Raw genomic sequence first — 57,698 nt, forward strand, 5'->3', positions numbered from 1 at the left:
GTTTTTTTTTTTTTTTTTTATAGTGAAGTCAAAAAGATGTTTGCGCATTTGGTTCTGCTCATCCTCTGGTTGGCCGTTTTGTGGCATGACTGAGAAGAAAATTAATTGAATGATATACACCTTAGTACCTTACAACCTGGAAACTAGCACAATCATGACTTGGAAATGATGAAGAGGATAAATTTTTGGTTAGTATACATGTTAATGGGACTTATTTGAGAACGATATAGCATCTTAACTGTTAGATTCATCTGGCTTTGAAATAGTGTTATCTATAGCAGTCACAGGCTTTAACATATTCTGGCTAGTATTTGTTTTAATGGAACCTATTTTAAGAATGATGTAGCATCTTAGCTGTTGGATTCATCTTGCTTTGAAGTAGTGTTATCTGTACTGTTCACGAGCTCTGGAATATTTTTAGCTAGAATTCATGTAAATGGGACTGATTTCAAGAATGATGTATAGCATCTTAGCTTTTGGATTCATCTGGCTTGGAAATAGTAATGGCTATAGCAGTCATTGGCAAATCCCTTTTGGTTCTTCCTTAATAAAATTTCCTAATATTTTAGTAAATTTTAACATGGTTACTTTTGTTGGCTTTTGAATTGAGAGATGAAGGACCGGTTGCTTTTCTTTGTCTAATTCTTTGTTCAGGTTTTAGTCACACTTCTATTTCCCCCTCCTTGTATGGTCGTGCTTATACAGTTCTTTTATTCCCAGGGTAGGGTGGGATGGAGGTTGGTTTCTTAAAAGTCCATGGACTTGGGAAGGAATGAGATTCTAGGAGGATGTATAGAATACTGCATCCCTCATCGCTTTTGAAATGCCTACCTTGTGGGCTTCTGAACACATTGGATACCTTTCATTTATTAGTCAGTTTTAAAGGTTAATTTTACCCCGTGCGTTTGTAATGGAGTCTTTTAGGATAGGCTTGCAATGAGCTCCATACCAATACTTGAGACTCTCTCTCAGTCATGACCGTCTTTTCTGCTCTTATTGATTGTGCATCATTATATTTTTTCCTAGAACTATAATTGTTTTCCTACCAACCGGACATACTACCCTAGTTAAAGTATTCGTGCTACAGAGATTTCCTAGAAGTGTGATTGTTTTCATACCCAACTTAGTACAAAGCAAGTGCCTTGATTTCTGTGGCTCTGTTTAGATAGCTGTCGATGATTTTGTGGTGTGTTGGTAGTTTACTTTTGTAGTATAACCTTGGGTTTTATGAGCATATTCCCTTGAACAGAGGTTACATTCTGCTGTTCATGGTAGATGTTCTTTTTTTGGTGGAGAAGAATAAATAATTCAACAGTTTTTGTTGTTTATCGTAGAAATTTTTCATCTTATCGATTAAGGGCCTCTGTTTACTTGAATCCTTCTGAGTTATGACATTCCTCAACTCTTCAATTTTTCTGAGTCCTATAGTTTCATGGCAAGGAAACAACGATTGAAGTCTTTCATACGAGATTTCACACAATTCGGTTGAACATGGAATTTGGGCTCTCCAATTTCTTTTGCCTAGTCGGTTTATAAAACAGAATATTTTTGTACGGTTCTAAAAAAGCTAGACTTCCAATCAATAGGGGACGCCACCTGCGGCCCTTGGACGAACATGGTCTATGTGGCCCTGTCTGTATGTCAAGCTTGAGGTTTATACTTTACACAATAATTAAAGAGCTATATTGACTATGTCAACTGCTCTTAACACAATTTATGTCTCGTCAACACGGAAATTCAAGGCCAGTTATCAAATTGCAAACAAGAATTACAGATGCACAGATAGATTAACGCCCGGAAGACATCAGACAAATCCAGTAAATGAATTTGCAGAATTTAAGGTTGTCTTATTATATTTATCTTTATTAAACACATTTATAAAACCCATGATTGATTTTTGGGGCTTCGAACAATTTCGCTGCATCAGCAGTTGCAAGGGTCGTATTGACAGTTTGATCCGCACTTGCAGCCATGACCTCCTTCAGCACCGAAGCTTTTCTCAGATTCCTCAAAGTACCTGTGACCATAAAATGTTTGCAAGATGAAAATAAAGTAAATGAGAATGTTGAAATGGATGTCATCGTACTAGAATGGATAAGTTTAATAAACTGGTTAACATGCACGAATAAGTGGAACTGATATGGACTGTTAAGTTTATCGCCAGCAAGCCGGGCACCATGGAAAGAGTATCGCTTAGATTGATGAAACCATTTAGGACCGAATACAAAGATTCCCTCTTGAAGTGGGAAGCTTAAGGAGCTAGCTAAATGTGGTTTCAAGCACCCACGATTATGCCCTTACTAAACCAACTTGAATATGAACTACGGTTCAGATTAAGTCTTACCGTAAATTGAATTGCGCTTCATGCCACGAACCCCTTAACTAATGGATGCTTAAATACTTGCGATTGAATTTGTGATCGGCTCAGGGCAAGATGGACGAGAAAAGCAGCGAGAAGTGGACAGAGAGGAGGAAGCTACGATCCTCAATTAACAAGTTCAAAATGTAATGTGTGTTTATGTAGGCTATATATTGGTCAAAAATCATCTTTTATGGCTAATGTAGTAATTACTTTACAGAAAAGAGGTAGAAGTTCCTGAACCACCGTCATTAGATCTCGCTCAAATGCTGGTCTGACTAAGCACTAATAGGACTGATCTGAAAGTGCAAGATCCGATTCAAAGTGAATAGGCACTGCACTGGGGATCTCTTTCAAAGGAAAGGAGGAGGCCAAACCAACCCGTAAAGTAAGAAGCAAATTATAGACTTTATTGGGATAGATGAAATCCCCCTCTCAAAATACATAAGACTTTCATCTCGTATAACTCAAAACAAAAAAACACTAAAATACTAGTTGCAATGGATATAATGATGACTTTCGTTTTCACTGGTGCAACCCCTTCAATGATGGTAGCTGTCGTGCTCTTTTCTACATCCGGGCACATTTGTCACAACTGCCAATACGAAAATTGATGACTAAATTAGCCGTGCAGGTTTGGCCACATGACACTCTCTTAATCTTTGCTTGTATTATTAAATTGGTATGCACAAGTGTTAGAGAAAAAATGATAAAAAGTTTTTTGTTTTTTTGAGTTTCCGAAACAGAAACCAATATCTTAAGAATTTTCGTGCACAGGACAGCCTTATAATCCTCTATATAGTAGGAATATTAAGTCGAGACTTTCCCTGCAGTTGCTGCCTCAAGAACAGCTTGAGCCACAACTACAGCCTGATGACATATTCTTCAGAGATGAAAACTGAATCACGGGGAGAGAGTTTTTCAACTAAATTAAATTCTCTGAAGTGCTTTCTAGTTGTGTGTTTTATTGGTAGACTTGTTGGCTCCCATTTATAATGCTTTATAAGAAATACTTGTTGTACATCATCAATTGTAGATTTTTATTTTATTTTATTTATTTATTTATTTTTGTTATAGATTGTTGAGATGATGATAAATTGAATTTTAACTATCAAAACCTCTTCCCACAATCGGTTATGCTTGTTTAATCTACGTAATAGAAAAAAGAAAAAAATTTGGTCGATGAGATTTTGATACAATCAAATCTCACTATGTATTCTGTTTGTAAATAAATCTATAAATTGTGATGTACATGCAATACAAGCATTTATGATGTATTTGCATATTGGACACATTAAAATAAAACTGTAGTGGAAGCCCCCACTCATGGTTGATAATGCATGTCCTCAACTTTTTATTCCGTAGTAGTTTGATCCCATATAGTTTCCATCTACATAGCTTTTAACAAGTTAGATATAACACTGAAAAGACAAATACATCCTTATTTCAATTAAATTAAAAGAGAAGCAAAAATTCGTCATTTTAAGTGGGTCTAAGGGGAAAATGGATGGAAGGACTTGATTTGTAACTAAATGAAAGGTCGGGAATGTGTAATGTTAAAAAAATATCAAAGGTAGATAAGTAAAAGTTTGCAAAAGTTGAAGACGAAAAGTAGAAATTCTCAACATTTTAATGGCAACATGATGGAAATCATTCGCTTGGGACCAAACTGCTAACAAAAACATTTAAAATGCCGAAAACTAAAGATTGAACATCTGTATTAGATTGGAGATATCATATCGACTACAATTTTTCTTTTTCTAAGTACTAGAAAAAGGAGAAGGCATGAATCACGATTCTTCAAATATTTTGACATTATTTTCCTATCATAGGCACTTATCTAACAATATAATTAACATTATCTTACTATCTATCGCTCTAAAAATGGTTTGAAAGAATGCACCATCGAGCGTTGAATATATGATAAAGATTCGTAATTTATATTAAAAATATTCAGATGTCAGTAATTTATTTCAACTAATTCGTTCCATCCAACTATGTTAGCTTATCAAATGGAAAACATATAAATTGGATATAGAGTTTATAAGTCTAATCTGTTTGTGTACGTACATGATATAAATAAATATGGTATTGATACAAAACATCTCCCAAGTTAATAAACTTGTATGGTGTGACTCATTGACATTAATTTAATGATTCAATCATGGCAAAATGAAGCATAAATTTCTAAAAGTGAGCATAGAGTAAATTAAGATAAAAATAAAAAGATTTTTCAAATTATCATAGAATATTAGATTTGTTTGTCGCATCAAATCGATTTTCGATTATGTGGCTTATAATTGATGACTCCCAATTTAGTATTCATTGCCACTGCCTTTTGAAAAATGACAAATTATTTGTTTGGGCTTCATTTTTTAAAGAAATGAATTTTCTCTTTCTTATTTTTAATTATATATTTTTCAATAAAATAAAATTATACGTCAACTTTTTTTCTTATTTTTCAATTACATATTCTCCGAAAATCTATTTTTATTGGAGCCCAAATAGGGGCTAAATTACGAAACCCTTTCATCCTCTGCATTCAGATTTAAAAGGGAAAAAGATGCTGCCCATCTAAGTCTTACAAAATTTGTTTCATTTTCTTCTATGAAACTTCGCATATGTTTGGCCCCAATTTTTTTAAAAACTCACTTTTTAAAAATTCATTTTCAACCATATATTTTTTCATAAAATAATTTTACATGTAAATCAAAATTAAATAACTACAATTTATAAAAGAGCAAACTTTTGTTACTATTTATAACGCATCATGCTGATGTCATATATATATTTAAAGTCTGGGACATGAAATCAATTAATCTCCACTTCAAACCCATGCCTCTTTGTTAGCCCCATAACTGAACCTCTTTTTCATACTTCAACAGTCAGCTCTCCATGCCTGAATCTCTTTTTCATACTTCAACAGTCAACATCTTCTCCACAAAGTAAGTTCCTGTCTAAAATGGTGGTGGAATAGTACCTCATGATTTACATGGCGGCCTTTGGTGTTTCTGCTACTTCGACGAGTGTGTGTAACCTAAAAATTAAGGGCGGGGCTTTTTCCCCCATTTTACCTCCGGCGTGAGAATCAGTATATATGTTCGGAGAAATAAGAATGGAATTCAGATGATTAAAAAAATATAAAATCATCCATACCTGTGTGTCCCACGTTGGCTTTTCCACTACCTCCACGTTCTGAGTGTGAGGTCTTTAATTTCTCGCCTGGAGGTTGTGCATGTGGTAACCGTCATAGAACCTTGTCAATTCATCAGAGGTTTTATGGTTAAGTATTGAGGTGATCATATAGGTAATTCCATGTCGGTCAACGACCTTGCGCATAGGTAGAGCTCTCATTGGGGGGTCAATGGTCTCGGGTAGAGGTAGAGCGCACCCAGGGGGTCAATGGCCACGTGTAGAGGTAGAGTGTCCATGGGGGTCGATGGCCACATGTAGAGGTAAAAAGGTAGAGCGGCCATGGGGGTTGATGGCCACGCGTAGAGGTAGAACACTCCGGGGGGTCAACGATCTCTAGTAGAGGTAGAGCACCTGGGGGTCGATGGTCTCTCGTAGAGGTAAAGCGCCCCCGAGGGGGGGGGTCGATGGTCTCTTGTAGAAGTAGAGCACCTGGGAGATCGACAGTCTCGCGTAAAGGCAGAGTAGGGTCAATGGCCTAGCGTAGAGGTAGAGAGAAAGAGTGCCCATAGGGGGTCGACAGTCTTGCGTTAGCGTGTAATGCTTTACCTTGCTCGTTATCGCAGGCGGATGTCTACACCATTCAATATCACTGTCTTAATTTGTTTCCTTGTTTCATATTATAAGCTCTTCTAAATTATTCAACCTAGGTTTCATTTGCTTCAAGAAAATTAGTAAATTTTTTGGTGTTTTTCCTATATTTTTGAGATTTGGTATTTCTATTGAAGATATTTATTTTCTTCTTACATTACATTATGTATTTTTAATGGAGAATATGTTTCTTTTCCGGCTTAGCTTCAAATTCAGTAACAATTTGTGGAATCTGTTCTCTTCTTCGGCTAAGTTTCAAGTTCCGGCTCTTTCAGTGTAATCATGACTCCTTGAAATTCTTAGAGCTAACTCTGAGCACAAACAAAGAAGAACCAGAAAGGTAAAATTAAGAGAACAGAAGAAAATTATTTTTACAAATTTATAATTTTTGAAACGGAATAAGACTTGCTGTGTTTTATTTGAGTACTTAATTTGAAGTTTCAATACATTGGAATTTTCCAGATTATTCTTTCTGGGTTTGGTTAAAGGTGAGATTGACAGTGACCTCACCATTTGCTTTCTCTGTATTTCTGTATTTCGCTTAGTCTGATTTGAAATTGCCAGAAGCTGAGTTTGTTCATTACGATATTGGAAATTTGAAATTTTGAATCGAAAATGAGACATTAATTTCGACTTCCAAAATTTGAACATGAACAAAATGATTAAGGATTGAGTATTTTATCCAAAAATTGCTTTTATTGCACTGAAATATCATTTTAGACACATTGTTTATTAAGGAGCTAATTATTGTTTTCTCTTAAAAATAGTTGCAAGGTGATATGGAAGAAAATATTCATTCCCAAAATTTTGGGCAATCTGTTATATCATTTGGAAGAAATAATTTTTTTATTTTTTATTTTTTTTTTGTTGGATCAAGACATTAGCTGCATTCCAACCACTTCTGTTGGTGAGTACCTATAATTTATTGATTTCGTTGATTCATTTGTAATTTTTTTTTAAGTTTTATCTTGCCTATTGGGTATATTATATTAGTTATAAATCATATTATTGTGATTCAAGCTTTTATTTTCATTCCTAATATTTAGTCTTGTTTTGGATGTAAAGGTTCAGAGAGTTCAATAAAGATTGAATTTGATGGTAAGCAAGCACAAAATATTAATAATTTAACAGAAACTACATGCGATGAACAACATAGAGAAAAAAGAGTTAAAATTGGAAAAGAATCTAGTGAGAATCATGCTATAATATTTCATTCTATTTCTCTTTCTTTTGTTTTATTTGTTACGGTAAAATTGGTTGAAGATATGTAATATTTAAATGTTAAATATTTGAGATTTTTTTTGCTTAGGGTGTTCAGATATGGGGCAGTATGATGATAGTCTTTTCTCAGAACCTTATGTGCTACCTGAAACGATTATTTGTGATCACCGTGGAGCCGTGAAATTTTTTAGAGAAACCAAGGGATTTTGCTATTTAAATTGACAAATTTTATTAAAAAAATGATGTGCCAGTAGAATTATATACGTTGTTTACTTCAACTTCGAATTTTGAAGAATCTTTAAACGTTAGAGAAATGGTGAGAAGCTATAATTACAATTTCTCTATGACATCGTTTGGTGTGAATTATGATAAAAATTTATGCGCAAAGTATAATGGCATTTATACCTTTAGAATTCAAGGTCAAATATACCATTTTATAAATGAAATTATTCCAAGAAACAATCGTCCTTCTCATTTACAACTTAACTTTTTCGATACCGATAATGAAGTGCAAAATAGGTTAAATTTTAGTGAATGGTTAATTGAATCTCTTGTTATTAAATTGATGGAGATTTTAGAGAATAATCCTTACATAGTTTTTTCTCCCAAGTTTGGGAACTATTCCTTATTTGGAAAATCATTCTATTTGACTTCGATGTAATCCAACTTGTGATCAAAGAACATCTAATGCACCCAATGTTTCACAAGTTGCTACTATTTGGGTTGATCATGATGATTATGATGATGTTAATAAGCGTGATATTGTAGTTCATTGTAAGGATGGAAAATACAATAGAATACAATATTATTATGGATTTTATGACCCACTTCAGTACCCACTCTTTAGTACCCGCTTTTAGTTTCTTACGGTGAAACAGGTTGGTACCAAGGTATTCAACGAATCAATACAGACAAAAAGAAACCAAACATTTGCAGATATGAAGACATTGTTGATGCGATTAATTTTTCCTCGCCTGAGGAATTAATTGAGAAAGAAACATTAGGTTAGTTTATTTTACCTACCATTTCTACTTTAAATTATTTATTTGTAAATATTTATGTGATTTGTTATGTATTTTCTTATTGTTGTATGAAGTATTAACCTTTTTTTTCTTTTTTTATTTAGTGATGGAAAATAAGAAAATTAGGATGCAAGTGTCATGTCGAGAATATTACTGTTATAAACTACAAATAAGATTATCAACAAATTTAATATTATTGCATTCTGGAAGACTATAACAACAATACGTTGTTGACATGTATGTAAAAATTGAAACATCTAGATTAGATTACTTTCGATACAATCAGAGTGTTCTCTGAACTGAATTGTATCAAGGAGTTGCAGATAGTCTTGAAATTGGTGAAAAAAAGAGGTAATAAAATTGGTCGTTTTATTGTTTTGCCTCAATCTTTTATTGGTGGTCCCGAACGGGCCAGAAATTAAGGAACAATTGAATTTTAATGATGAATCTCAAAATAGGCCTTATTTAATAGCTCATATTTTTAAGCAAAACTTGAACAATTAAAGGAAGGTATTTTGAAAAAGAGAATCTTTGGATGGGTTGTTGCACATATACAGTTATAGAATTTCAAAAAAGAGGGCCCCCACGTGCACATTTTTTAATGCACAGTGAAGGGATGATCCCTTTGATATCTGCTATAGTCTGTCCAATCGCTATTTTATTCTTCCTAAGTATCCTAAGCAGTTCTCTTCTTCGTTGGGTCAAAAGTCATAGTTTACGGATCACACTGCACTGAAGTATTTGATGACAAAGAATGATGCTAAACCAAGATTGATCTGCTGGGTTTTACTTTTGAGTTTGACATAGAAATCAAGGATAAAAAGAGCAGCGATCATTTGTCTTGATTGGAGCTTGGAGAGCCTGAAGGGTTAGTAGATATCAACAAAAGTTTCCCAGACGATAGATATTCAATGTGGAAGGAGCACCGTAGTACAAAGATATAGTGAATTACTTAGCCAAATGCATCCCTCCACCAGATTACTCCAGTTACCAGAGGAAGAAATTCTTTGCAGAGTTAAAATATTACTTCTGGAAAGACCCTATTCTCTATAGGCGAGGGGCGGAACAGATTATTCGATGTTGTGTGCCTGAAGACGAAGTGCCTTGAATTCTGGAACATAGCCATTCATCTGCCTATGCAGGGCACATTGGAGCTTCAAAGACAGCAGCCAAGATTTGTTAGGATTCTACTGGCCTACATTGTCTAGGGATGCCTTCAAATTTGTGAAAAGGTGTGACAGATGTCAACGCTCATGGAACTTCTCAAGGAAGAATGAAATTCCTCTGAACAGCATTCTGGAGATGGAGCTATTTGATGTTTGGGGTATTGACTTCATGGGACTATTTTTCCCATCGTTCTTAGTCAATACATTCTGGTGGCAGTTGACTATGTATCTAAGTGGGTGGAAGTAGTTGTACTACCAACCAATGATGCTAAGGTGGTAATTAGATTCCTAAAAATATACATCTTCACCCACTATAGCACAGTGCGAACTATAATCAGTGATGGGGTAAACATTCATACAATCGTCAGTTTGAGCAACTGTTGAGTAAATATGGCGTCAAACACTGAGTAGCCACCCCATATCATCCTCAAACTAGCGGGCAAGTCGAAGTCTCCAATAGGCAACTAAAGAAGATGGTAGAGGTCACAGTAAGTTCTTAAAGGAAAGACTAGTCTAAGAAGCTGAACGATGTACTGTGGGCTTACAGAATAGTATTCATTGTGTTCTTTATTTTGTTTTGCCTTATTTTATTTTATTATTTCATTTTCGCTAATATCGAAGTGCTACCACTGATTTTTCTCACAGATTTGCATGCTAAGATCAACTGGAGGAGATTTGATTCCAACCGATCCAAAAATTGAACGAACTTTTCATCGAATGTAGAGATAAACTAGGGAAGCACAATAACAGATTGCTAACGTGTAAAATAATCCTATCTTTTAAGCCAATGAAGAAGGGGCGACGGATGAAGGCGACATGCTTGTAGGAGACTTCATGACCCTATAAATAATTCAAAGCCAATCCAGCATTGTGTATCCACCATTTAGGCAACCTATCTTCCAATTGAAGACCAACGTGATACAACTATTTCTAAATGGACATTAGTTTTACGGTAGAGCTGAAAAAACCCACACACACATCTTTCGATTCTTGGAGATGTGCCCACACTTTAGATATTAGGGAATCTCAGACAATACTATTAGATTGAAGTTGTTTCCACATACACTGCGTGACAAGGTAATTGAATGGCTGGACTCTCTACCAATAGCCAGCATCTCTATATGGAACGATCTAGCACAAAAGTTATGTACCAAGTTCTTCCCACCCACCAAGATTGCAAAGCTGAAGCATGATATATCAATATTCTGTCAAGGTGACATAAAGAACTTTGATGAAGCCCGAAATAGGTTTAAAAACATGCTAAGGAAGTGTCCACAACACAAAATCAGCAGCGGACTCTAGGCCCAATATTTCTATGTGGGATTACTTTTAGTCTTCAAAAGCATGGTTGACTCCTCATCTAATAGGTCACTATCCACAAAAACAATTGACGAAGCACTCAACCTATTTGAGACAATGACTACTACATCAGTTATGTGGACATCATAACGAGTAGTTCAAAAAAGGACACAGGAATGTGTAAAGTAGATGCATATTCTGCACTATCTACAAAGATTGACTTACTATTTCACAAGATGTAAAGCATATCATAGTCAGCAAATGTAACATATGCACACTGTGAAGAATGTGGAGTGAATCATAGTACGGTGAAATGCCCAATTCTGTCACAGGGAACGGAACAAGTTGAGTACCCGCAATGGGGTCGACATCAACATAATTATCAAAATTCAAACACTTACAATCCCAATTGGAAAGAACATCCAAATCTATCGTAGGGTAGTACCTAAAATCAGAAAAGATCTCAAAGGCAATTTCAGCAGGAGAAGACACTTCAGTTGAAAGAGATGTTTGCAAAGTTCATGGAAAAGACAGAGGCATACATGGAAGCAAATAACCAATTCATGAAAAAGACTAAAACAACTCTCCAAACTTAGGATGTCGCAATTCAGAACTTGGAGACGTAGATGGGATAGATGGCACTTGCTATGACGATAGATACTTTACCAAGCAATTCTAAGTTGAATCCCAGGGAGCATGTTCAAGCAATCACAACTCGAAGCGGGATGAAACTACCTAAAAAACATGTTGAGAGGTCGAATGTAAACAATGAGACAACACTCTCTACAGAAGAAGAAATTGTACAACAAGATGAGCAAACATGTGAATCCGCACCAAAATGAGAGATCAGAGATGTTACAGGGTAAAGCCACCATTCCAATGAACCTCCATGAGCCACCCATTCCATTTTCCCTGAGGTTAAGGAAGCACAAGATGGAGCAGCAATATAAGCAGTTCCTCTAAATCTTCAAAAAGCTCCACATCAACATCCCATTCGCCAATGCACTACTCCAGGTGCTTAGCTATGCTAAGTTCCTGAAGGACATCTTAACAAATAATGGTAAGCTAGAGGAACATGAAATGGTGATGTTAACCGAAGAGTACAGGGCCAGGATCCAGAATAAACCCCTACCAAAACTGAAAGATTCTGGGAGTTTCACTGTCCCTTGCACAATTGGTGATTTTTATTTTAATAAAGCATTATGTGATCTTGGTGCGAATATTAACTTGATGCCACTCTCTATTTTCAGAAAACTAGGATTGGAAGAGCTTAAGACAACTACTGTAACTCTACAACTAGCTGATCGATCACTTACACATCCACAAGGGATATATTGGTCAAAGTGGATAAACTCATATTCCCAGCAGACTTCTTGATTTTGGACATGAAAGAAGACAAGGACGACATTCGAACTCAATATCCACTTTATTACTTGTTAACAAATCGTACACTTACGGTGTTTTAAACCGTACACTTGTAGGAATGTAAGCTCTGCTAGATAGTTTTTCTAAAAGTTAGAATATTAGAATTTCTCATAGTGTGATTTATTGCAAATATTTAACCTATTATGCTATCACTAACATTTGTTTCAAATTTTTGGAACAGAAAACTAAAGCCTAGCAGAGCAAGAAAAATTGACAATTATCATGATGTTTATCAGTCGGGCCAGCATGACCCCTCTACTTATTTGCATCTACCCCGACAAGTTTATGATCTTTACTACTTTATTTTTATTTTTTTACTCTTATATTAAGGATAATGTCATGTATGTGTTTGGGAATGGCATAATTTTGGAATTGTGGCACCTATTTTTCGTTGCATTGATCGTATTCATCAATAACTATGTTTAATTAATGTGTTGTGTGCTTGTCAAGTCTTTAAAAAAATTGCATATTTTATTCATTTTTATGTTTCCGTGTGCTTGTGTGGGCTTGATAGTCTTGCCTTCTATGATTTGTACATTAGAATAGATATGCATTACGAACTATGGATGTGGTACAGAATGTGATTAACTTGTACTTGATGATATGATACTTCACATTTTTTGTGCGCGCACTCATGCTTTATATGTTAGGTTAGTGATTTGGATCATGAACAAAGTAGGAGAAAACCAAAGACCCTCTAGTGTGGTAACACGTAATCCTTTTTTAGAATAGTTCAAAAATGGTTGAATAATTATAGGAAAACGATGAGATAGGTAGGGGTTCCGTGCATGATATTCTATTGTGTGGATTGCCTAAATCAATAAGATGAAGATTAAGTGAAAGTCTTAAGTTGGGGGTTGGTTTTGGAAATTGATGTCTAGAAAAACAAAGAGGGGTATAAAACTAATGTGTGTAAAAATAAACACTTCTCTCAAAACCTTTATGACTTGAGCAAGTAAGTCTGTAAGGATATTTTAAAACCTAGAGCCCTAAAGCCAACTGATTTGGGAGTCATCGTCCCAAAGCTCACTACAAAGGTCATATAGAAAGTGAAAAAGGAAGAAGTTATAAAAAGTTATCTTCTCGAGCCTTTATAACTCGAGTGAATAAGTCTGTAAGGGTTTAAAACCTAGTGCCCTAAAGTCAACTAGTTTGGGAGTCATCGGAATTCAGCTCACTGCCAGGGTTATTTAGAGAGCAAATGAGAAATGACAATATAAAAAATGGAGCAGAAAATAAGTGAATAAAAGACACAATAATATGAAAAAAGTCCTTAGACATTTGGTTTATAAAACTACACCTTTGACGCGAGACAAATGGTTTAATTTAATCTTAAAGGTTGAAACAATTAAACTAGGAGAGCCTGTACTTGCTGACATGTAAACTTGTAAGAGTGAAACCTATCCAAAGAAATGTAGTTGTCTAAACTTCTAACTTTAGAACACACCCCAGGATGATTAAGTGGAAAGAATAAGTTTAGAGGGTATGCATCTCTCGAAAGGGAAAATGATATATTTGACCACCATGGGTCGGGAATAAACCAATCATAAACTTGATATGTTAACATGAGTTCATATACACACTTTGAGTTTTGGATCTGACAGGTAAGGATTGATTTTATTCTTACACTATTGAAATTGTTTCTTGTGTTGACTACTGAATTCCAATTCTAAGACATGGCAGATAGTCAAACCATGTTTTGTGTAGAGTTAAGTTACTATTTTATTTGAGGACAAACAATAGTTCAAGTTTGGAAGGTTTGATAAGTGCATTTTTACCACTTATTCGGTGCACATAACATGACTAATTGTTGATAAAATTGGTTGAATATGACTTAATTCTATGAAATTTTGTTTTGTAGGACCACATTGATGAATGTGGTGAAATTCAAGAGAAAATAAACGGAAAATGAACAAAATGGAAGAAAATTAAAGTTTGAGGACCAAAATGTAAATAGCTAAAAGATGATCGGAAAGCATAAGCAAGGATGTGAAAGAGTTAAGAACAAATTTAGTGAGGACCTGAATTGGGAGAGGAAAAAAAGAGAAAGGATCTAAAAGAATCAAGAATTGAATTCGAGGATCAAAATATAACATTTAGAAGTTTTTATAACTAGTCGACAGCCCAGTTGTTTTGAGTGGGCGACTGCCCAACATCAAGGAACAATTACTGAAGAGAAAACTTTAGCTTGGACGATTGCCTAGGTTTTGCTTGGACAGTCAAATTTCTGGTTTCCTTATCTGACTAAAATTCTTATGAAAACAAATTTTGGAAAGTATTTTAAAACCCTAGGGCCATCCCTAAAAAAGGGGGGACGCATTATAACACATTCATTACAATTTTTAGATGAGAAAACCAAGCAAGAACATGAAAATTGACATCAAGATACAATAGTTCAATTCAAGATTTAAATTGGTGATATCTCTTCTTTATTATTTAGTTTGTTTTCTTCTTCCCATCATGCTAGGCTAAATTTGTTTATTCTAGGAGATCGATGAACCTTTTAATTTGAATCTTTGATTTCATGTTATACAAAAGTTTCAATATGAAGATAGACGAGAGTAGAAAATAGAGAAAGTTGCAACTTCAAGAGTTAGAGGAAATTCGTAGTGATGCCTAGGAGAGTGCAAGGATTTATAAAGAAAACACGAAGGCTTTTCATGACAAGATGAGCTCTAGGAAGGAGTTTAAAGTTGGTCAAGAAGTCTTTCTATACCATTCACGACTTCATTTATTTCCACGTAAATTGTGTTCCCGTTGGATTGGACAATTTGTTGTTACTAATGTCTTTCCTCATAGTGTAGTTGAAATTCAAAGTTTGGCAACTTTCAAAGTGCTCAAAGTGAATGGCCATAGGCTGAAATATTTCTATGAAGGTTTCCAAGTAGAGAACGTAACGTTATTGGACCTTGAGGGTCCAATTTATGTTGGTTGAAGACGGAAGCAATATGTATAACCAAAGACAAAAAACAAAGGCGCTGCTTGAAAGGCAACCTAAGGGGAGTTCGTTCATTTATCTTTTTTACTTATGCATTCATATTTTGGTTGTTTTTTTTTCTTCTTTACATTTCACCTTACATTGAGGACAATGTAAGTTTTAAGTGTGGAGGAGAAGATTTATCTTGTGCTTTATTTGTTTTGATAATAGTGTGAGTTTAAATTTGAAAAAAAAAAGTGTACTATTTTGGAATTATTTTTTATTATGTATGCTATTTGCTACATTCAATTAAACTTTTGAAGCACTCATAACATGATTGAATAAGTAATCTCTTAACTTAGAGTTAATTAATCTAGTTATTTTCTTTGAGAATGGTAGTAGCTAAATTTGGTAGCCAAAAGTTAATGAGATTTTGAGCCTTTAAACTGATACATACATATCAATTTTACTAATCCCTTTCATGAGTGATATTCTTCCATGGACGTGTTTCTCAAGAACTTGCATACATGAACATGATTAAGGCCATCTTCGTTATATAGCTAGCCACATAAGCCAAATAGTCTACTTGTAATTAATTTTTATTTTCCTTTGTTGAACCCCTTTGAACTTTATTGCTTTTTCTTTTGAAAACCCACGTTACAAGCTTCAAATCCAGGAAAAAATATATTTACCCAAGCTTAGAGCTAGTGGAGTATTGTTCATCATTATGATATATATAGGTGTGCAAGAATTAAGTGTAGTGGTGTCTGAATTTATTGTTGGGCTATGACTGGTGAAATGGAACATATTTTCAGTCTCAATTCATGAATCCCATTGTTGGTACAAATTGTTTTCGAAAAAAATAATGATGAAAGGGGAAAGAGAGAAAAGAAAGGAAGTGATTGAGGAAATGGTTTTTAATGTTACAAATTATCATATGTTCGTCATTCCTCCTAACATTCCAAGGAAGGGTTTGGTTTACTCCATCTTCATATGAGAATGCTTGCTAATTGATTATAAATTGTGTGAGAATGTTTGTTCACAATATGTTATGTGTTTTAAAAAGTTTAGTTGTTCTATATTGATGGCGTTACAACTTTGATGTTTTTGGAAAAGTAGAATTTTAGGTTTATTCGAGCACAAGCAAAAGCTAAGTGTAGGGAAATTTGATAAGAATTTAAAATGATATATTTTCATCCCTTTATCTTACGCTTTTGTGCTTAATTGATACCTAAATATACGCAATGCTCTTATATTTTGATTTAGGTTGCAACTGGACGAATAGGGTGAAATTTAGAAGAAACAAGAGAAAAGGGGCTAAAGTGAAAGACAATAAAAGTTCAGGGATCAAATTGCAAATATCCAAAAGATGAACTGGAAGGTAAAATGGAGATGTGAAAGATTTGAAGACAAATTTATAGAAGAGATGAAGCATTGGAAGAAGAAAACGAAAAAGTAAATTGAGAATCGAGAAAATGGAGTTTTGAGGATTAAACACAAAAGTTGGAAAGTAGATAACACTATGCAGTCGCATAGTGCTACCACCTTGTGGTCCCATAGCCTAGGGCAAAAAAATTGAACACTGAATTTCATTGTACTATGCGACTGCATTTATCTTAACTATTGCGGTTGCATAGTTATTTTATGGATTGCGAAGCATGGTTTCTTAACTTAAGTTGAACTTTTATGGAAACAGATGGACACACGACTTTATAATCCTAAAACGATCCCAAAACGAAGGAGACGCCTCCTTTTCTGTTATTCTCTCTTTTTACTCTCAGAATTATGATGTATTTCTAAACTTTTGTACTTGGTCGAAGGAAATTGAAGCCCCAGAACCAATCTAACGGTGAGATCTAATTTATTTTGATCGTTTAATTCATGTTTTGAGTATTGAATGTTCTTTTGCACTTATATCATGATTGTTGCATTTAATCGCTAGGACGTCTACTAGTTTGTTATTCGTTGCAATCTATAGCTGAGTTAAATATCAAATCCATAATTGTTTAATCCATTTAACTTGTCAAGCAACTAGGATTTCATGATTTACTGTGTTAGAGATTGTTAAATCTTAGGAAAAACATTTGACTAGATTAAATACAACCACTTGTGTTTGTATTTTTTAGCTTCATCGATCTCTCTAATTATTAATGTTGTTACTAGATTAAATCTATTGCGCTTGTCTTTGGTTGTGTAGTAATTAGGGTTAGTTGGATATCTTGTGTTCTAATTAACAACAATTAAGGAAAGATAATGAAATATTTCAAATGGTGAATATTCACAAGATGAATTGTTATATACTTGTATCTATGATCAGTTGCAAAGTTCTGATGGTGGAGACTAGGGTTTGTTCTATTGATTGTTTTCGATACTCTAATTTGAATTGTTCATAGTTAATTTCTTTAAAATTGTTTGCGTTATAATCAAAACTCCCCAATCCTTGTTTATATAGCATAAAGATGAACTAGATACTCATGAAAATGATCCTTACTTCCACTACTATATTTGTTTTTAGAAGTAAAGGTTTCATTTTTAGATTCTACGACAGCACACCAAAAACACTTTCCTATCCATCTCTATAGTATACCTCTTATGAATTATCATCTAAGTTGACAAAAATTGATCTTGTTATTTTTCTAATATCAACAATTTGGTGCTAGAAGAAGGGCCTCTTGCATAAGCAGCCCTCATTTTTTCATAAAACCTAGACAAAATTGAACCATGAACCGAAATATCGTCATGAATCATAGTTCAGCTTCCAAAATCAATCTCACACTCATCTTAATGAAACCAACATCCTACCAGACTTTCTGAGTGGATAGGATAAAACTGAAGTTGGCAATCCTCAAATAGTTACCATGAGAGCGCCATTGAATGGATGACAAACATAGCCAGTAGGTTGGAGCAAAACCAGACCTCTATTTCCTCCCCACCTGATAGCGAGATGGAGTCCCAAACTAAGGAAAGAGTTGGCTTACCTCCGACCAGGATGACCCTTTACTTTTTAAGGGAATAAACATCTAAAAACTGAACTAATGAGGTCAAAAGTTCTCTTCCACTAATGGAGCCATTTGCCAGAAACGATTGAAGTGTTTTTGACAGATTAGGCTCTCAGTGTTCACTAACAATCTGAGGTGAATGTACTAGGCTTAACCTAAAATGCCTTTCAGGACAGGTAGAACTTGAAATGAGTACCTTAAAGAAGTGTATTGCTAATATAGAAGCCAAAAATAAAGAACTATTGGGAAAGACCTTACTAAACGCTAATCCTCCTTTATACAATATATTCTCATTGATTCTCTGCCTGAGAAATTGAAGATGCCACAAGTCATTGGGTACAAAAGAGAAAGAGATCCTCTTAATCACCTAGACATGAACATTTCATGGATAGAGCTGTAAGTAGCAAGTGATAACATCGTGTGCAGAACTTTTCTAATAACATTAGGAGATAAAGCTCAAAGGTGATTTAGGATACTGTACCGAATGTTTATAAAAAATTGGACCAAACTTGTAAAAACATTTCTAGCCCAGTTCATCGGCTTCAAAGCCAGAACAATGCCTAAAGAACGATTGATGAGTATCAAGCAAGGGAAAAGTGAGTCACTTAAAAGTCATGCCAACATATTTAACAAGTAATCCATGAAGGTAGAGAAAATCTCCAATAATGATGCCCTTATGGTAGTCCTTTTCGGGCTAAGGCCTAAAACAAGGTTCTGGTGGTCCGTACACAGAGACGAGCCTAGAACATACCATGAATTATAATCGAGCTGAGAAATGTATAAGTAAAAAGGAGGTAACCTCAGATCAGGATTATGCCAACGTAGAACTTCACACCTCAAGCCAGGCAAATGAGAAAAAATCAAATAAAGGGTCCACTCATAAGAGAAGAAAGGATAAAAAGGACAGAGACCGACCAAAATCCCATCTAGAGATGTTTTATGAGTACCACCCATTGAATGCTACTTTGGAAGAAGTCTTATTGCAGTCACAAGATAAAGAGGCATTCTGCAGGCCCTTACCTCAGAAGACAAGCTTAATCGGGAACAACCAAAGCAAGTATTGTCGGTATCATAGGTCGGCAGGTCATAAAACGGATGATTGTAGGGACTTGAGAGAGGAAGTGGAGTCCTTAATTTGGCGAGGTCATCTTTGAGAATTTGTGGCTAAGCCTTGGAGAAACAGACCAAGCTCATCATTATCAACAACTTTACCAACAAATGAGTAGGCCAACAACAAGCTTAGCAAGTGCTTTCAACTCGAAATCCCTATCCTAGAGCTGAGATTAAAATGCTGATAGGTGGCAAGTTGGGATGCATGTATTTTTAAAACTACGGGGTAGGACGACCTAAGTCCAACCTTGATACCATTCTATATCTAAAATGGTTTGAATTTTTGAAGAAGATTCTTAAGGAGTTCTAGAAAACCAAAATGGTTCTTTGGTCATAACCATGTCTGCTGTAAGAATACAAGTACGTTTAACTCTTATAGATAACAAGAGCTCGATCAATATGTTGTATTCTTGAACTTTGGAGCAAATAGGAATCGTAAAATAGTATCTCCATTGGTATTCCCAGAGATTACAAGGACTTTTAGTGAATCCTATTGAAGCCTGAGGTCAAATCACCTTGATCATGGAGATAGCTCAGGCTCATTGGTAAAGGAAAACCATAGTGGACTCCATAGTTGTTGACTTGCCTTCCAGCTATAACACTATACTAGGGAGATATATATTGTATGAATTGAATGCAGACACTTTGATCTACTATTATCGTATGAATTTTTGCATTCCTAATGGAATAGGAGTAGTACGTAAGAATCAAGCTAAAGCTAGGCCCGTAACATTAATTTATCTAGGCTCATATCCTTATGTTAAAGGAGGAATAGAGTCTTTGACCTAGAGAGGCAAGGTTTAAAAGACCTATGGTTTTGACCTTACTGAGATTGGTATTACTGAAAAATAGTTTGAAGGCCTAATAGATGACCACGTATCATTTGATGATAAAGAAGCAGACCTATATCCTTATCTTGGAGTCCTGGTGATCTCGGTAACCATAGCTAGAGTCACCATCTCCAAAGTCCTGGTGACGTCGGGAGTGCCCTCAACATACTCTATACTAACACGCTAAAATAGATAGAGAATTCTCTATATTTCTTACGAATGCACTTAAATATAGTTTAAGACTGAATGGAGCTCTTACAAAGGCAAAAAGGAAGATAAAGCTCACTATTAAGGCCAACAATACCCCACACCAAACTAACTTGAACACCGAGTTTGTGTTGGTTGAATCCACTTCTCCTTATAATGCTATTATGGGGTAACCACTATTGTTCAACTCAAAGCAGTGTGTTCAGTTAACATTGCTCACTAAAAATTTCCACACCTCATGGTGTATGTGAGATGACAATGTTCAATTAAAGTAAAAGGAAAAGAGTACGAAGAAGGAAATTGAATGCTTTGCTATGTCCGAAGGGTGATAAGTCATTTATTTTTTCCTTCTAATAAATATTGCTGATATGCATATTCTAGAAAGACTTAACATTGAGCTTATTTGTTCCTGAACTAATAACTATGAGCAATCTACATCCAACTTCTACCGTCTTTTTATTTCATAAACTCGATAAACAATTCCTATCTTATGTTATCCATATTTAAATATAAAATATCCCGCAACCAATCCAAATAAACATTTCACATCTGTACCCTAGGATAACAACTTGCAAAGTAAATTCATCTTAAGATATTTGAGACATATGTGTCGTCGACATTGGAAGCGTAGGTCATGCGGTAATCGATCAAACATTGTGGTAATCAATCCACCGACATCGTGATGGTAGGTCATTATGGTAGTCCATCGATCATCGTGGTAGTCAATTGACCAATGTGGTGTCGATAGGTCATCGCAATAATCGATCGACCATCTGGATCGTCAGTCAATCGACATGGTGTCAATCAACAATAGTAGTAATTAGACTATCTATGTCATGTCGGTAAGCCATTACGATCGTCGATCGACTATCGTAATAGACAATTGATAATCGCGATAATTAGTCGATCGATTTAGAATTGACAGTCATCGTGATAGTCGAGAGCATCGTGACAGTCAATCGATCGGCTTAGTGTCGGTAGGCGATCACAGTAGTCAGTCGACCATCGTGGTAGTTTGTCAACCAACATGGTGTCAGTAGGTCATTGAGAACCTCGATCAACCATCTTATATCCGGATTTTCTTAATTCGTGGAACCCTAATAATGTTAGCAATCTTTGAAGTTGGACAAGGTTTTATGCAGCGCCAAGGGAGTCCATTCCTAAGATAAACTTATTAGGAGTTGGCGGCACACTTGCCCAACTTGATTTTGCTTCACTTTCAAATCCCAAAAGTCTTGACCTCTATAGCAATAATTCCTATAGGTTGATTGCATATCAAATTGATGATCTTCAAAACCTAATTTCTCTTGATTTGTCATTTAACTCCTTCACTACTAAAAGTCCATAATCATTATTTACTAATCTAAGCTTATCCTCTGCACAAACCTTACCAACTTATCTTTGAGTAGAAATTTACTTACGGAATCCTTACCTTTATCCTTGACAAATCCGACCAAGTTATCTTTTTCGTTCCTCTTTGATAGTAATCTTTCGAGTTAGATCCTACCTTACGTTCTCGTAGATGACAATGTTCAATTAAAGTAAAAGGAAAAGAGTGAGAAGAAGGAAATTGAATGCTTTGCTATGTTCGAAGGGTGTATAAGTCATTTATTTTCTCCCTCTAATAAATATTGCAGATATGTATATTCTAGAAAGACTTAACATTCATCTTATTTGTTCCTGAACTAATAACTATGAGCGATCTACATCCAACTTCTACCGTCTTTTTATTTTGTAAACTCGATAAAGAATTCCTATTAACCTTTTAGGTTATTCATATTTAGAAATGAAATATCCTGCAACCAGTCCAAATAAACATTTCACATCTATACCCCATGATAACAACTCGCCAAGTAAATTTATCTTAAGATACTGAAGACATATGTGTCGTCGACATTGGAAGCATAGGTCATTGGGTAATCAATCCATCGACTTCATGTCGATTGGTCATTGTGGTAGCCCTATGATCATCATGGTAGTCAGTCGACCAACATGGTGTCGATAGGTCATCACAATAATCGATCGACTATCATAGTCATCGATCAATCACTATGGTCTCAGTCAAACATAGTTGTAACTAGTCCGACGATGTGGTGTCGATAGGTCGTTGTCGTATTCAATTGACAATTGCGATAGTTAGTCGATCAACTTGGAATCGATAAGTCATCGTGATAGTCAAGAGCATCATGGCAGTCAATCGATCAGCTTAGTGTCGGTAGGTCATCACAGTAGTCAGTCGACCATCGTGGTAATTTGTCAACCAACGTGGTGTCAGATGTCACTGAGAACCTTGATCAACCATCTTATATCCCGATTTTCTTGATTCATGGAACCCTAATAACATTAGCAATCTCCGAAGTTGGACAGAGGTTTTATGCAACATCAATGGAGTTCATTCCTAAGATAAACTTATTAGAACTTGGCAGCATAGTTGACCAACTTGATTTTGCTTCACTTTCAAATCTCACAAATTTCGATCTCTATAGCAATAATTCCTACGGGTTGATTGCATATCAAATTGGTGATCTTAAAAACCTAACTTCTCTTGATTTGTCATTTAACTCCTTTTTAGTTGAAAGTCCAAAATCATTATTTACTAATCCAGGCAAGCTTGAATATCTTGATCATACGTGTTACCATATTCATGGAACCTTACAATTTATTCTTGCCAAGATGGCAAAATTGAAAGGCGTTATCGTTTAACAACTTCTCTTGTTCAATTCCTGATATTTTGGCTTGATGTCAAATCAGGAAATCCTTGAACTTTCTTTATTTCAGGGAAATATCCTATCTTCTATAGGCAAACTCGAGAATCTTGAAATTCTTGGTCACACAATCAATAGCCTACTCAATTCCACAATTCCTTCTAAGCTTATCCTCTGCACAATCCTTGCCAACTTGTCTTTGATTAGAAATTTACTTACGGAATCCTTACCTTTATCCTTGACAAATCCGACCAAGTTATCTTTTTCATTCATCTTTGATAGTAATCTTTCGAGTTAGATCCTGCCTTACATTCTCATAGATGACAATGTTCAATTAAAGTAAAAGGAAAGAGTAAGAAGAAGCAAATTGAATGCTTTGCTATGTTCGAAGGGTGTATAAGTCATTTATTTTCTCCCTCTAATAAATATTGCAGATATGTATATTCTAGAAAGACTTAACATTCATCTTATTTGTTCCTGAACTAATAACTATGAGCGATCTACATCCAACTTCTACCGTCTTTTTATTTTGTAAACTCGATAAACAATTGCCATCAACCATTTAGGTTATTCATATTTAAAAATAAAATATCCTGAAACCAATCCAAATAAATATTTTACATCTATACCCCATGATAACAACTCGCCAATTAAATTCATCTTAAGATATTGAAGACATATGTGTCGTCGACATTAGAAGCATAGATCATTTCGGTAATCAATCCATCAACGTGGTGTCGGTAGGTCATTGTGGTAGTCCATCGATCGTCGTGGTACTCAGTCGATTGACGTGGTGTCGGTAGGTCATCACGATAATCAATCGACCATCACGGTCGTCGGTCAATCGACGTGGTCTCGATTAACCATAGTAGTAGTTAGTCGATCGATGTGGTGTCGGTAGGTCATTGTGGTTGTCAATGGACAATTGTGATAGTTAGTCGATGACGTGGAATCGATAAGTCGTCATGGTAGTCGAGAGCATCGTGGCGGTCAATCGACCGACTTAGTGTCGGTAGGTCATCGCAGTAGTCAGTCGACCATCGTGGTAGTTTGTCAACCAACGTGGTGTCAGTAGTCGTTGAGAACCTCAATCAATCATCTTATATCCCGATTTTCTTGATTCGCAGAACCCTAATATTGTTAGCAATCTCTGAAGTGGGACAAGGGTCTTATGCAACGCCGAGGGAGTCCATTCCTAAGGTAAACTTATTAGAACTTGGCGGTACACTTGACCAACCTAATTTTGTTTCACTTTCAAATCTCACAAGTCTGGACCTCTATAGCAATAATTCCTAGGGGTTGATTGCAAATTAAATTGGTGATCTTCAAAACCTAATTTCTCTTGATTGGTCATGTAACTACTTTACTGTTGAAAGTCCATAATCATTATTTACTAATCCAGGCAAGCTTGAATATCTTGATCTACGTGTAACTATATTCAGGTTACCTTACAATCGATTCTTGCCAAGATGGCAAAATTGAAAGGCATTATCGTTGAACAGCTTCTCTCGTTCAATTCCTGATATTTTGGGCATGATGCCAAATCTGGAAATCCTTGAACTGACTTTATTTCAAGGAAATATCCTATCATCTATAGGTAAACTCGAGAATCTTGAATTTCTTGATCTCACAATCAATAGCCCTCTCAATTCCACAATTCTTTCTAAGCTTATCCTCTACACAAACCTTACCAACTCGTCTTTGAGTAGAAATTTAGTTATGGAATCCGACCAAGTTATCCTTTTCGTTCATCTTTCGAGTTAGATTCTGCCTTATGTTCTCTTAGATGACAATGTTCAATTAAAGTAAAAGGAAAAGTTTATAAAGAAGGAAATTGAATGTTTTGCTATGTCCGAAGCGTGTATAAGAAATTTATTTTCTCCATCTAATAAATATTGCTGATATGCATATTTTAGAAAGACTTAACATTGAGCTTATTTGTTCCAGAACTAATAACCATGAGTGATCTAAATCCAACTTCTACCGTCTTTTTATTTTGTAAACTCGATAAACAATTCTTATCTACCATTTAGGTTATTCATATTTAAAAATAATAGATCCTACAACCAATCCAAATAAACATTTCTCATCTATACCCCATGATAATAACTCGCCTAGTAAATTCATCTTAAGCTATTGAAGACATGTATTGTTGACATTGGAAGCATAGGTCATTGCGGTAATCGATCAAAGATCGTGGTAATCAATACACCGACGTCGTAGCAGTAGGTCATTGTGGTAGTCCATCGATCATCGTGACAGTCAGTCGACCTATGTGGTTTTAGTAGGTCAACGTAATAATCAATCGACTATCACAGTCGTCGGTCAATCGACGTGGTCTCGATCAACCATAGTAGTAATTGGTCGACCGACGTGGTGTTGGTAGTTCATCGCGATAATCGATCGATCATCGCGGTCGTCAGTCAATCGACGTGGTCTCAATTAACCATAGTAGTAGTTAGTTGATCGATGTGGTGTCGGTAGGTCATTGTGGTAGTCAATGGACAATCGAAATAGTTAGTCGATCGACTTGGAATCGATAAGTCATCATGGTTGTCGAGAGCATCATGGAGGTCAATTGACCAACTTAGTGTCAGTAGGTTATCGTAGTAGTCAGTCAACCATCGTGGTATTTTGTCAACCAACGTGGTGTCAGTAGTCGTTGAGAAGCTCGATCAAGCATCTTATATCCCAATTTTCTTGATTTGCAGAACCTTAATATTGTTAGCAATCTCTGAAGTGGGACAGGGGTTTTATGCAACGCCGAGGGAGTCCATTCCTAAGGTAAACTTATTAGAACTTGGTGGTACACTTGACCAACTTAATTTGGTTTCACTTTCAAATCTCACAAGTCTGGACCTCTATAGCAATAATTCCAATGGGTTGATTGCATGTCAAATTGGTGATCTTAAAAACCTAATTTCTCTTGATTTGTCGTTTAACTCCTTTACTGTTAAAAGTCCATAATCATTATTTACTAATCCAGGCAAGCTTGAATATCTTGATCTTATGTGTAACTATATTCAGGGTACCTTACAATTGATTATTGCCAAGATGGAAAAATTGAAAGGCTTATCATTGAACAGCTTCTCTCGTTCAATTCCTGATATTTTGGGCTTGATGCCAAATCTGGAAATCCTTGAACTGACTTTATTTCAAGGAAATATCCTATCATCTATAGGTAAACTTGAGAATTTTGAATTTCTTGATCTCACAATCAATAGCCTACTCAATTCCACAATTCTTTCTAAGCTTATCCTCTGCACAAACCTTGCCCACTCGTCTTTGAGTAGAAATTTACTTATGGAATCCTTACCTTTATCCTTGACGAATCTGACCAAGTTATCCTTTTCGTTCATCTTTGACAGTAATCTTTCGAGTTAGATCCTACCTTATGTTATCTTAGATGACAATGTTCAATTAAAGTAAAAGGGAAAGTGTATAAAGAAGGAAATTGAATGTTTTTCTATGTCCGTAGTGTGTGTAAGTAATTTATTTTCTCCATCTAATAAATATTGCTGATATGCATATTTTATAAAGACTTAACATTGAGCTTATTTGTTCCAGAACTAATAACCATGAGTGATCTACATCCAACTTCAATTGTCTTTTTATTTTGTAAACTCGATAAACAATTCTTATCTACCATTTTGGTTATTCATATTTAAAAATAAAATATCCTACAACCAATCCAAATAAACATTTCACTTCTATACCCAATGATAACAACTCACCAAGTAAATTGATCTTAAGCTATTGAAGACGTATGTGTTGTCGAAATTGGAAATATAGGTCATTGCGGTAATCGATCAAAGATCGTGGTAATTAATACACCGACGTCGTGTCAGTAGGTCATTGTGGTAGTCCATTGATCATCATGGCAGTCAGTCAACCTACATGGTTTCGTAGGTCAACGCAATAATCAATCGACTATCACGGTCATTGGTCAATCGTTGTGGTCTCGATCAACCATAATAGTAATTGGTCGATCGATGTGGTGTCGGTAGGTCATTGTGGTAGTCAATGGACAATCGCGATAGTCAGTCAATCGAAATGGAATCGATAAGTCATCGTGATAGTCAAGAGCATCGTGGCAATCAGTCGATCGGCTTAGTGTTGGAACATCATCGCAGTAGTCAGTCAACCATCGTGGTAGTTCATCAACCATCGTGGTGTCAGTAGGTCATTGAGTACATCGATCAACCATCTTATATCCCTATTTTCTTGATTCGTGGAACCTTAATAATGTTAACAACCTATGAAGTTGGACAGGGGTTTTATGCAATGCCGAGGGAGTCATTCCTTATATAAACTATTAGAACTTGATGACACACTTGACCAACTTGATTTTACTTCACTTTGAAATCTCACAAGTCTCGACCTCAATAGAAATAATTCCTACAGGTTGATTGCATATCAAATTGGTGATCTTCAAAACATAATTTCTCTTGATTTGTCATTTAACTTCTTTACAGTTGAAATTCCATAATCATTATTTACTAATCCGGGCAAGCTTGAATATCTTGATCTTATTTGTAACTATATTCAGGGAACCTTACAATCGATTCTTGTCAAGATGGCAAAATTGAAAGGCGTTATCGTTGAACAACTTCTTTTGTTCAATTCCTGATATTTTGGGCTTGATACCAAATCTGGAAATCCTTGAACTGACTTTATTTTAGGGAAATAACCTATCATCTATAGGCAAACTCAAGAATCTTGAACTTCTTGATCTATTGCCTACTAAATTCTACAATTCTTTCAAAACTTATCATCTATACAAACCATACCAACTCGTCTTTGAGTAGAAATTTACTTACAAAATCTTTACCTTTATCCTTGACAAATCCGACCAAGTTATCCTTTTCGTTCGTCTTTGACAGTAATCTTTCGAGTTAGATCCTGCCTAATGTTCTCATAGATGACAATGTTCAATTAAAGTAAAGGGAAAGAGTATAAAGAAAGAAATCGAATGTTCTGTTATGTCCGAAGGGTGTATAAGTCATTTATTTTCTCCATCTAAAATATATTGCCGATATGCATATTTTAGAAAGACTTAACATTGAGCTTATTTGTTCCTGGACTAATAACCATGAGCGATCTACATCCAACTTCTATCGTCTTTTTATTTTGTAAACTCGATAAACAATTCTTATCAACCAATTAGGTTATTCATATTTACAAATAAAATATCCTGCAACTAATCCAAATAAACATTTCACATCTATACCCCATGATAATAACTCGTCAAGTAAATTCATCTTAAGATATTGAAGACATCTGTGTCGTAGACATTGGAATCATAGGTCATTGCAGTAATCGATCAAACATCATGGTAATCAATCCACCGACGTGGTGTCATAGGTCATTGTGGTAGTCCATCGAACATCGTGGTAGTCAGTCGACCGACATGATGTCGGTAGGTCATCACAATAATCAATCGACCATCGCGGTTGTCGATCAATCGACGTGGTCTCGATCAGCCATATTACTACTTAGTCAATCGATGTGGTGTCGGTAGGTCCTTGTGGTAGTCAATTGACAATCGTGATAGTTAGTCGATTGAAGTGGAATCGATAAGTCATCGTGACAGTTGAGACATCGTGGCAGTCAGTCGATTGGCTTAGTGTCGGTAGGTCATCGCAGTAGTCAGTCGACCATCGTGGCAGTTTGTCAACCAATGTGGTGTCGGTAGATCATTGAGAACCTCAATAAACCATCTTATATCCAAATTTTCTTGATTCCTGGAACCTTAATAATGTTAGCAATCTGTGAAGTTGGACAAGGGTTTTATGCGACGTCGAGGGAGTCCATTCCTAAGATAAACTTATTAGAACATGGCGGCATACTTGACCGACTTGATTTTACTTCAAGTTGAAATCTCACAAGTCTCGACCTCCATAGCAATAATTCCTACGGGTTGATTGCATATCAAATTGGTGATCTTCAAAACCTAATTCTCTTGATTTGTCATTTAACTCCTTTACTGTTGAAAGCCCATAATCATTATTTACTAATCCAGGCAAGCTTGAATTTCTTAATCTTATGTGTAACCATATTGAGGGAACCTTACAATCGATTCTTTCCAAGATGGCAAAATTGAAAGGCGTTATCATTGTACAACTTCTCTTGTTCAATTCCTGATATTTTGGGCTTGATGCCAAATCAGGAAACCCTTGAACTTTCTTTATTTTAGGGAAATATCCTATCATCCATAGGCAAATTCGAGAATCTTGAACTTCTTGATCGCACAATCAACAGCCTACTCAATTCCATAATTCATTCTAAGCTTATCCTCTGCACAAACCTTCCCAACTTGTCCTTGAGTAAAAATTTACTTACGGAATCCTTACCTTTATCCTTGACAAATCCGACCAAGTTATCTTTTTCCTTCATCTTTGGTAGTAATCTTTCGAGTTAGATCTTGCCTTATGTTCACGTAGATGACAATGTTCAATTAAAGTAAAATGGAAAGAGTATGAAAAAGGAAATTGATTGCTTTGCTATGTCTAAAGGGTGTATAAGTCATTTATTTTCTCCTTCTAATAAATATTGCTTATATGCATATTCTAGAAAGACTTAACATTCAGCTTATTTGTTCCTGAACTAATAAGTATGAGCAATCTACATCCAACTTCTATCGTCTTTTTGTTTTTTAAACACGATAAACAATTTCTATCAACCATTTAGTTTATTCATATTTAAATATAAAATATCCGATAACCAATACAAATAAACATTTCACATCTATACCCCATGATAACAACTCGCCAAGTAAATTCATCTTAAGATATTGAAGACATAGGTGTCGTAGACATTGGAAGCATAGGTCATTAAGGTAATCGATCAAACATCGTGGTAATCAATCCACCATGTTGTGTCAGTAGGTCATTGTGGTAGTCCATCGAATATCGTGATAGTCAATCAACCGACTTGGTGTCAGTAGGTCATTGCAATAATCAATCGACCATAGCGATCTTTGGTCAATCGATGTGGTCTTGGTCAATCATATTAGTCATTAGTCGATCGATGTGGTGTCGATAGGTCCTTGTGGTAGTCAATTGACAATCACGATAGTTAGTCGATCGAGGTGGAATCAATAAGTCATCATGACAGTTGAGAGCATCGTAGCAGTTGGTCGATCGGCTTAGTATCGGTTGGTCATCGCAGTAGTCAGTCGACCATCGTGATAATTTTTCAACCATCGTGGTGTCGATAGGACATTGAGAACCTCGATAAACCATCTTATATCCCAATTTTCTTGATTCTTGGAAAATTAATAATGTTAGCAATCACTGAAGTTGGACAGGGGTTTTACACAACGTCGAGGGAGTTCATTCCTAAGATAAACTTATTAGAACCTGGGCGACATACTTGACCAACTTGATTTTGCTTCACCTTGAAATCTCACAAGTCTCGACCTCTATGGCATAATTCCAACGGGTTGATTGCATATCAAATTGGTGATCTTGAAAACCTAATTTCTCTTGATTTGTTGTTTTACTCCTTTACTGTTGAAAGTCCATAATCATTATTTACTAATCCAGGGCAACTTGAATATATTGATCTTACGTGTAACTATATTGAGGGAACCTTACAATCGATTCTTGCCAAGATGGCAAAATTGAAAGGCGTCATCGTTGAACAACTTCTCTTGTTCGATGACTAATATTTTGGGCTTGATGCCAAATCAGGAAACCCTTGAACTTTCTTTATTTCAAGGAAGTATCCTATCATCTATAGGCAAACTAGAGAATCTTGAACTTCTTGATCGCACAATCAATAGCCTACTCAATTCCATAAATCCTTCTAAGCTTATCCTCTGCACAAACCTTACCAACTTGTCCTTGAGTTGAGATTTAGGTACGGAATCCTTACCTTTATCCTTGACAAATCCGACCAAGTTATCTTTTTCGTTCATCTTTGATAGTAATCTTCGAGTTAGATCCTGCCTTATGTTTATGTAGATGACATTGCTCAATTCAAGTAAAATGGAAGGAGTATGAAGAAGGAAATTGAATGCTTTGCTATGTCCGAAGGGTGTATAAGTCATTTATTTTCTCTTTCTAATAAATATTGCTTGTATGCTTATTCTAGAGAAACTTAACATTGAGCTTATTTGTTCCTGAACTAATAAGTATGAGCGATCTTCATCCAACTTCTACCGTCATTTTGTTTTGTAAACTCGAAAAACAATTCCTATCAACCATTTAGGTTATTCATATTTAAAAAAAATACTTGTAACCAATCCAAATAAACATTTCACATCTATACCCCATGATAACAACTCGCCAAGTAAATTCATCCTAAGATATTGAAGATATATGCGTCGTAGACATTGGAAGCATAGGTCATTATGGTAATCGATCAAACATCGTGGTAATTAATCCACCAACGTGGTATCGGTAGGTCATTGTGGCAGTCCGTCAAATATTGTGGTAGTCAATCGACTGACATGGTTTCGGTAGGCCATCGCAACAATCAATCGACCATCGTGATCATCAGTCGATCGATGTGGTCTCGATCAACCATATTAGTAATTAGTTGATCGATGTGGTGTCGGTAGGTCCTTGTGGTAGTCAATTGACAATCGTGGTAGTTAGTCGATCGACGTGGAATCAATAAGTCATCGTGATAGTTGAGAGCATCGTGGCAGTCAGTTGATCGACTTACTGTCGATAGGTCATCAAAGTAGTCAGTCGACCATCGTAGTAGTTTGTCAACCAATGTGGTGTTGGTAGGTCATTGAGAACCTCGATAAACCATCTTATATCCCGATTTTCTTGATTCATGTAACCTTAATAATGTTAGCAATCTCTAAAGTTGGACGGGGGTTTAATGAAACGCCGAGGGAGTCCATTCCTAAGATAAACTTATTAGAACTTGGCGGCACACTTGACCAACTTGATTTTGCTTCACCTTGAAATCTTACAAGTCTCGACCTCCATAGCAATCATTCATACGGGTTGATTGCATATCAAATTGGTGATCTTCAAACCCAAATTTCTCTTGATTTGTCATTTAACTCCTTTATTGTTGAAAGTTCATAATCATTATTTACTAATCCATGCAAGCTTGAATATGTTGATCTTACGTGTAACCATATTGAGGGAACCTTACAATCGATTCTTCCCAAGATGGCAAAATTGAAAGGCATGTTATCGTTGAACAACTTTTCTTGTTCAATTCCTGATATTTTTGGCTTGATGCTAAATCAGGAAATCCTTGAACTTTCTTTATTTTTGGGAAATATCCTATCATCTAAAGGCAAACTCGAGAATCTTGAACTTCTTGATCGCACAATCAATAGACTACTCAATTCCATAATTCTTTCTATGCTTATCCTTTGCACAAACCTTACCAACTTGTGCTTGAGTAGAAATTTACTTACGAAATCCTTACCTTTATCCTTGACAAATCCGAACAAGTTATCTTTTTCATTAATCTTTGATAGTAATCTTTCGAGTTAGATCATGCCTTATGTTTACGTAGATGACAATGTCAATTAAAGTAAAAGGAAAAGAGTACGAAGATCGAAATTTAATGCTTTGCTATGTCCGAAGGGTGTATAAGTCATTTATTTTTTCCTTCTAATAAATATTGCTTATATGCATATTCTAGAAAGACTTAACATTCAGCTTATTTGTTCCTGAACTAATAAGTATCAGCGATCTACATCCAACTTCTACCGTCTTTTTATTTTGTAAACTCGATAAACAATTCCTATCAACCATTTAGATTTTTCATATTTAAAAATAAAATCCTGCAACGAATCCAAATAAACATTTCAAATCTATACCCCATGATAACAACTCGCCAAGTAAATTCATCTCAAGATATTGTAGACGTATGTGTCGTAGACGTTGGAAACATAGGTCATTGCGGTAATCGATCAAACATTGCGGCAATCAATCCATCGACGTGGTGTCGGTAGGTTATTGTGGTAGTCCATCGAATATCGTGGTAGTCAGTCGACCGACATGGTATCGGTAGCTCATTGCAATAATCGGTCGACCATCGCGGTCGTCGGTCAATCGACATGGTCTCGGTCAACCATATTATTAATTAGTTGATCGATATGGTGTCGGTAGGTCCTTGTGGTAGTCAATTGACAATCGTGATAATTAGTCGATCGGCGTGGAATTGATAAGTCATCGTGACAGTTGAGAGCATCGTGGCAGTCAATCGATCGACTTAGTGTCGGTAGGTCACCATAGTAGTCAGTCGACCATCATGGTAGTTTGTCAACCACCGTGGTGTCGGTAGGTCATTGGGAACCTCGATAAACCATCTTATATCCCGATTTTCTCGATTCCTGCAACTTTAATAATGTTAGCAATCTCTGAAGTTGGACAAGGGTTTAATGCAACGTCAAGGGAGTCCATTCCTAAGATAAACTTATTAGAATTTCGCAGCACACTTGACCAACTTGATTTTGCTTCACTTTGAAATCTCACAAGTCTCAACCTCCACAGCAATAATTCCTACGGGTTGATTACATATCAAATTGGTGATCTTCAAAACCTAATTTCCCGTAATTTGTCACTTAACTCCTTTACTGTTGAAAGTCCATAATCATTATTTACTAATTTGGGCAAGCTTGAATATCTTGATCTTACGTGTAACCATATTGAGAGAACCTTACAATCGATTCTTGCCAAGATACCAAAATTGAATGGCGTCATTGTTGAACAACTTCTCTTGTTCAATTATTGATATTTTAGGTTTGATGCCAAATCAGGAAACCCTTGAACTTTCTTTATTTCAGGGAAATATCCTATCATCTATAAGCAAACTCGAGAATCTTGTACTTCTTGATTGCACAATCAATAGCCTACTCAATTCTACAATTCCTTCTAAGCTTATCCTCTGCACAAACCTTACCAACTTGTCCTTGAGAAGAAATTTACTTACGGAATCCTTACCTTTATCCTTGACAAATCCGACCAAGTTATCTTTTTAGTTCATCTTTGATAGTAATCTTTCGAGTTAGATCCTGCCTTATATTTATGTAGATGAGAATGCTCAATTAAAGTAAAAGGGAAAGAGTACGAAGAACGAAATTGAATGATTTGCGATGTCCAAAGGGTGTGTAAGTCATTTATTTTCTCCTTCTAATAAATATTGTTGATATGTATATTCAAGAAAGACTTAACATTGAGCTTATTTGTTCCTAAACTAATAACTATGAGCGATCTACATCCAACTTCTACCGTCTTTTTATTTTGTAAACTTGATAAACATTTTTTATCAACCCTTTAGGTTATTCATATTTTTAAAAAAAATATATCTTGCAACCAATCCAAACGAAAACATTTCACATCTATACCCCCATGATAACAACTCGCCAAGTAAATTCATCTTAAGATATATGTGTCATAGACATTGGAAGCACAGGTCATTACGGTAATCTATCAAACATCGTGATAATCAATGCATCGACGTGGTGTCGGTAGGTCATCGGAATAATCGATTCACCATCGTGGTCATCGATCAATCGACGTGGTCTTGGTCAACCTTATTAGTAATTAGTCGATCGATGCGGTGTCAGTAGGTCCTTGTGGTAGTCAATTGACAATCACGATAGTTAGTCGATCAATGTGGAATCGATAAGTCATTGTGACAGTGGAGAGCATCTTGGCAATCAGTCGATTGGCTTAGTGTCGGTAGGTCATCACAGTAGTCAGTCGACCATCATAGTAGGTTGTCAACCAACATGGGGTCGGTAGGTTATTTAGAACCTCGATAAACCATCTTACATCTTGATCTTCTTGGTTTGTAGAACCTTAATAATGTTAGCATCTATGAAGTTGGTCAGGGATTTTATGCAATGCCGAGGGAGTCCATTCCTAAGATAAACTTAATAGAACTTGACGGCACACTTGACCAACTTAATTTTGCTTCACTTTGAGATCTCACAAGTCTCGACCTCTATAGCAATAATTCATACGAGTTGATTGCATATCAAATTGGTGATCTTCAAAACATAATTTCTCTTGATTTGTCATTTAACTTCTTTACAGTTGAAAGTCCATAATCATTATTTACTAATCTTGGCAAGCTTGAATATCTTGATCTTACGTGTAACTATATTCAGGTAACCCTACAATCAATTCTTGCCAAGACGGTAAAATGGAATGGCGTTAACATTGAGCAACTTCTCTTGTTCAATTCCTAATATTTTGGGCTTGATGACAAATCAGGAAATCCTTGAACTTTCTTTAGTTCAGGTTAATATCCTATCTTCTATAGGCAAACTTGAGGATCTTGAACTTCTTGGTCACACAATCAATAGCCTACTCAATTCCACAATTCCTTCTAAGCTTATCCTTCGCACAAACCTTACCAACTTTCCTTTGAGTAGAAATTTACTTATAGAATCCTTACCTTTATCCTTGTCAAATCTGACCAAGTTATCTTTTTCATTTATCTTTGATAGTAATCTTTCAAGTTAGTTCCTGCCTTGTGTTCTCGTAGATGACAATATTCAATTAAAGTAAAAGGGAAAGAGTACGAAGAAGGAAATTAAATGATTTGCTATGTCCGAAGGGTGTATAAGCCATTTATTTTCTCCTTCTAATAAATATTGTCGTTATGCATATTCTAGAAAGACTTAACATTCAGCTTATTTGTTCTTGAACTAATAACTACGAGCGATCTACATCCAACTTCTACTATCTTTTTTATTCTGTAAACTCGATAAACAATTCCTATCAACCATTTAGGTTATTCATATTTAAAAATAAAACATCCCAAACCAATCCAAATAAACATTTCACATCAACACCCCATGATAACAACTCTTCAATTAAATTCATCTTAAGATATTGAAGACATATGTGTCCTCGACATTGGAAGCATAGGTCATTACGGTAATCGATCAAACATCGTGGTAATCAATCCACCGACGTAGTGTCGATAGGTCATTGTGGTAGTCCATCGAATATCATGGTAATCAGTCAACCGACGTGGTGTCGGTAGGTCGTCGCAATAATCGATCGACCGTCGTGATCGTCGATCAATCGACATGGTCTTGATCAACCATATTAGTAAATAGTCGATCGATGTGGTATCGATAGGTCCTTCTGGTAGTCAATTGACAATCGTGATGGTCAATCGATCCACATGGAATCGATAAGTCATTGTGATAATTGAGAGCATCGTGGCAGTCAATTGATCAGCTTAGTGTCGGTAGGTCATCGCAGTAGTCAGTCGACCATCGTGGTAGTTTGTCAACCAATGTGGTGTCAGTAGGTCATTGAGAACCTCGATAAACCATCTTATATCCAGATTTTCTTGATTCGTGGAACCTTAATAATGTTAACAATCTCTAAAGTTTGACAGGGGTTTTATACAACACCGAGGGAGTCCATTCCTAAGATAAACTAATTAGAACTTGGCGGTACACTTGACCAACATGATTTTTCTTCACTTTGAAATCTCATAATTCTCGACCTCTATAGCAATGATTCCTACTGGTTGATTGCATATCAAATTGGTGATCTTCAAAACATAAATTCTCTTGATTTATCATTTAATTCCTTTACAGTTGAATGTCCATAATCATTATTTACTAATCCTGGCAGGTTTGAATATCTTAATCTTATGTGTAACCATATTCAGTGAACCCTATAATCGATTCTTCCCAAGATGGCAAAATGAAAAGACGTTATCGTTGAGCAACTTCTCTTGTTCAATTCCTGATGTTTTGGGCTTGATGCCAAATTTGGAAATTCTTGAACTGGCTTTATTTTGGGAAAATATCCTATCTTCTATCGGCAAACTCGAGAATCTTGAACTTCTTGCTCTCACAATCAATAGCCTACTCAATTCCACAATTCTTTCTAAGCTTATCCTCTGCACAAACATTACCAACTCGTCTTTGAGTAGAAATTTACTTATAGAATCTTTACCTTTATCCTTGACAAATCCGACCAAGTTATCTTTTTCATTCATCTTTGACAGTAATCTTTCGAGTTAGATCCTGCCTTATGTTCTCGTAGATGACAATGATCAATTAAAGTAAAAGGGAAAGAGTATAAAGAAGGAAATTGAATGTTTTGCTATGTTCGAAGGGTGTATAAGTCATTTTTTTCTCCATCTAATAAATATTGCTAATATGCATATTTTAGAAAGACTTAACATTGAGCTTATTTGTTCCTAAACTAATAACCATGAGCGATCTACATCTAACTTCTACCATCTTTTTGTTTTGTAAACTCGATAAACAATTCCTATCATCCATTTAGGTTATTCATATTTAAAAATAAAATGTCCTACAACCAATCTAAACAAACATTTTACATCTATTCCCCACGATAACAACTCGCAAAGTAAATTCATCTTAAGATATTGAAGACACATGTGTCGTCAACATTGGAAGCATAGGTCATTGCGATAATCAATCCACCGACGTCGTGCCGATAGGTCATTGTGGTAGTCCATCGATCATCGTGGTAGTCAGTTGATCGACGTGGTATCGGTAGGTCATCGCAATAATCGATCGACCATCATGATCTTCGGTCAATCAACGTGCTCTCGATCAACCATAGTAGTAATTGGTCGATCGATGTGGTGTCGGTAGGTCATTGTGGTAGTCAATGGACAATCGCGATAGTCAGTCGATCAACGTGGAATCAATAAGTCATCGTGATAGTCAAAGGCATTGTGGCAGTCAGTCGATTGGCTTAGTGTCGGTAGGTCATCGCAGTAGTCAGTCGACCGTCGTGTAGTTTTTCAACCAACGTGGTATCAATAGGTCATCGAGTACTTCAATCAACCATCTTATATCCCAATTTTCTTGATTCGTGGAACCTTAATAACGTTAGCAATCTCTGAAGTTGGACAGGGGTTTTATGCAATTTCGAGGGAGTCCATTCCTAAGGTAAACTTATTAGAATTTGGGGGCACACTTGACCAACTTTATTTTGCTTCACTTTCAAATCTCACAAGTCTGGACCTCTATAGCAATAATTCTTATGGGTTGAGTACATATTAAATTGGTGATCTTCAAAACCTAATTCTCTTGATTTGTCATTTAACTCCTTTACTATTGAAAGTCCATAATCATTATTTACCAATCCTAGCAAGCTTGAATATCTTGATCTTACGCGAAATCATATTCAGGGAACCTTACAAATGATTCTTGCCAAGATGGCAAAATTGAAGGGCGTTATCGTTGAACAATTTCTCTTGTTTTATTCATGATATTTTGGGCTTGATGCCAAATCTTGAAATCCTTGAACCGACTTTATTTTAGGGAAATTTCCTATCTTCTATAGGCAAACTCGAGAATCTTAAACTTCTTGATCTCACAATCAATAGCCTACTCAATTCCACAATTCTTTATAAGCTTATCCTCTGCACAAACCTTTCCAACTCGTCTTTGAGTAGAAATTTACTCACGGAATCCTTACCTTTATCCTTGAAAAATCCAACCAAGTTATCTTTTTCGTTCATCTTTGAAAGTAATCTTTCAAGTTAGGTCCAACCTCATGTTCTCGTAGATGACAATGTTCAATTAAAATAAAAAGAAAAGAGTATGAAGAAGAAAATTGAATGCTTTGCTATATCCGAAGGGTGTATAAGTCATTTTTTTCTCCTTCTAATAAATATTGCTGATATGCATATTCTAGAAAGACTTAACATTGAGCTTATTTGTTCCTGAATTAATAACTATGAGCGATCTAAATCTAACTTCTACCGCCTCTTATTTTGTAAACCTCGATAAACATTTCCTATCAACCATTTGGGTTATTCATATTTAGAAATAAAATATCATGCAACCAATCCAAATAAACATTTCACATCTCTACCCTTGATAACAACTCGCCAAGTAAATTCATCTTATGATATTGATGACATATGTGTCACGGACATTGGAAGCATAGGCTATTGCGGTAATCAATACACCGACGTCGTGTCGGTAGGTCATTATGGTAGTTTCGGTAGGTCATCGCAATAATCGATCGACTATCACGGTCGTCGGTCGATCGACGTGATCTCGATCAACCACAGTAGTAATTGGTCGATCGATGTGGTGTCGGTAGGTTATTGTGGTAGTCAATGGACAATCGTGATAGTCAGTCGATCAACATAGAATTGATAAGTCATTGTGATAGTCAAGAGCATCGTGGCATCAGTCGATCGGCTTATTGTTGATAGGTCATCACAGTAGTCAGTCGACCATCGTGGTAGTTCGTCAACCATCGTGGTGTCAGTAGGTCATTGAGTACCTCGATCAACCATCTTATATCCCAATTTTCTTGATTCGTGGAACCTTAATAATGTTAGCAATCTACGAAGTTGGACAGGGGTTTTATGCAACGCCGAAGGAGTCCATTCCTTATATAAACTTATTAGAACTTGACGGCACACTTGACCAACTTGATTTTGCTTCACTTGAAAATCTCACAAGTCTCGACCTCTATAGCAATAATTCTTATGGGTTGATTGCATATCAAATTGGTGATCTTCAAAACATAATTTCTCTTGATTTGTCATTTAACTTCTTTATAGTTGAAAGTCCATAATCATTATTTATTAATCCGGGCAAGTTTGAATATCTTGATCTTACGTGTAACCATATTCAGGGAACCCTACAATCGATTCTTGCCAAGATGGCAAAATGGAATGGCGTTATCATTGAACAACTTCTCTTGTTCAATTCCTGATATTTTGGGCTTGATGCCAAATCTGGAAATCCTTGAACTTTCTTTAGTTCAAGGAAATATCCTATCTTCTATAGGCAAACTCGAGAATCTTGAACTTCTTGATCACACGATCAATAGCCTACTCAATTCCAGAATTCCTTCTAAGCTTATCCTCTGCACAAACCTTACCAACTTTTCTTTGAGTATAAATTTACTTATGGAATCCTTACCTTTGTCCTTGTCAAATTCGACCAAGTTATCTTTTTCGTTCATCTTTGATAGTAATCTTTCGAGTTAGATCCTACCTTATGTTCTCGTAGATGACAATGGTCAATTAAAGTAAAAGGAAAAGAGTACGAAGAATGAAATTGAATGCTTTGCTATGACCGAAGGGTGTATAAGCTATTTATTTTCACTTTCTAATAAATATTCTTGTTATGCATATTCTAGAAAGACTTAACATTCAGCTTATTTGTTCCTGAACTAATAACTATGAGCGATCTACATCTAACTACTACCGTCTTTTTATTTTGTAAACTCGATAAACAATTTCTATCACCATTTAGGTTATTCATATTTAAAAATAAAATATCCCGAAACCAATCCAAATAAACATTTCACATCTACACCCCATGATAACAACTCTCCAATTAAATTCATCTTAAGATATTGAAGACATATGTGTCCTCGACATTGGAACCATAGATCTTTGAGGTAATCAATCCACTGACATCGTGTCGGTAGGTCATTGTGGTAGTCCATTGATCATTGTGGTAGTCAGTCGACCGACGTGGTGTCGGTAGGTCATCGCAATAATCGATCAACCATCACGATCGTCGGTCAATCGACGTGCTCTTGGTCAACCATAGTAGTAATTGGTCGATCGATGCGGTGTCGGTAGGTCATTGTGGTAGTCAATGGACAATCGCGATAGTTAGTCGATCGACGTGGAATCAATAAGTCATCATGGTAGTCGAGAGCATCGTGGCAGTCAATCAACCGACTTAGTGTCGGTAGGTCATCGCAATAGCCAGTCGACCATCGTGGTAGTTTGTCAACCAACGTGGTGTCAGTAGTCATCGAGAACCTCGATCAACCATCTTATATCCCAGTTTTCTTAATTCGTAGAACCTTAATAACGTTAGTAATCTCTGAAGTTGGGCAGGGGTTTATGCAACGCCGAGGGAGTCCATTCCTAAGTTAATCTTATTAGAACTTGGAGACAGACTTAGCCAACTTGATTTTGCTTCAGTTTTAAATCTCACAAGTCTGGACCACTATAGCAATAATTCTTACGGGTTGATTGCATATCAAATTGGTGATCTTCAAAACCTAATTTCTCTTGATTTGTCATTTAACTCCTTTACTGTTGAAAGTCCATTATCATTATTTACTAATCCAGGCAAGCTTGAATATCTTGATCTTACGTGTAACCTTATTCAGGGAACCTTACAATTGATTCTTGCTAAAATGTTAAAATTGAATGGCATTATCGTTGAACAACTTCTCTTATTCAATTCCTGATATTTTAGGCTTGATGCCAAATCAAAAAATCCTTGAACTTTCTTTATTTCAGGGAAAAATCCTATCATCTATTGGCAAACTTGAGAATGTAGCACATCTTAGTCACACAATCAATAGCCTACTCAATACCACAATTTCTTCTAAGCATATCCTCTGCACAAACCTTACCAACTTGTCCTTGAGAGGAAATTTACTTACGGAATCCTTACCTTTATGCTTAACAAATCCGACCTAGTTATCTTTTTAATTCATCTTCGATTGTAATCTTTTGAGTTAGATCTTGCCTTATGTTTATGTAGATGATAATGCTCAATTAAAATAAAAGGGAAAGAGTACGAAGAAGGAAATTGAATGCTTTGCTATGTCCGAAGTGTGTATAAGTCATTTATTTTCTCCTTCTAATAAATATTGTTGATATGCATGTTCTAGAAAGACTTAACATTGAGCTTATTTGTTCCTAAACTCGCATCCATCATAGCTTTGAAATTATCTAAAAATTCAATTGTGAAAATACCAGTGAACTCGTTATGTGATATGTCAAGAATTTACAACATATAAAATGGATGATTTACCTTTGAAATAGGTATTATAGCATAGCATATGTTGGATTTTAACACAAGAACTACAAGATCCAAAAGAGTTTCAATCCAAAAGAGGAATAGGCCATTTATTTCACTGCTTCCAATAGCTAGTGGTATAAGATTCCTAAAATTGAACGATGTTCTTGGTAATGTTCTATTCAATTGATTTCTATTTAAGTCCAATATAAGCAGTCGATATCCCTTTTTAAACATTTCATGAAAACAATTCTACTTCAAATTCAATTAATACAATTTCTCATCGAGTTTAGAGATGATATTGTGTGATTGCCCACTCAATTGATTTCTACTAAGATCTTGAACAAGGATTGACTTCAAATCTCCAGATGAAGTCACACCTATGAGATGGTCGAAGAAAAATATTCAGGTAGAAAGTTTTGTTTGATTCTTGATCAATGAAGGTATTTCACTTGAAAAGAAGTTGACTGAAGGATCTACTTCCTTCAAGTTTTGTAAGTTGCTTATCCCGTGAGGGTTATAGCCTGAAACTCTATTACCATTTAAAAGAAGACTACTGATATTTGTCAACAAACCAATTTTCATATGGGATTTTCCCATTGAAAGAATTGTTTACAATCCTCAACATTGTTGAATGGGTCCAATTTGTGATATGAGAAGGGGTCTTCCTCTAAAATCATTTATCAGCGTCTATCAGTTCTTTTTGAAAATGTATCATCTCTCTTATGGGCTATCATTTTCTCTATCTTGAATTCCAAGTCTACCATAGCACATAGAACTTGTGGATCCGTGACTTTATGAGCCTTCTATTTGCTGCCGTAGGCTGAACAATTGGAGGACAACCATTTGTGTCACTTGAAGTGATTGTCTACACATATCATGCTATGGAACTTCTGGCAGATTAAGGTATGTCCCAACCGTTCTTTGAGCCTGGGTTTACAAAAAAGTCATCATGGCTATCAACTAAGACTATAGAATGCTAAATTGACTCTGTGTCATATATTGAGGCTAAAAATGTGGGTCTTGACGTATGGTGTACGACTCCGCCATATTTTCGACCAAGTGCGTAGCACTCCTAGTTCATCTTTTTGACGTAGCTTTTATATTTAAAAAGTTTCCACTTATGGTGCCAAAAAAATAACAAGACAGCTTTCAACTTCCTTAGAAGAGCAAGGCGACCTCTACTCTTCCAATGAATAATGAAATGCTTGCAAGAATAGGTTGGGACCTATCTCCCCCGCTATACCTCTAGCGTGAAAATTAGTGATTGTGTTTGAATGAAATGGCTTAAAGAAAATGAGAGAGCCAATAAAGTATATGTCAAAAAAAAAAAGATCCCCCATTACTGGCATGCCTTAGGGGTATTTATAGATGTTTCGTGTCAAGTGTAACACATCCACTCACTAGGTGATTCTCACCCATGTACTAAGTGGTCAACTTCCACCCACTAAATGGTTAATGGGATCAGTAATAACCATCATGCGGTTTTCAATCAATTAAAAGATTTTTCTGACAGTTGAGAGTCGTGGTGATCGATCGATCATAAATATAGTCGATCTATCATGGAAGTAGTAAGTCTATCATAGCAGTAGTAGATCTATCATAGTAATAGTCAAGCAATTTCCTTTACTCGGTTGGCCATTGTAATCTATATTACATAACATTACATTTGTACAAAGCTCAAACAGAACGATTAATAAAAGTAGAGAGAACTTCCGAAGATGAAGACTCCACTTTATTGGTACATATATTGGCTATTTACCTACAACTATATTATAGTGTGGTGATTTCTTAACCAAAGTTTCCTCTCAATTTTGTCAACAGTTTAAGCTCAATTTCAAATCTTTGATAGCTATTAGTATCCTTCTTATAATTGGTTAAGGATAACCCTTCTTAAAATAGGGCTTCTAACATTTTGGCGGGTTACAATATTTCAACATGTAGAAAGTGTTACCAAGAGAATTTTCTGGAAAGAATTCAATTAGGGTTAAACAAGTATACTAATGATGGAATTATGCATGGTTCTCAACGATCTGATATTATTACATTATTGTTGGAGAATTTTCAAGAAATCTATGGTTCAACTAGTATCATCTTCGAGATTACAAATGAGGTTGATGGTGACAAATAAGATGGTGGAAGTAATCAGATTTTGGGCAGAGACAAGTGAACCCAATGACAACTTGATAATTTAAGTAATTACTAACGAATGGATAGACGATTGATTGAAGATGGCTAGTATATTCAGTATCTATGAACATGATCTTTTTGCATTTGCTGCACTTTTAAAACACCAAAAACTTTGAGTAAAATTGGCTAACCATATAATGATGGATACAGAGATTGACATAATTTGTATTGATTTGTTAAAAATCATGAGTCAAATGAGAAGCATTTACATTGCATGAATAGTTGGATTGAATTAAAAATAGGCTTCGAATAAAAAATACAATTGGTAAAAGCACATGATTGGTGATCAATACAGAATGAGAACATCGGAGATAGGTGTTAACGAGGATAATCGTTACTACAAAAATACTAGCCAAAAACACCTTGGCATTTCAAGGGAAGAAGAGAGGTTCCATGTTGAGAACATTGGCCTATTTTTCCAAATGATAGAAATGGTTGCGGAGTTTGATCCAACAATGCAAGAGCATATCCAGCGTTTTTAGCAAGCGAGATTCAGTATACCTATCTCAATAAAACAATTTAAAATGAGTTGATGCAATTATTAGTTGATGAGATGAGAAGTTCAATTCTCCAGAAAGTTAAACATGTAAAATATTTTTCATTTCAAGGCAAATATCTCTAGTAATACGATTTGTGGATGATTCAACACACTTACCGATAGTAGAAAAATATTGACTTGAATTTTTTAAGGTGGATGATACATCAGGACTTGAACTTTCAACCAAGCTTCAAAAGGTTTTAACCAATCTTGATCTTCATATTGATGATATTAGAAGGCAAGGCTATAACAAGGCATCTAACATAAGCATGACGCACAGGGGTGTACAAAGAGGATTACTTGAAATGAATTCAAAGCTTTCTATACTCCGTGTGACACTCATAGTGTCAATATGACATTATGTAATATGGTGAATTGTTATCCTAAAATTGTATCCCTTTTTTGGAGTGATACAATGCATCTACATTTTGTTCTCTTCTTCTACCAAACAATTTCTTAAAGATAATGTCCAATGTTTGATAGTAAAGCCATTGTCACAAATATGTTGGTAAAGTCATGTTGAAAGTGTAAAGCATATAATGGAGCAAACTGAAAAAATAAGAAACGCTTTACTTGACTTCGTAAAAATTAACTAAGTTTTTAAAACAAAAAATGAAGCCAAGTCCTTAGCAATACATGACCTTCAGAATTTTGAATTCTTGCTTGACATAGTAATCAGCACATATTGTTGCATGCAATCAATAGTAAGTAAATTTCCTTAAATCGAAAACATGAATAATGATGATGCTATCAATCTCTTACAAGGACTTGTTTCATTTCTTGAAAAGTTATAGGGAAACTGGGTTTCTTATTGCCATAGATTAAACAACAAAAAAGGAAAGTGAAATTGGAATTGAAGTTTTGAGGAAAAAAATGCATAATTTGAAAAAGTAGCTGTTTGATGAAAGTGGCAACGGTGAGGTAGAGTAATTGGCCAAATAATCTTTTAGAGTTAAAATCTTCATTTTTATTATTGATCCAGATCTATCTTCTTTAAAGACTCAATTTGAACAATTTAAACGATATAAAGAGACATTTGGATTTTTGTTTTATCTGGAAAGGTTAAGGCGTGCAACATTTTTTAGTTTGTTGAAGTCTTGTATGAATTTTAAGAAGTATCTGAGACATAATGGACATTTGAACAGTAATGGAGATGATTTATGTTCAGAGTCACAGGTCTTGAGATATTATATACCAAGTGAAATGGCAAGAACAATTGAAATGGTTGTTTTTCAAATGTTTATATTGCTTATGAAATTTTGCTAACCAAAGAAGTTTCTCCAAATTGAAGCTGATCAAGACTTATCTCTGATCAATTATGTCACAAGAAAGATTGAATGGATTGGTTATGTTATCAATTGAGGAAGAAATGATTTAACAATTAGATTATTCAAATTTGATTAATGTTTTTACCTCTGAAATCGCAAGATGAATAGTATTTAACTGATAGTTTGAAAAATTGTCAACTTTTTTTTATTTAAGTCTACTACAAATCTTTTGTATAATACATTTTGTTTGTTATTTTATGGTTAAGTTTTAAGTTAACAATTGATTCATAATACATATAGAGATTTTACATGCATATTACAATTTTGAGGGTCCTAAATTATGAAATTTGTTTCAGGCCTCCTAAATCACAGGTTCAGCACTGGAAGTGATGCAATTATTTTTGCGTATGGTACTCAATCATGAGTGCAACTATGATTCTTCGAATCCTTAAAATCAGCTTATAATTGAATATGGGTCAATATGTATATAAAAGATGAGACAGACATTGGACTACAGTTACAATCCATTTCTCTTCAAAATCTGACTTGGGCAGTGAACCATTTCCCAATTGGATGGCTCGACTCAAGTGGTCTTGTTTGTAACAAGGCTTCCTTATTAGGGAAAGAATATAATTCAATTTGGGACTTCAAGGAGGCTCTTTTCTGTGAGAATTGGTCTCTAGGAAGCATTTTAATTTTGTATTATGTTAAAACATTGATTTTACCTTCAAATTTATTTTTATTTATTTATTTTTATTTTTTTATCAAATTCGATATATGAGTAAAATTGGAAATTTGTGGCTTTCTTTGAAGTTTTGGACATTATTATTCTGTTTTAGTTCTTTTTTAGAAACGGATGTACAGAAAACTTAGATCTTACAAATTTGCAATACATAGTTTCATACAATGCCCATTGGCGGACCCACATTGGGTCCTAGTGGGTCAAGTGACCCACCAGCTTTAGAGGGTTTTTTTTTTTTTTTTTTTTTAAAGACTCAAAAATCACGAAGAAAAAGGAGAATCCTTCCAATACCAAACAACAATTGAATTGATTATTTTTATTGGTAAATTTGTGATTATTGATAAACATATTATTTTTTCAGTCGAATTGATTGTTTTAATTGGTTGTTTATAACAGGTAAATTTACATTTAAAGTGTTGAAAATAATATAATTATGGGACGTTAGAATGCATAGAAAACAATTGTAATAAAATATCAAATATATTAAATTTTTAGCAACTTTTTCTTAAGCCCTCGTTTGGCCCCCATTATATTACATTCCATTTTTCTCTCATATATTTCAACCACACAATCTTTCATAAAATAATATTACATGTAAAAATCGAAAATTTTCCCTTCTTTTTCAACCATTTATTTAAAAAAAAAAAATATTCCACCCATTTTCATTTCTAGAAAATGAGGGGCAAACAATGTATAAATTTGATTATGTCCCACCAACTCCAAATATCTTCGCCCGCCACTGACAATGCCCATAATATGAGACTACCGAAGAGCAAAACCCGGTGAAACGCAACTGGCTAAACCTCAAGCACAGATTATGGGTACCAAAAACAAAGGCGAGTTGTCAGGTTGATCCAGCCATTTGCCTTTCTTCTTCTGGACCTACGTGTTCGAATAATCATGAGCTCTACCCAACAGATTAGTGGTGCGTGTTTATTGTTCTTGTCTAAATCAATTTCTAAGCATGATTATTCCTTCGTGTCAGGATTAGAGTTATCCTTTCTATTCAACCGGAGAGAAGTTAACAAAGAATCAGGGATGGAATTGAGAAAACACATCGCAGTGGGCTGACATTTAAAAATTTTCCAATGAACTCGCACCATGAGAAATGTTGTACGCCGCGAAATATAGTTTAGAAGTCTGAACTCTTGACAAAGTAGGACACATACTCGTGCAAGTACAAATCTGGATGTCTATCCTAAGATATTTTACTAGATTTCGTAGCTTTCTCTGCCAAATAGAAAATCGACACTCTCCCTATGAAATAAAAATTAGCGGAAGTTTGATAGACATGAATAATTGATAGCTTTCCATTTATCAAAAAAAAAAAAAATATATATATATATATATATGAAAACAAGCTAAAAGATACAATATTTTATACCAACACATACTAATATCACCGAAACGAGAAAATAGATTGTAGTATCGAAGGTCCAAGGAATTGGATTTATTCACATCCATATTTGACTCACTTCAATAATATACGTTTCTTTTAATCACATTAATTTATAAGTAAATAAGTTTTTTAACAAATATTTTTTACTTATTTAATCATAATAATTATTTCATGGTCAAAATAAAAATTTTTACTTATAAAATAAGACAACATACATAGAAGTAAAAATTATTCAATATTACTAACGAATTTTCAGTTTGTATTATTAAAAATATAAATATTTTGATATATTTAATTTAGTGACAGGTATCATCAATAAATAATAATTAATAAAAAGTGTAAAAATTAAATATTAATGTCAAAAGATTTTGTTTTAATGAAATAACAGTTACCAAGATAATTTATTCAACATTAATATTAGAGATAAAAATAAAACATATATTAAGATGTCAAAATAATGTTACATCAATATTTTCTTTAAAAAGAATTAATGAAATAATAGAATGCTGTTGATGGCACGGACTTTTCTGTCGCCAATCAACAATTGTAGTATCGTCGGTTATTATAGATGATATATTGATAATTTTAAAAAAAACGTCCATTGGTGATAATCAAAGACATCATCAAAGACTGTCATTGGTAATTGTTGACATAGATTGACGATGATAATCAATAATATCACCATTTTTGTCCGAAATTATCGACAAATATTTATTTTCGTCAAATAATCCACAATAATATTGCTAGCAATTATCTACATAGATCAATATTTGTTGTGAATCTTTTGCTCATTAATTTTTTATTATTTTTTTTGAAAGGTCCTGAATATTTGCTTGGGGCCTTGAATTGCTTGAAGCAAGGAAAAAGTAAAATTTAAAAATAGAGAAAATAGATCAATAATAGGACTTACCAGAGTGGCAACAGTAACAAAATGAGCAGAAAAGAAGCTAAGTGGACACACAGATTTATATTCATCTATTCTCAATGAAAGCGCAACGGCCTCTTGCACGCGCAAAAGAAATGAACCTTCTTTCTTCATATAGTGGAAACATTAGAAATCAATAAATGTATAGAATACCCATTATATTTTCAGCAATGCATTCCTCGTTAGGCTGTGTCACTATATCGTTCTTTTCATCGAAGCTTTCATCATCTACCTCAACAGGTGATAACTGAATGTTGGAGAAAAAATCATAAAATCTAGGAACAGTTATGGAACTCTCATTCGTCGCGTGTATCAAAATTCAGAAGTGATTCCGCAACTCTAGCTTCTGATGTATTTGGGAGAATTCCATTTGAGCGCAATGTAGTGTCTCAACAACATCAACCTCAAGTGCATATGTAGTGATACGAGCATCCTTGCATTTAAGCTCCATGTACAATAGAAGGAAGTTAATCATTTGTTATCTTTATCGGGATTTTTCTACATCAGCAACGTACTCAATCTTGATACCTAACTGTGTCTTATCAACCTTCTTTTATTTTGTTACCATGTCAACAAGCACTACATACTTGCAACCAAACGATACCAAAAGACCAAAGGTATCTATCTCATACAAAGACATTTTTTTCAAAATGCATTTTTTTCTTTCTTCTTTTCAACCACATTCTTTATTAAAATAATATTACACGTAAATCAAAAAATTTTCTTTATTTTTCAACCGCACATTTCCCATCAATTTACTATTCAAAATGCATTTTTACATAAAAATGTCTCCCAAACACTTTCTTATTGCATCCATTCTTGTACTAATATCGTTACAATGTTATTGTTATGATGAACTAAATATGTACAATTCAACGTTAAGTTGTTAAGTCGATGAAATCAGTGTTATGAATTCTGGGCTACTGTTCAAATCAATATATCCCATAAAACAAATTACAGCACATCACTGAATCACATAAGTAAACAATCAAAATTCGAATCACATGATACAGGGACATTACATCATATCTCAAAATGATGTAGGGTGTATTTTTTTTCCCCACGCTTTCTAATTTGCAGAAAAAAACCAAATGCGTAACTGGGGATTTGCATCATTTCCTCAAAAAAGAAAATAATAATGTGCATATTGCACAGTATTTTTAGTATATCGGTGAATCACACATTCAGTAATTCTAAAAACCATTTCACATCACAAGGTGAATTTTGTAACATATATAATTACATATACAATTAAGATTAGTGTTTACATAATATGGAATCAAGGATGCATTCAAAAATGGAAAAGCTTCATATGATTTCGATGTTCATATGTGAATTCCAACACATAAACATCACATAATATTAATTTGTTCCTGGAGTGACGAATTGGAAGAACCACCAATTTCTGAAAGCTCAGGCGTTCGGCAATAAAACGAATTGAGATAATATATATGACACGATATGAAGTATATGTGATCGCAAACAAAGAACAAAACAAAAGGCAAATAATTAATTGGTAGAGGAACGAAATATTTTATTCAATTAACGAATATGGAGAAAATAAATACAATAAGTGTGCCTAAACAATTATTCTATATTTCAGTAATTCAAAACTTGTGATAAGAGTATAATATTTATAGGTGTGCATGCCAAACCCTATAAATACCATAAAAATGGAAACAAGATCAAAAATCACGTAAAATAAAGGAAACAATATTTTTCTAATAAAAACACTTGAATAAAGAAAATAATATTTTCCAATAAAAGCATGTATAGTAAAGGCAACAATATTTTTCTTAATTAAAAAAAAAACTAATTTGGGTAAAAAATCCAATCTCCACCTCAACACAAATTTCGATACTTTGAACGAAACTCCAAAATTTCTCCATCTGGAAATATATATCTGACTATAACGAAAAATTCGAAGTATTCAACAAGAATAAAACTTTCTTCAATGCAAAAATACTTTTCTTCTTCCCCAGTATCCAACACGGATACATAAATCCAAACACCAAGATCCCCAAAATTCACAAAGAATTAGAAATTACCAAATAGTGTTAAAGCACATCCTACAAAAAAATCAACTCCCAATACTTTTATAGAAGACTCTTGGCTAGTCTCAACACTTTCAAAAACGCTAAAAGCGTGTGGAATCGAATCAGCATCCACGTACTTATCTTCAATGGGTCTATCACTAGCAGTTGAATACGATTGAACCGTAAGTAACTGTGGCAAATTGAAATTACCCACATCCTCCAAATGCGATTGAGTAGTATTCTTTAATATGAACCTTGAACCAAATTTCAAAGGCACAGTATCAAGCTGAATCTCGACCATGATACTAAATATGTGGCAACTTTTTCTCAAAAATTTTGACCTTGTAAGATGTATGAATGGGACCTCTTCCACCCCGTTCCATTAATACAACATGAACACATTTCCGAACACTCATGACTCCACCTCCACCAAAGAAAGAGTACCCTTTTGAAACAAGAGTACTCAACGAAATAAGACTCTTCAAGTCTAAAATATGTCAAATGTAATTAAGTATTCTATATGTTCCATCCACCAGTTTCAATCTAAATCTATCAATTCAGCTACCCAACAAATTTCGTTGTTGCCTATGACAACACCACCTCGCATCACCATTTCATATGTTTCAAACAATTCGCCATTGGGACACTTATGGAGTGTACAAGCTGTATCCAAAATTCACTCCTCGTTGGGTTTGGATTCCGTATCAAAAATCTTCAAAACATTTCCATCACTCAAATAGTTCTCTACTATGTTGATCTCCTCTGAAGTATTTCATTGTTTTCCATGATTTGCAATCAAATTACCTTTGTTCTGCAATTTGCCGCAATTCCTCTTAATATGTCATTTTCTTCTTGCAATAATAACAAACTTAATTATTGAAATGTGATCTCGACTTACCTTTTCTCTGATTACCAAAAGTAACAAGGCCTCCTCCATCTCTAACCTCGGATCCAACTAGGTGTTTTATCTTCTCTTTGAAAAACGAGGTATCATACGCATCTTCAATGGTGAGAGTATAATGACTATACAAGATCGTGTTTCTAAACAAAGTAAACGAAGCTAGCAATAAACACAAAAGGATTAAGACCAAATTTTTTTCATCATATACCAAATTTTTTTCATCATACTTTAACTCTAAAGCCTCCAAATAAATGACAGTCTCCTTGAGCTCAGCTAGATGATCTTCCAAAGATCCATCTTCTGCCATACTATGAGAATACAACATCTACTTCAGATGCAATTTGCTTGTCAGACTTTTAATCATGCACAAATGCTACAACTTCAACCACAACGCAGCTATCATTTTCTCCTTCAAAATTTCTTGGAATGATATTATTAAAAAGATGAAGATGGATCTATGAAAGTACATTCTCATCCTTCCATTGTCCAAGTTGTGGACATTTTATCAAATCCCAACAATGCATCATTCAAATTCATTTGGATGAGTACAACTCATATCTTCACTTATTACCACGCGAATCTTGTATTCCAATCCAAGAGCGGAATTTCATATTTCATGGCTACCATTAATAACAAAAACCTCGAACAAATCAGAAAAAATAGCTCTAATACTACTTGTTGGGAAATAAAATGGGTTGAGGTAATCTACATGATAGATATTAAATATATGATCGCAAACAAACAACAAGATAAAAGACAGAATTAATTGGCAGAGACATTGAGTATTTAAGTCAATTGATGAATATGGAGAAAACAAATACAATAACTGTTCATACACAATTAATCTATATTTTAATAATACAAAACTTGTTAAAAGAGTCTAGCATTTATAGTGGTGTATGTCAACCCTAGAAATAACATAAAAATGGAAACAAGATCAAAAATAAGTGAAATAAAGGAAACAATACTTTCCAGTTAAAAACGTACGAAATAAAGGAAATAATATTTTCCAATAAAAGCACGTGTAATAAAGAAAACAATATTTTAAAAAAAATCCAACCTAATTTTGGTCAAAAATCCAACATGAGGCAGATTAATCAAAAGCACACCCGCTCGAAAGAATTTCGGAGATATCCGAAGAACACGACCACTACGCTAATGTTTTCCAACGTAGCTGAAAAGGTGACTGTTTCCCATTGGAGTTTTTTGATTTGATTCTGTTTTGGATAGCCATTGAATGCAAGCATAATGTTTGCTTTTCAAATTGTCAATAACAAAATATGGGTTTCGAGTTATATTTGGAAGGTAGTATTTGTAAGTATAATTTAGATATTGCACAGTATTATATTAAAGATATTTTATCATATTGTAGTAAATTGTGAAATCTTATCTTATAATGTGGCATATGCGATTTTTTCCCTAAAAGTAGAGGACCAAACTTGTTAAGGCTTAGTCTAGTCCAATTTTGATCGAATAATGGCTTGGGTTGTACTTGGTGTACATAGTTTGGGTACATAAGGGTGGGATCCACCTCATATAAGGGGTGTGAACACCCCTATATATATATTTTATGTACAGCAAAACTTATCCTAATGGCTTTCTCGTTTTGCTTGATTATGTCAAATATGGTTATATTAAAATCCAAAAATGTGAGCACAGTACATGACCCAAACTTTGTCATAATGCTTGCAGCGCATAATGGGCTTGTTTGCAAGTAATGACTAGTTCTTTTGATATTTTGACATTGAATAAGGATGGTAAAATTCTCGGCTCCAACCCGCTCGCATTGTTCTAACTCGAATTGGACGGGTTTAGCCTTGAATCGTATTATTTTATTTTATTTTTATATTTTTCAATTCAATTCATACTTAAAAAATAAGTAATAAATTAAACGAAATGTTAAATGAAATTTTCTTAATACCTACCCAATCGTAGCTACACTTCCAAAAAAAACCCCAATTTGGGTGGGGATGATGACGATGTTATGGTTGGAGCCCAATTTTTGTAAAACTCAACTAATAACAAGCAACAATAGACACAAGAGGCAGAATATAAATTGTAATAACCCAAATTGAATAACATAAAGTGAAATTACTAACAATAACAATTGATCTTCATCTCATAAATGGACAATACTATTACAACGCAAAAGGTTACAAGTATAATATAGACCAGCAAAGAAAGAGATAGACTAGTGGAGGAAGAAGAAACAAAGAAATTCAGAGAAGAGAAAGCAGGAGAAACAAAGGAGATAACAGGAGAAGAAGAAGCTTACCAGAAATGGAGAAACACTAAAATCAAAAAGAGGAGAAGAAGAAGAAGAACCGGAGGCACCGAGGCAGAGAAGATGATAGACGGCAGTAGCCAATTTCAATTCATCAATTCGACGACCCTCATTGTCTTCAAAGCCAAGCTATATGTAGAACAAAAAGAACCTATAGGGCTTGGGCTAGTCCACTATACAAGCCCAACTAGATAAATAAAATAGATGGCCCAATCCATTACATCCCTTCCCCTTAAATTAACCTTGTCCTCAAGGTTCAAAGTCGGGATGTCATCTTGTACGAAATTAGCTGCCTCATTCTCTTCACTACCCTTGGATTAAGCAGGTAGTGCAAAGTGACATGTGCTTGGTTGACATTATTTGCCCTACGTTGAACTAGCATGCCCGACAATCCTTGGATAGAAGTTACTGATATACCAGATGCCCAACCATGATCAATTGAATTAGAGAAAAGTGCAAAAGGGAAGTGTTCTGCATCAAATGTTTAGGTAAAATCCTTCCCCATAAGATGGTTGCCAGCAAGGTCTACAAAGGTCTTGAAAGCAGATAGTTGTAGCTGAATGTCGATAACAGAGTTGTAGCACACTCTGTCTCTATTTTCCAGGCAATAAGAGTGGGCACTTCTACATTTAAGAGCCCACTCTGTGAACCCTTGGCACTAACTTCTGCCTTTAGAACTTCATCTCCATTGCATTCTCATCGTCGTTCAAGTGGGGCTTCTCTAGAAAAAAAATCACATTCCCACTACTTTCCCCTTCGATTTTCGGCTCGCTAATAACTGCAACCTCATTTTCATGATGATTACCATTGCTAAGAGTCGGATCTCCGATCTCATCAGTTTCCATTTCCATGTCTTCTTCCTCAGCATTGTTTTCAACAAATCGTTCACAAACTTTACTTGAAAACATGTACCTATCAGCATTGGGATGATTGAAGATGAAGTCATAAAACGATATATAAGCCTTCCTTTCCAAGAACTTCTCCGCAATTCCCAACCTAAGTTCGTCAAGGACTTGGTGCAACTGAAAATATTTCCTAGCCTTCCCAAGCCATTCATTGGGTCCTTCTCCTCCAGAGTGGAGAAAATCAACCTTAGGAAGCCCAGTATTCCCTATATACTTTGGCAAAGATTGAGCATATTGACTTAAATTGCCACCAGAAGCAAGCACATCAATATCCAGATTTATACCCGTCTCCTGCACCACTTGGGTTTCCATCAATAAGCTATATTCATTAACCAATCCTTTATCTTCAACATACTTATTGTATAAAGCCTTCATTGACTGGGTTCCAACAACTCCCATATCACCATCTAATTCATGAACCTGCCCTTTTGAACTCTTTTTACCAAGTTCTAAATCCCCAATATCAGAAACAGTCATTTCACCTTCCACCGTTGGCATTTCATCTCTATCCACAACAGAACACTTGTAATGGTTGGATTGATATTTGGAGCCTGATTTAGCCTCAACCATTTTAGTCAACATTGAAATGATCAATTCATTTTTTCTATTCATTTTCTCCATCAATTGCTCCATCGTGTCTTGCCTAGTGCAGAACCCCTTCAACATTTGATCCCATGAATTTCTAGTCTCATTCACAACTCCCAATTTCTTTTCAAACCTTTTAAATTGTTCTTCCTAATTTTTGACAAGAGATCCCATTTCCCAGCTTTCGTACTGCTCTAATACCATTTGTTATCGTTGGAGCCCAATTTTTGTAAAACTCAACCAATAACAAGCAACAGTAGACACAAGAGTCAGAATATAAATTGTAATAACCCAAATTGAATAACATAAAGTGAAATTACTGGCAATAACAACTTATCTTCATCTCACAAATGGACAATACTATTACAATGCAAAAGGTTATAGGTATAATATAGACCAGTAAAGAAAGACTAGTGATTGAAGAAGAAACAGAGAAATTTAGAGAAGAGGAAGCGGGAGAAACAGAGGAGAAAACAGGAGAAGAAGAAGCTTACCAAAAAGTTCAAGGAAGAGGATAGATAGCAACAGCCAATTTCAATTCATCAATTTGACGACCCTCATTGCCTTCAAAGCCAAGCTATAGAACAAAAACAACCTATAGTGCTTGGCTAGCCCACTATACAAGCCCAACTAGATAAATAAAATAGATGGCCAAATCCATGACAGACGATTGCCCCGGCCCCTACGCCATTGCAATCCTTAATATTGAATTTTTTTTTTTCCCTAAATTTTAGAAAAAGATATATTTATGACTTGTGTGAGTCAATTAGGCATGGCCTACCATCGACGGTTGAGTGGCTGTTTGTTAATCTCTTTCCTTTTTTTGACTTCTGGTTTTTTTATATTTTTTTACTTAAAAATAAAGGTACAAATATTTTTGTTAGCTAAATTTACAGCAAAATGGATAGAATCACTTGCAACGAACTTAAAATTTTGGAGATGTCATTTTCAATATAGTAGAAAGAGAAATTACTTGCTATAATATAGATAGGTTTAAGGACCACACAAGATTTTGAAGCATCAAACTTCTCCAATAAAAAACTGAGGATGTTTACACTTGTATAAATTACAAAGGTGACCTTCATGTCATGTCCTTATAGCTTGGCCTGTAATAGATGGGAGTGGTGATCTTCCACCTTCCCTTTCTAACCAATCTATATCCCCTTGAAGGCTTCAATACTCAGAAAAGGAAAAGGAAAATAAACAAATCCAACTAAAGAAAACAGAAAAGGATCAAGAACACTTAAATATTGACAGCATCAGTCGATGAGGGTGGCTGTGACATTTGGTCCTGAGATTGGGTTTGAACCTGAGTATCAGCTAGCTCCTGGGCCAGGGCCTGGGCCTGCTTTTGTGTTTCGACAAATCTGTTCATCCGCTCAAGCAATTGGGCAGCCTTGCGCTTTCCCCTTTCTGTGCCATTTGCTGCCAAATCAAGTAGCGGACCCATTACTCCGAGTTCCTGAGACTCAACAAGGTATTGTTGGTCTCCTGAGCAGAGATGCACCAAAACAGCAGCCGCATTTTCTTTGTTCCTCGGGGATCCATTCCCGATGACATCGACTAGAACAGGTACTGCCTGTGCAGCTCCAATAGCTGCCTTCCCTTCTGGGTGACTAGCCAATATTGCCAGTATAGCAAGTGCTTCATCCACCATGCCACCTTGAGGTTCGGTAAGCAGCCGCATCAGAGTAGGGACGACTCCTGCCCTAATGGTCTTTCCCTTGTTACCTTGATATATGCACAAGTTGAAGAGTGCCGTTGCGGCATCCTTCTTCCCCCTTTGTGTACCTTCACTTAGAAGTGTGACAAGTGGTGGAATTGCTCCGGAAGCACCAATTGTAACCTTATTTTGATCTATTACTGAGAGGCTAAATAGGGTGGCTGCCGCATTTTCCCGTGCTTCCATGCTACCCTTTTTGAGCACAAGAACTATACCAGGCACAGCCCCATAAGATACAATACTTCCCTTGTTATCCTCGCAAATGGAAAGGTTAAGAAGTGCAGTAACAGCATGCTCCTGGGTGCGGGAATCAGGTGTTGATAAAAGTTGGACGAGCAAAGGAATGGCACCAGCTTCAGCAATTGCCACACGATTGTCAGCATTCCTCTTGGCAAGAAGGCGAATTTCACCTGCTGCAGAACGCTG

At 35.2% G+C, this 57,698-nt stretch overlaps 3 protein-coding genes across 3 annotated transcripts in view; 1 reads left to right on the forward strand and 2 right to left on the reverse strand.

The window, feature by feature from the left end:
* Window positions 1-1,750: 1,750 nt before the first annotated feature.
* On the reverse strand, window positions 1,751-2,972 carry LOC111389458 (metallothionein-like protein 1). Its single transcript, XM_023014373.1, has 2 exons — window positions 2,882-2,972; window positions 1,751-2,015 (listed from the first exon to the last, which is right to left on the reverse strand). The coding sequence occupies exons 1-2, from the start codon at window positions 2,943-2,945 to the stop codon at window positions 1,924-1,926; spliced, it is 156 nt and encodes a 51-aa protein (XP_022870141.1). The 5' UTR covers window positions 2,946-2,972; the 3' UTR covers window positions 1,751-1,923.
* Window positions 2,973-22,723: 19,751 nt separating this feature from the next.
* LOC111389463 (LRR receptor-like serine/threonine-protein kinase) lies at window positions 22,724-27,648 on the forward strand. The gene is made up of 8 exons (XM_023014381.1): window positions 22,724-23,014; window positions 23,117-23,336; window positions 23,478-23,481; window positions 24,171-24,310; window positions 24,446-24,485; window positions 24,546-24,802; window positions 26,030-26,422; window positions 27,593-27,648. The coding sequence occupies exons 1-8, from the start codon at window positions 22,724-22,726 to the stop codon at window positions 27,646-27,648; spliced, it is 1,401 nt and encodes a 466-aa protein (XP_022870149.1).
* A 28,893-nt stretch (window positions 27,649-56,541) lies between these two features.
* The window catches only part of LOC111389464 (U-box domain-containing protein 13-like), a 10,762-nt gene continuing 9,605 nt past the window's right edge, over window positions 56,542-57,698 (reverse strand). The window contains exon 2 of the mRNA XM_023014382.1: window positions 56,542-57,695. Coding sequence (XP_022870150.1) covers window positions 56,793-57,695 — 903 coding nt within the window. The 3' untranslated portion in view covers window positions 56,542-56,792. The remainder of the gene's footprint in view (window positions 57,696-57,698) is intronic.

The sequence above is a fragment of the Olea europaea genome, unplaced genomic scaffold, assembly GCF_002742605.1.
Source record: "Olea europaea var. sylvestris unplaced genomic scaffold, O_europaea_v1 scaffold592, whole genome shotgun sequence".
NCBI lineage: Eukaryota > Viridiplantae > Streptophyta > Magnoliopsida > Lamiales > Oleaceae > Olea > Olea europaea.

Coding starts and splice junctions, on each gene's coding strand:
- LOC111389458 (XM_023014373.1), bottom strand. CDS start 2,945: ATGTGCCCGGATGTAGAAAAGAGCACGACAGCTACCATCATTGAAGGG. Junction 2,016..2,881: donor AGGGGTTGCACCAGTGAAAA/CGAAAGTCATCA, acceptor ATGGTCACAGGT/ACTTTGAGGAATCTGAGAAA.
- LOC111389463 (XM_023014381.1), top strand. CDS start 22,724: ATGGAGTTCATTCCTAAGATAAACTTATTAGAACTTGGCAGCATAGTT. Junction 23,015..23,116: donor AATTTATTCTTGCCAAGATG/GCAAAATTGAAA, acceptor TCTTTATTTCAG/GGAAATATCCTATCTTCTAT. Junction 24,311..24,445: donor TTCACTTTCAAATCTCACAA/GTCTGGACCTCT, acceptor TTACTAATCCAG/GCAAGCTTGAATATCTTGAT.